The 72,089-nt window shown below is 42.7% G+C and overlaps 1 protein-coding gene across 1 annotated transcript; it reads right to left on the bottom strand.

The window, feature by feature from the left end:
• Positions 1–24,498: 24,498 nt before the first annotated feature.
• Positions 24,499–51,777, bottom strand: RAB12 (RAB12, member RAS oncogene family). The gene is made up of 6 exons (XM_072828753.1): positions 51,276–51,777; positions 34,926–34,986; positions 28,663–28,801; positions 27,503–27,592; positions 26,935–27,039; positions 24,499–25,716 (listed from the first exon to the last, which is right to left on the bottom strand). The coding sequence occupies exons 1-6, from the start codon at positions 51,775–51,777 to the stop codon at positions 25,603–25,605; spliced, it is 1,011 nt and encodes a 336-aa protein (XP_072684854.1). The 3' UTR covers positions 24,499–25,602.
• Between the last annotated feature and the right edge of the window lie 20,312 nt (positions 51,778–72,089).

The following is a 72,089-nucleotide window of genomic DNA, read 5'->3' on the forward strand; positions in this document are numbered from 1 at the left end:
CTATTGCATTCACTTTCATTGCTACATAGAATTCCATTTTAGGACTGCCACAATCTGTTTATTTTTTCCACTGTTTGTGGTCACTTTAGTCATTTACATTTGTAACTATTAAGAATAACAGTGTTGTGAACATTCTTTGCTGCACATGTTACATGCAGTTCTGGTGGCTGTAATTTTACAAAATAATGCAAAATAGGTTCTAGAATGGCTGTACTGAATCATACACCCATCAAAGTGTGTGTTTCTGTCCCTCCAACATATGGCATTTTTCTTCCATTTACATGTTAAAACCAGCCCGAGTGGGGCACCTGGGTGGCTCAGTGGTTGAGTGCCTCCTGTGGCTCAGGGCATGATCCGTGGTCCTGGATTAGAGTCCTGAGTCAAGCTCCCCACAGGCAGCCTGCTTCTCCCTCTCCATGTGTCTGCCTCTCTCTGTGTCTCTCATGAATAAATAAAATCTTGAAAATAAAATAAAATAAAATAAAATAAAATAAAATAAAATAAATTTGCTCTGAACTTACTGATCTCTCTCTCTCTCTCTCTCTCTAGTATGTGTTTTAAAGATATTTAAATTCCTAGGTTTGGAAGGACAGATGTCATTGAAATGTTCTATAGAGTCGTTGTTTTAAATTATGAGGTCGTGGACTCCTTTGAGAATAAAACTTAAAGTCCTTCTTCTCTCTAAAATGCATTTATGCACAAATGCCCAGAAAATTCTACCTGAACTTCTGAGGAGACTCCAACCCCCAGGAGCTCTTCAGTTCCTGACTTCCAGATCAAGGACTCCCTTATAAAGCACTGACATTAGCAGAGTAACTGCTCTCAAGAGATCTTCCAAGTCTTATTTCCTACTTTTTCATCCCCTCCTCCCTTATTTCCAGCAGAGAAAAGTTGCAACTTCCTACTTTGAAGGAGTCACAGCTCATTTCAAAGAGATCAGGGTCCACCTCTCTTGAGCACACTTGCTTTGGGAGCAGGAGGGCCGTGAGAGCTGGGCTCCTTCTGCCTTGCACATGGTCTCTTATCACCCTTTGCTCTTCACCAACCTGCTGCCTGCACTCTTTCAGGTGGGGTAGCCCATCATGCCCGCTCACACATCCAACGTGCCCCACCCTGACTCTGCCTACCCCCACCCCCCGACTCTGTCTCTCTTCCTCACCTCCACTTTCCAAGACAGAAACATTACTCCCCAATCTCCACATTTCCAGGAGAAAAATATGTCAACTATGTCAAATGGTGCCAAGCCCCAGGCATCCTTTCTCATTAGTATCCCCCAGAACTCTGATGCCTGGCCCCATCCTAGTCAAGTTAAATCCATGTCTCAGGGCAGAGGCCAGGCATTGGTGCATCTTCTAAGTTTCCTAGGGTAATTCTGACACTCAGAGAAAGTTGAGAACCACAAGGCCAAGGGCTGTGGAAAGGCCAGCTATATAAAAGATATTTTATCCATACGTATAGAAGAACCATTTTGGTGTGAAATGGAAGAGGGAATGAAAAATATTTCTGGAAAACTTAGAGAAGATTCATCTGCAGTGGTCCATTAAATTCAGAGTACTTGGAGCAGCTCCAGACTCCCCTTTAGCCAAGAACAGAGAAAAAACTGAGGTCTTCACCCTCCCATTGGCTGCTTGTTTTTTCTTCTTAAAAATTAAAACCTTAGGGTTAACATTTTTGTCAAGATAATGCATACTCAACAGAGAGCAACTTTTTGAGTGTGCATTACTCTGTATAATTTAAAATTACAAATTAAAAGTTCCTGAAAGAGATGTAGTCCTCTTCAATGTTTTCTCTGTCCATGTGACTCTTGCCTTTTTTGTCAAGTTTAGTCATTATTATACTATATTAATTTAATTTTCTGCTTTTCCCTTAAATTCTAACAATAACAATAGCTTTCCTGCCTATTATATAATGTAACTTGAAAATACTTAACCTTGCACTTACTTTTTAGCATTATTTTAAAATATTCTTTCCTAGGGGTGCCTGAGTGGCTCAATCAGTTGGGTGTCTGGCTTCAGCTTGAGTCATGGTCTCAGGGTCCTGAGATCGAGCCCCGTGTTGGGCTCCCTGCTCAGCGGGGACTCTGCTTCTCTCTCTGCCTCTGCTCTTAGGTCTGCTCCCTCTCTCTCAAATAAATAAATAAAATTTTTAGAATAAAATAAAGTCTTAAAAAAGACATTCTTTCCTAAAAGATAAAATAAAATAAAACATTCTTTCTTTACTAGGAAGCCACAGAGAAGACCCTCTCCTCAATGTATTAAATCTCTGTTCAGAACCACAGATAACAAGACCACAAGGTTGATTTGAACCTAAAAAGCTTTTTGCTCTTTCAAGTTCTCAGTATCTCACTTTCTTATTTTTCTTCTTTTCTCGCATTTTCTTCAGTTACAGGATTGGGCTGAATGAGGGTGCCTGCTTCTTACTAGCAGGACAACCTTCGGACAAGTTACTGAGACTTTCAGTGCCATCGTACCTGGGTTCTTCCACTTAAAATGAGGATAATAATGGTACTTACCTCTTTTCTATTTATGTGCCTATTGTTTTAACAAGTAAGTATTTCACATGTAGGATGGGCCAGATACTGTTGTAGACGCTTTACAAATACCAGCATGTCGAACCCTAGCAGGGTTGTAGAGATACATGAGTAAAGTCATAGCACAGGGCATGGAGCAGAGGGCCTCATTATCCTCCATCTGCTCACCCATTTCTTTCCTCTGGATCTTTGTAATCTCCGCTTACACCTATGAAGACGGCCTCCTCTCTGCCATCATGTGTGCACGTTCTGCATGAGGGCTTAGCACTTTCTGTGAACACCTTCTGCTCTAATGAGACCTAGTTTTTTCTATTTATTTGTGATCTATTTAAACTGAGCTATGTGTCCTCTTAGAATCATTGCTGCTAGGGGAAGGCAGAGGGAGACCAGCAGGCCTGCTGGTGGAGCAGAGGCTTTGAAGGATGTGTGGGAATTTTCTGTCTAAGGGAACAGGAAAAGAAGGCAGTCACAGGAAATGGCATGGCCCTGAGTTTGAGGAGTGGGGAGGATGCCAGTGCGACGGTGAGTCCAAGGACATGAGATCAGAGATGAACATCCTTCCAACAATGGGGAAGTTTATTTACAGAGATAAGAAGCCTGCCTGTGATGACCTGGCCTTGGAGAAACTTTGGTTCCAATCAAGCTTGCTTTCTCTAGGACAGTCCATTGAAAACAAAAAACCCAGCTTTACTGAACTATAATTCACATACAAAGAATTTACCCATCTAAAATATACAATTCAGCGTCTTTAAGTGTATTACAGAGTCGTGCAACCGTTGCCATAACCTTAAGTTTAGGACACTTTCATTGCCGCCAAAGAAAAGCTCATGTAGTCAGCACTCATTCCCCATTTTCCACCCTCACTCCCAGTCTCTGGTGACCATGGATCTCCTTTCTGTTTCTACAGATTTGCCTACTGTGGACATTTCATAGGAGTGGAATTACACAGTATGTAGGTCTTTTGTGGCTGGCTTCTTTCCCTTAGTGGAATGTTTTCAAGGCTCAGGCATGTTGCTGCATGAATTCCTTTTACGGCTGACTAATACTCCTTTGTAAGGGTAGATCATATTTTGTTTATTTGTTCACCAATTGAGGGACATTTGGGTTGTTTCTGGTTTGGAGCTATTATCAGTAATACTGATGTGAACATCCATGGACAAGTTTTTGTGTGGACGTGTTTTCATTTCTCTTGGGTATGTATCCAAGAGAATAGAATTGCTGGATCATAGCTTAACTTAACTTTTTGAGGAGCTGACAAACATTTTTTCCAAGGAGCAGCACCATTTGACATTGCTACCATCATTGCACGAGGGTTCCAATTTCTCCATATCCCAGCCAACAATTGGTGTTGTGTGTGTCTTTTTGATGATAGCCATCCATGTGGATGTAAAGTGGCTTTTCATTTCATTTTTACCCATTTTTCCCTAATGACCAATGATGTTGAGCATTTTTTCATATATGTATTGGTCAACTGTGTATTTTCTTTGGTTAAATGTCTATTCAAATCCTTCCCCCATTGTAAATTGGGTTATTTGTCTTTTCATTGTTGAATTGTAAGAATTCTTTATATATTCTGGATATAAATATTTTATCAGATATTATTTGCAAATATTTCGATACAGTCACACTTCATTTTATGGATATACATATGGATGTTTTTTCACTTCCTTGATGGCATTGTTTGCAGCTCAATTTTTTAAAATTTTGATGAAGTCTAAATAAAAATTATGCTTTTGGTGCCCTATCCAAAGCCATTACTGAAGGTCATGAGGATTTACTCCTAAGTCATATTCTAAGAGTTTTGTAGGGACACCTGGGTGGCTCCGCGGCTGAGCGTCTGCTTTTGGCTGCTTTTGGACCTCCCTGGGGTCCTGGGATTGAGTCCTGCAACAGGCTCCCTGTATGGAGCCTGCTTCTCCCTCTGCCTGTGTCTCTACCTCTCTCTGTGTGTCTCTCATGAATAAATAAATATTAAAAAAATAAGAGTTTTGTAGTTTTAGCTCTTAGATTTAAGTGTGTGGTCCATTTTGAGTTAATTCTTGTGCCTGGTGTGAGGTAGGGGGTCTAGGAGATTCTGGAAATCCCATCTGAATCAAGGACTCATATCTATTACCAAATGAAAAATGTTTTAGATTTTTGACTACTGTCTTAGATTTTAGTGTGGGAACTTGGGCTCATTATCTTTGAGACAAGTAACAAAAAGTAACAAATTAACTGTCCTTTGAGGCAAAAAGAGAATAAAATCCTGATGATCTCTTAATCTGCTGAATATGTTCTTCTTTTCCATCTTCAGTTCTCTTTCTCTCAAAACCCTTACCTTTTGTTTATTCTCCTTTTTTCTCCACTCATTTATTGTGTTGTAATATCATAAGCACATTCAAATATTAGGAAACATACACACATCCCTTGTTTAAAAGGGACTGCATAAGATCAATCATATATATCAGAATGATTTTATAAGTCCAATACGAATTCAAATATTGTACTCTCCAAATCACTCATATTTGATTTACCCCCCCTTAGCAATGCCTGGTCCACTAGGAACAGTTGATGAACACCCACCAAAACAGTAAGTGTGGGGTAGAGGAGATCACTGACTATTGGGTGGGTCTGGGGAAGGTCCTGTCTCTGAGCCAAGCACACGAGTGAGCATAGCGGGATGACACAGATAAGGTCTTGACTCACAGGAAGCGCTGCTTTTTTCATCTACTCCTTGTGCCAGCAATGTTTATGCAAAATCTCCTTACCTGCTGGACAAACTGCACAGCAGATCCTTCACCAGTCCAAGTGCCTTCCTTACTCTTAGGGGAACAACTGCAGCTAGAATGAAGGCAGATCCCTCTTCTAGGCTTGAGGGGTCTTGCGTGGCCATTTGCCTAGCCCCTTGCCTGTGTCCTCCACTTGCCCAGCACATCCTGCTCCAAAGCGCATCCCAGTACCTGTCCCTAGAGCAGTTCTCTGAGCACTCTACCTAAGACATCCCTTCACTCTGCCCTCACTCTATCCTGTGGCCACCTTGGCTTTCCCTCATGCTCTTGGTATCTCCTTGGTCTGCTCACTGCTCTCGGAAGGTCAGCACATGAGGCACGGACCCCCCACTGCCTCCAAAGAGCATCACAGCACCTCCCCACATACACCCCCACCACAGTACAGCTGGGCACTGGTAGGTGCTCATAAAATGCCTTTTAAAAAAATATTTTATTTATTTATTCATGAGAAACACATGAGAGAGAGAGAGAGAGAGGCAGAGACACAGGCAGAGGGAGAAGCAGGCTCCATGCAGGGAGCCCGACGTGGGACTCGATCCTGAGTCTCCAGAATCAGGCCCTGGGCCAAAGGCAGCGCTAAACTGCTGAGCCACCAGGCTGCCCATAAAATGGCCTTTAAAATCATTAACTAGGTAGTTGTTTTCCTGGGCATAAGACGTACATGTAGCCTCCCTTTGGACAAGTCTGAAGCACCTTCTCCCTTCCCTACTGTCCTGCAGGGTGCTGCCCCCGCGGCGGGGTGAAGCCAGGCTGTGCTCCGGAGGGGGACAATTCAGGATTAGGAGCCACGGATGGGGAGGGGGCGGCAGTTTTTCTTCCAGGAGACAGAGTGGGAACCAGAGCTGGGGAACAGCTAGCCTGGCTGACCTCAGTCTGGGCCCCTGAACCTGCAGACCTGAGCTTTGCGCCTCGCACTCCCGTCCAAGTCCTGGGCGGAACCTCTCACACCAGCTGCAAGTGCGTGGGGTTGGGGGGCACAGCGCTGAGGGTCTCGGAGCCAGCGCCTGCCCCACAAACCCCAAGACCTGTGTGTCTGTGGGCCCCATGTCTGAAATCCGAATACAAAGGTGCCCAGCTCGCAGGCTGTTGTAAGAATGAAATCATTTCATACATCTGATGTGCTTAGGATGGGACCCGTGGCTAAAGGTGTTGGTCAGCTGTTGTTATTACACAAAAGGGAGCAGGAGGAGGGCTGGGGAGAAACCAGTGGCAGAGAAAGAACACGCGCAGCTGCCTCTCTCCGCAGCGCCGCCCGCCCGCACTTTGCATACAGCTGGCGCACAGACTCTCTTGACAGAAGTCCCTGAGCCAACTGGCACACGCGGGGCAGAGAAAGGAGCCACGGTTGCCAAAGCTTCAGAATAAAGACTTAGCCCGCTGACAAGTGCCACGGGATTCCTTTTGTCCGGGCACACCGCCCCCCCGCCCCCCTTTTAAATTAAGCCAAAACTGGGAATCTAAGGCCTTTGTCCTCTCAAGGCCTCAAGTGCAATGCTAACCTGCAGGCTCTGGGAACTTGGTGAAAAACGACGATGGTCAAGGTTCGAAACCACCCGGCCTTGCCGAGTTACAATTCAGAGAGCATTATTATTATTTTGAAACCATTTTCCAAACAAAACACTTTGCAGCCTCCTTCTTAAAGAAATGGGCACGTTTAACAGCTTCAGCAGGCTCCGGAGGGGCAGCAGAGGCAGATCTGCTGGGGCCCAGGGGCTCAGTCCTCAGGATGTCAGGCGGGGGGTGCAGGACCCCAGCACCTTCATTCACCCTCATCGGATTAGCTTTCAGGCCCTGGGCAAGGTCACCGGGAGCCCAGCTGCAAGTGCAAATTTGTAATGAGAAAGGGTGCCCTCTTCAATATCAGCCAGTGTGAACCGGTTTCCTAGGTGACAGGTGGTGCTGTTTTCCTGGGTAAATTCACAGGGAGGGGAAGGAAGTCAAAATTAGTAAAAATTAACCTGAGCAATGAACTAATCCTTTTAACCAATAAAAGCTGACCTCCAGCAATCACTGGGAACTGTGGAATGTATTTTAACATGTTCTACTTCCCTAATCCTTCTTCCAATCGATACCAAAAATTAGTAAAAATTAACCTGAGCAATGAACTAATCCTTTTAACCAATAAAAGCTGACCTCCAGCAATCACTGGGAACTGTGGAATGTATTTTAACATGTTCTACTTCCCTAATCCTTCTTCCAATCGATACCATCAATGGCAGGTTTGATTGTTCACCAGTTTATTATTCAATTTGTATGAATAGGTAAAAACAAAAGAAGCACAACCACAATTGGTGTTTTCCCAAATGAGTTCCATTTGCGTTCTGTGTAGCAATTAATGCTAAACTGTCAAGTTACAATAGGACAAGGAGGCTTGTGTGAGAATAAAGATTTCTCTTTCTTGGTCTCAGAATTAGAGAGAAATAGCAATTCTTCAATGACTCTGTGAGGTTGTGGCTTCAATGTATCCCCATATCCATCCATGTACCTACACAGAAATACCACGCTGTACACAGTTACGTGGCCTGCCTGCCTGCCTGCCTTCCATCGTTCTTTCCATCTTGGCTTCCCTTTCTTACTCCTTTCTCTCTCTTTTTCTTGCCAGATATATGTACTGTCAGCATACATTCACTGAATGTTTGCTTTGGGTCAGACACTCATTTTACAAAGACTGAAATGTCCCCTGCCTTCCTTTCACAATCTAGTTGGGGACACAGGCATAAAAAGGCATTATAACCCGAATGTCAAGCTGCTTCCACCAGCCTGTGGAGTCAAGAAAGTCACCTTGACGTTCACAATCCCCAATTCCTGTCCTGGCCTCCACCTCCAGGGGAGCCTGGCTCCCCACCGCGTTTTGCTCCCCTCCCCAGCAGCGGACAGCTAAGGCAGGACAAGGGGACAAATGAATGGATGAATGACAACATAAATAGGGTCAGAATCAGGTATGTCTTGATAGAGGCATGAATATGTTCCTGAAAAGTGGTTCGGTTTATTTGAGATCACACGTTTTAAAATTCAGAGAGGGAGCTTACTATTTAAAGCGATCTGACTGGGTCGGGGGGATGGGGTAACTGGGTGATGGGCATTAACAGGGGGCACGTGATGGGATGAGCGCTGGGTGTTACGCACAACTAATGAATTATTGAAAGCTGCATCTGAAACTAATGATGTACTCTAAGTTGGCTGGTTGAATTTAAATCTTAAAAAAAAAAAAAAAAGCAATCTGACAGCGAATCATTTTGCAAAGCAAGGAAATTGCCGTCATTTTGTAATGACCCCGATTCACCAACTTCGTTTCACTGGGATTTTCCCGTACGGACTTGTCTTCGAGTACACAGTTTTCATAGCCCCCAGAAGCCTCCAGGAAGCCACGTAGCATCTGAGACAGGGGGGAGCCGAGGCCGAGGCCGCAGGATGCCGTCCAGAGGGGGTGGGGAGGACCCCTCGGGAGCACTCGGGGGCGCGCGCTGGAGGCTCTCGTGGCCGCCGGCAGAGTCGCGGGTGCACCCCTCTTGATGCCTTAGAGTCAGCTTTGAGGCGCTTCCAAATAGCCAATAAGAAATCCTTGGAAGCCAAGGGCCTACTCCAGTCTCCCGTGAGGGGGGTGGGGCCCGGAAGGCCGGGGCGACGGGGGTGGGGGGGGCCCAGGGGGTCCGCGGGGGCAGCCAGCTGGCCGGGCCGCACCAGCGTCTCCGCAGACCTCCTGGCTCCCAGGGCGCCCCCCACCCCACCCCGTGGCACCAGACGGGGGACATTTGAGCCCCCCCGGCCAGGGTCCGTGTCAGGGCCTGGACGCAGGTGCTCCATCCCCATCACAATCTGGTTCTGTCGATGCGGTGAGACGGAGGCCGCAGCCCAGCGGTTCCCAGAGCCGCAGTGAGCCCGCGGCCGGCCCAGGGCGAGAGCCCAGATGCGTCCGAGCCGGGCGGGGCCCGGCGCTGGGTGTGAGCGGCCGCCCCGGCTCCAGCCCTCCAGCCGCTGCTGCTTTTACTTGCCTCTCAGCTTGAACGCGGTTACTAACACCAGCGGCCCTAGCAGCCGAGTCACAGGAGGCACAGAGCAAGCCCCTTTGTACCTTCGTGGTCTCCAAGTGCGCAGACGGCAGGGCCGGCGGATCAAGAGGCCCTTCTATGCTCGGGTCAGACTGCCGGCGGCCGAGTGGCCCCTCGCCCCCTCCCCTCCTCCCCTCCCCCTCCTCCCCTCCCCTCTTCCCCCCCCCCCCCCCGGGCTGCCCCTCTCTGCGGGTTGTCTGTCCCGGAGCCATTGACCTCTTTTGTTCCAAAGCGGCTTATAGATGACTGTGGGTACGTCCGGGTCCCGGGGCGCGCCCCTGGTTTCCCTAGAAGCCTCTGAGGCAGAAGCCCCGCGGGGCCCCCGGGAGCCCTTCTCCAGCAAGACCAGCCCCTCCTGCCGCTTAGCAGCAGCGGGACGTTGGAAATGCAGTAAAAACTGCAAAGGAGACCACATCTGCCCGGATTGCCACTGCCCCCGTTTCTTGGAGTCCGTCTCCTCTCCCTGCCCCCAGCCAGAGTCCAGGATAAGGCACCAAGACCAGGGGGGCACCATCCTTTCAAGCTGAAGGCCTTCGGGCCGGACTTTTGAAGGAACCATCTCTGAGGACAGAGCGACGGCTGATGTCCCTGCCCGGAGAAGTGCTGGAGCTTTGGGGGGGCCTCCCAGGGCGGGAGCCTCACCCTCACAAGGACCTGCCAAGACAAGCGAGCTCAGGGAGCCGGCAGGATCCTGCCAGGACTCGTAGGGCACGGGGGGGGGGGGGGCGGCGTTTCCCTCCAGCGCAGAGGGGGGCCTGGGGGCCGCCCCCCACCCCACCCCGCCAGCCGCAGCCTCAGCGCCGCTAGGCCCGAACTAGCTGACTCGGCAGGTGGCTGGTTGCCACGGCAACCTGACAGCCTCTCCCGGAGGCTGGGGGGGCTGGGGGGGGGGCTGTGCGGGAGGTAGGCCTCGGCTGGTGATATGCTATATGTTGGCAAATTGAACTCCAATAAAAAAATAATTAATAATATATATATATATACAAATCAGAGATTAAAAAAAGAAAATTATAAAACGTTGATGAAGAAAGTTACACAAATGGCAGAGAAAAGCACCAGAACGCCTGAAAGGGACCAGCGGCTGGGCCTTAAACGTGAGGGCATGGAATCCTGAGAAAACAGTATCGTGGTGGAGATTAAAATCCCACCCAAGGACAAAAGGCAGAGAAAAAAGGGAACAACCTGGATCTTTTGAACTAAGGGAGAGAGTATATGAAAGCGTCGGAGGCAACTCCCTCAGCCTGCAGCCTGGGGCAGTGAGTGACAGGCAGGGGCTGGGAGCGACCTTGGCAATGACAAAGCCAGGCTTGTGTTAGCGATGGAATAGCTGCAGCCACCCTCAGCCAGGAGCACACCGAGAGTTTTCTATCAGGGCTGGCAGATGGCTAGAGATTTTGCACTGCCTTGGATTTAAAGTATTTCTTCCTATGAAATCAGACCTTTCTTGTAATGTGAAATGAATTTAAGTGGCAGTTTCGAGTAGTCGTCACCAATGATACCAGGCACAAAATGAAAAAAAAAAAAAAAAAAAGCCAGGATAGTTATTGTGAGGTAAGGCCAAACCAGCAAGTGTTCATGTGTTTTGTCAACTCCGTTCTCCTCCGTGTGACCACTCTTATCCACCTGCAGAGACCCAAGCTATGCGGGGGGTCCAGCTGGGGTGAGTAGTTGGCTCTGGATGTTGAAGTAGGAGGACTCTAGGGGCAGCCTGCTGGTTTGTGGGATTAAAACTTGAGTCAGGGTCATCACTGAGAAAATCTTCAGCCTTCCTGACTATCCCAACAGGCTAACCTGAAAAGCCCTAACTCCTGAGCGACAATGGATGATATTTGCTTTATCAATTCATCTGAATGAACCTGAATGTTATTGTTTCCAGAACACTGAAACGATGCTAAGGCTCTGTTAAGTGCCAGGATGGGCTCATACTAAAGGGTTTCATTAGCCACATATGAAACTTCCTCCCTTTGCCAACAAATCATGTGGACCACAATGTGAGGGAATGGCTCACCCCCAGCTGCAAACATTTTGTGACTTTCTTTGGAAGATATGCCAAAGAAGTTGTCCATTAAAACACAAAGTCACATAGCCTTGTATTGAGTTTAACTTAAGCCCTTTTCCTGGAATTCATCCAAGCAAGATGGTGTTGGCCTCTGCTGCTCTCCAAACCACAGTCCCAGGAAGCCCCACTGCTACCAAGTGAGGGCTCACCCTTTTGTATTTTCTCCCTGGGGCTCTGGCTGGTGCATTCACATATCTATAAAAATGTTTCAGGTGCGTATCCAGTATATAAAAAGAGCTTTTACAAATCAATATGTAAAATGCAGACAATGGATAGGAAAAAAGGGCTAAAGATGGGGAAAAAAACATTAAAACCATAATGAAATACCATTATATAGCCATCAGAATGCATAAAATGAAAAAAAATAGGCAATTTCAAGTTGCTGAGAAGTTATATTAATGTAATTATAACTACTAGTTATATTTATGTGACTGAATAATTATAGTATTTTGTTATAAAATAATAAATTGTTATTATTTTTAGTAATATTAAATAGGGCAGCTTAATTATAGAGCTGCTGGTAAACATGCACGCTGAAAATTGGTACCAATACTATGGGGAACATCTTTCCCAGTTTCCATTAAAGCCGAATATACATACCCTATGACCCGGTAATTCTACTCCTAGGTACACACAGCAGAAATGCATACCTATGTTCACCAAAAGAACGAGCAGGAATGTTCATATCAGGCCCATTTTTAATAACCCCAAGTTATCCAAATGTCCACTTACATAGGATGGATAAATCACAGTTCAGTCATACAATGGATAACACAATGAGGATGGACACACCATGACTCGCTGTGACAACACAGATAAATCTCACAGTAGCATGAGAGAGCATCTTATGAATGAGCCATTTGAAGAAAGTTCAAAACCCAGCAAACCAGTCTATGGAGTTAGAAGTTAGGATAGTGTATAAGAGGGTACTTCTGAGACTTTGGTACCATCCTTTCTTTACTTCAAGAAAAGTCTATCAGCTGTACAACTAATGATTTATATATGTTATTCTACGATAAAAATGATGAAGTCGGGGGTCCCCGGGGGCTCAGTCAGTTAAGTGTCCAGCTCTAGGTTTTGCCTCAGGTCGTGATCTCAGGGTCACGAGCTTAAGAGCATTACACTCTGCACTCAGCAAGGAGTCTGCTTAAGACTCTCTCCCTCTCTCGCTGCCCTTTCCCCACTCACTCTTTCTTTAAAATAAATAAATAAATCTTTAAAAAAAAATGATGGAGCGCCTGGGTGGCTCAGTCAGTTGAGTGTCTGCCTTTGGCTCAGGTCCTGATCCCGGGGTCCTGGGATGGAGCCCCACATTGGGCTCCCTTCTCAGTGGGGGAGGCTGTTTCTCCATCTGCCTTCTGCTTTCCCTGCCTCTCTCTGTGTCAAATAAATAAATAAAATCTGACGATAGATGATAGATAGATAGATAGATAGATAGATAGATAGATAGATAAAGTAAATAAAAGATGAAGACAAAAAAGAACCAAAGTAAAAACCTCTAGGAGAGCCTGCCCCTGAGAAGTGCTGGTCTGTCCAGTCCACGGGACTGTCGTCCCTCTGGTACCTACTGCTGGCCACCTCTTGACGTTCCCCTAATTTCTCAGAGGCCCAGAGAGAACTATCTTTCTCTCCTCATCTCCTGTGTCTCTTTCTTTTGTTTACCTCGCAATGGCCTCGCCAGTCACTCTCTCTGCCTGACCCCAGTTGCCAAGGAGAGAGGAGCTAAGTACCCTTTTCTTACATCCTAAACCTACTCATTACCTAACACCATCATAGAGCAAGAGAAATCATCCTTTATTTCCAAGTGGTATAAGCTAGATCATGACTCTTCGAGGTACCCTTGCCAAGGGTACCTACTTCGATGAGTCGTTAGAGTGTCCACTCAAATTCTCCCTCTCTTTTTCTCCTTCTCAGAGGAGTTTATACTTCCAGCTTCTCTGTTCCTCATGCTGTACCTGACGTTGTTGTGTCCTCTCTAAAGTTCTTTCCCAGTCTGCAGGGGCTGTCCTGCCTTGTGGAAATCAATCCCTTGGCTATCCCTGTCCTGCTGCTTGAATTCCTTACCCACCCACCCCTTGGCTATGTCCCCTGCCCTGTTCTCAACTGCTCCTGCCATAAATGCCACAGCCAGGAGTCACGATCTGAGTGCTGTCCACGGCCAGAATTTACAAAGCAAATATCAAGTCGATTTAAAGAATAAAATACAGGTTTTTGTTTTCCTTAAACAAAACCTAGATAAAAAACAAACAATAAGGTTTATGAAAAGAATTATCTTGAAAACTATCATACTCTACCTAACACTTCTTTTTTGTTTTTGTTTTTAAAGATTTTACTTGTTTATTCATGAGAGGCAGAGACACAGGCAGAGGGAGAAGCAGGCTCCACGCGGGGAGCCCGATGTGGGACTCCAACCCAGGACCCTGGGATCACGACCTGAGCCGAAGGCAGATGCTCAACCGCTGAGCCACCGAGGTGCCTCTACCTCTAACACTTCTTTATGAATAAAGATCTTCAGCTTTAGATTTAGAAAAATTCCTGAGTGCAAATTGAATTCACTAGTCGGTTCAAATCACTGCTAAAATGTAGGGCATGGTTTTAAAGATTTACTTTCCTTTTCTAAGTTTGCAATATAGCAAAATGATGCCTTTTATATATGGTAGAAAACATTAAAATAACAAAGACTCCAATTTAGAAATAATGGTACTATTCATAAATGTTTTTTAACCTGCAGGGTCTTTAAAAAAAATCATTAGTGCTCTGGCTCCTCCTAATGGACAGTTTGCATGATTGCAGAAGCACTTCAAAGATTATTCCAGGACCCCTAGATATTTCATTATTTTATGGTCCAAGTAGTTTCCCTAGGGGTTTGAGGTGGCCTAATTAATATACACACTACAATATAGTGGGGGGAAAAAAGAAATTCAGGCTTACAATGTCCTCAACAACATCCTTTCACTCAAGGTAATAATGGATTCCAAAGAAGTTTCCCACAGTTGTTCCAATTTAGTTGAAGGCATGACTTCAAAGCATAGAGACAATCCCCAGAGTCAAGACGATGGGTTTCTACACCCAGCTCTCCTATGAGCTGCCTTGATCTGGAGAGTAATACGAAAGAAAGGAATAGAGAGTGTGACTTTTGAACTCTGCATCACAAAATTTTTTATAAAGTTGAGCAGCAGATATTTGAAGCTTGTGTTCAATTTCAGCAGCCTGGAGTGTGTGTAATTTGCAGAACTGATTAAGAGCAATCCATATGTTTTTAAATCACCAAGCAGATGGGAGGGCTGTCTTGATTTTTGGTGGAAAATAAAAAGCCTAATGAAAATGCTAGATGGAACGGATGGCCATATAGCATCTTTCTTGGTATTCAGTTTATGCACAATTACTGAATCCTTCTACTGGCTTTTCTAAAAATAGGCTATGGTAAGGTATTTTCGGATCAGCCATGGGGGAGATGGAGAAGGAAGTGACTTTTCTGTTTTCTTCCAGAATATTTGTAGTTTCAAGTGTCATAGTTAGATCTGCGATCCTTTTTGAGTTAGTTTTTGCATAGGGTGAGGGGGATAGATTGAGGTTCATTTGTTGCATCTGGATGTCTAATTGTTGCAGCACCATTAATTGAAAAAAAAAACCTATCTTTTTTCTATTGAGTTGCCTCTTCCCACATTTGTTAAAAATGGATTGAAAAATAAAAAAAAATAAAAAAATAAAAATGAATTCACCTTATATCTGTGGGTCTATTTCTTGACTTAATTCTGTTCCACTCATCTATGTGTCTATCCTTTCTTCTCTGCCATGTCTTATTACTGTAGATTTATAGTTAAGATTTAGAAATATTAAGTCTTAAATAATGTGAGTCTTCTAGATTTGTTCTTCTTCAAAATTGCTTTGACTACTCCAGTTCATTTGCTTTTACATATGAAATTTAGAATTAGCTTGTTGATTTCTACAAAAACTCTTGTAGGGATTTTGATCAGATTGACAATGAAACCATAGACAAGTCTGGGGAGTGGATGTCTTGACATATTGAGACTTCTAATCCATAAAAGCAGCAATCTCTCCATTTATTTAGATCTTTTTTCTTTAATCAAGATTTTATAGTTTTCAGGATATAGATTTTGCATATATGTTGTTAGATTTGTCCCTAAGGGAAAAAAAAAAAGATTTGTCCCTAAGAATTTCTTGGTTCTTTTTGGGGAGGGGTGCTATTTAAATGGTATAAAATTCAATCTCAAAATGTTTATTGCTAGTAAATACAAATACTGCTGATTTTTGTATATTGACCTTGTTTCTTGTGACCTAGCTAAAGTCTATTATTGGTTCTAATAAATTTATTATAAATTCTCGGTGAATTTCTATGTAGACAATCGTGCCATATGTGAATAGAGACAATTTTGTTTGTATGTATTTCCTTTTATTCCTTTTTCTTGCTTTATTGCAGGCTAGGACATCTAGTATGCTACTAATTAAAGAACAAACATCTTTGGCTTGTCCCTAATTTTAGGGGGAAAGCAATCGATATTTCACCATCAAGTATGAAGTCCTCTGTTGTTTTTTTGTAGGTAACCTTTAGCAAGTTGAGAAAGTTCCCTATTTCTTTTGAATGATTTTTGGCAGTTTGTGTTTTCAAGAAATCCATTCACTTTAATTTAAGTTGTCACATTTATGGGCATAGAATAGTTTAGGAGGTTTCATTATTATTTAATGTCTTTAATGTCTGTATTGATGTCTTCTCTTTGAGTATAGATATGGATAACTTGTCCCTTTTCTCTGTATTTCTTGATGAATTTGGCTAGAGGTTTATCAATTTGCTGATCTTTTCAAAGATATTTACCCCTCATTTCTTTAAAACTTTTATTGTGATAATATATATAATATAAATTTACATTTCAGCTATTTTTAAAAGATTCACTTATTAAAAAATTTAAACAAGATTTTATTTATTTATTCATGAGAGATACACAGAGAGAGAGGCAGAGACACAGGCAGAGGGAGAAGCAGGCTCCCTGTGGGGAGCCCGACTGTGGGACTTGATCCCAGGACCTTGGGATCCTACGACCTGAGCCAAAGGCAGCTGCTCAACCACTGAGCCACTGTTTATTTTAAACACAAGTTGGGGGGAAGGGCAGAGGGAGAGGGAGGGAGAGAGAGAGAGAGAGAGAGAGAGAGAGAATCCCAAACAGACTCTGCACTGAACAGGCAGTCCCATGTGGGACTCAATCCCACAACCGTGAGATTATGACCGGAGCCAAAATCAAGAGTTGGAAGCTTAACTGATGCGGGTGCCTCCCATTTTAACTATTTTTAAGGATACAGTTTAGTGGCATCAAGTACATTCACATTGTTGTGCGGCCATCACCACTATCCAATTCCAGAACTTTTTCATCCTCCCTCCCCAACTGAAATTCTGTACTCACTAAGCATTAACTCCCTGTCCCCTTCCCCCAGCCCTTGGTAACTCTCATTGTACTTTCCGTCTCTAAGAATTTGACTACTCTAGGTACTTCATATAAATGGAATAATTTGTCAGTATTTGTCCTTTGTGACTGGCTTATTTCACTTAGCATAATGTCTTCAGGGTTCATCTATGTTGTAACGTGTGTCAGAATTCCCTTCCTTTTTAAGGCTGAATCACATTCCATTTTATGTACCTATCACATATTACATCTTGTTTATTCATTTATCCATCAGTGGGCACTGTGTGGGTTACTCCCACCTTTTGACTATTTTCAATAATACTGCTATAAACACGGATGTACAAATGTTCGTTTCAGTCCCTTTCCCTTCTTTGGGCATGAACCCAGAAGTAGAACTGTTGGATCATGTGGCAGTTCTATATTTAATATTTTGAGGAATCACCATACCACTTTCCAGAGAGGCTGAATCATTTTATATTCTCACTAGGAGTGCATAAAAGTTGCAATTTTCCTCCACATTCTAGCCAGCTTTTGTTATTTTGGTTTTTTGATAATAGCAATTTTAATGAATGTGAAGTGGTATCTCATTGTAAGTTTGTGTTGGACTTCCCTAATGATTATTTTTTGTTCATTCAAAAAATTGGGTTGTAAAAAACAAATTGGGTTGTTTGATTTTTGTTGTTGTTGAGTTGTATGGATTCAGTTTTTAGTTTATTGATTTTTTTCTATTATTTTTATGTTCTTGATTTCATTGATTTATGTTTCATCTTTATTATTTGCTTCTTCTTGCATTGAGTTTAATTTGCTTTTCCTCCACTAGTTTCTTAAAGTGAAACTTAGATCAGTTATCCAAGATCTTCTTTCTTTTCTAATATAAGCCTTTAATGCTTTAAATTTTCTTCTGTATACTACTTTTGCTACCTCCCACAAATTTTGATGCATTGTATTTGCATTTTCATTCAATTTAAAATGTTTTTACATTTCCCTTTTGATTTCTTTTTGACAAATGGGTTGTTTAAAAGTGTATTGTTTATTTTCCAACTATTTAGAGACTTTACAGACATTTTCTATTATTCTAGTTTAATTCAGTTGTGGTCAGAGAACATATTGTGTGTGTAAAAAAAGTTTAAATTTTGGGATGCCTGGCTGGCTCAGTTGGTGGAATACACGAGTCTTGATCTCAGGATTATGAGTTCAAGTCCCAAGTTGGGTATAGCGATTATTTAAAAATAACGTTTTGTTGAAAAAAAAAAAAACTGTTTATTTAAGTAATCTCTATGCCCAACTTGGGGCTTAAACTCATGATCTCAAGATCAAGAGATACATGCTCTTCTAACTGAGCCAGCAAAGTACCCCTTGATTTCCTTTCTTTTCAATTTGTTAAAGTTTGTTTTATGGCCCAGAATAGGATCTATGTTGATAAATCTTTCATGTGATTTGAAAAGAACATATATTCTGTTCTTGGAGGGAGTTGAGTTAGGTTAACCTGTTGTTCAGGTTTTTGATAGCCTCACCGATTTTCTGTCTGCTTGTCCTATTGATTATAGAGAAAGGAACATTGAAATCTAACTACAATTGTGGATCTGTGTTTTTTCTCCTTTCAGTTTTACCAATTTTTGCCTCATGTATTTTGAAGCTGTGTTGTTAGGTGCATTCAAGTTGAGGATTGTTGTCTTCTTGGTGAATTGAAACCTTTATCATGATATAATGTTCCTCTTTTTTTTCCTGGTAATATTTATTGTTCTGAAATCTATTTTTTTCTGATATTAATATAAACAATCCAGCTTTCTTTTGATTAGTGTTTTCATGACATCTCACCATCTTTTGACTTATAACTTATCTTTGTCATATTTATAAATGTATTTGTTGTACACAGCATATACTTAGGTCTTGCTTTTTTATATGACAATCTCTATCTTTATTTTATTTTTTTAAAAGATTTTATTTATTTATTCATGAGAGACCCAGAGAGAAAGAGAGGCAGAGACACAGGCAGAGGGAGAAGCAGGCTCCATGCAGGGAGCCCGATGTGGGACTCGATCCTGGGTTCCCAGGATCACGTCCTGGGCTGAAGGCAGACGCTCAACCATTGAGCCACCTGGGCTGCCCCAATCTCTATCTTTTATTGTATAGATTTAGACTGTCCACAGTTAATATAATTATTAATATGGGTGGAATAAATTTCACCATCTTGATAGTTGTTTTCTATTTATGTTTGCTTTAGAAAGATATTTAAAGGCAGTGCTTGTGCTTTAATCACACTGGTGACTTTTAGGAAACTATAATGGCTATAAGAACACAAACTTTTTGGGCCATCTTTCCCTTTGCAGGAAATCAATTGCCCGATGAGTGGTTAATACAAATAGATAAGGCATGCTTACGTATATATTTAACCCAAAGTGTTACTAAGTCTTTTCAAAGAGTGTGAGAGAAGGCAGCAAGAAGTCTAAAGACTTGGGGCTTGCAAGGTCTTAGCTCTACCTCTTGCTAGTTCTGCAGATCTGGACAAGCACCTAATCTCATTGAAGCTCTAATGGAGGAAATAATGCTAAAATGATTGGAGGTACTATCTCTGAATCTTGGGTAGATCTGTGGGAAAAAAATCTCTCCACTTAGAACACTCTAGAGAAAATGGGAATTCTGAATGTGTTTGGGCAATAAAAGGGAATCTAATAAATAGTCATAGTTGACTTGAGAGGTTTTTGTTTTTGTTTTTCTAGACAGGGAGAATAATTGCAATATATATACAAATCAGTGACTGTTGTAAGGATGCAAACAAGGAACCATGAAGCTTCAGATAATTCAGGCTAGAGAGAAGAAGACTCCATTCAATGGAGCTTGGAGGCCATTTGGATACAGAGGATAGAAAAGGGAGAGGTCTAGGGCCACTTTCAAGTTTCGTATTTGGGAAATTTGGTAAATAGTAGTTCTTTCATTGAGCTACAGAATACAGGACAGGTTAGAGGGGGTGGCTCATCAATAGAAGGTGATATCAGTTTTTAATTCATGTCAGTTGAGTTTGAGGGGTCTGGCGAACTAGGGTGGAGGTGTCTGTAGGTAGCCCGATTTATGAGGGATCTGGGCTAGAGACGTAGAAGCCGTTGGCATACAGGTGGGGGCTGGAATCATAGGCATGGGTCAATGTATACACTGAAAAGTGGGCTGAGGGTAGATGCCTGGGCTATTAGTGGGGAGGCTTTCAGCTGTTAGTAAGGAACATTCAAACTAAAAGTGGTATAAGCTGCTTTTATCTTACATAGCAAGATGATACAATTAACTCAGTGGCGCTTAAACTGAAGGGCCTGTGTCATTTCTTTTCCTCATCTATTTTCTCTGGTATTTTGACTGTTCTTTGGGAGACTTTCTTTATAGTCCAAGATGGCTGCTGCAGTTCCAAGCAATCCTGAGGATGACTAATTCCAGAGGCACCAATCTGTGTGAGAGTCCTTTTTTAAGGTAAAAGAGAAACCACCAGTGGGCTTGAACTCAATGTAGTCACTTGCCCATCCCTAAACAATCCTCAGGGAAGTGAGGGAGTTATGGTGAGTGTACACTGGTTAAGATTCACCCCCCCACCCCGCCATGGCTGCTCCCAGAAGCACAGGACCATTCAATACCTGAGCAAAATGAAAGAGGTGAAGAAATGACCATTGGATAGAAGCCCAAAGGCCTGCCACTTGCTGGGGAGCATAATGCCTACAACACAAACCAAGGGAGATGCTAAGACATATTCTGAGGACACTGACATTAGGGTCCACAGAATCCAAGAAAGAAGAAGAGATTCTGGAAAGATAATATGATGATTAAAAACAAAAATTAACTGGTAAATTTGGAATAAGGTCTGTAGTTTGGTTAATAGTGCTGTGCTAATGTCAATGTCCCAGTTTTGATAATTGTGCTATAGTTCTAGAAGATGTCATCAGGGAAAACTAGGGAAAGGGTATGTGGTGACTCTGTACTATTTTTTGCAATTTCCTGTCAGTCTAAAAATATGAAAAAATAAAGGGTTTTAAAAAGCTACAGCAGTGGGCACCTGGGTGGCTCGGTGGTGGTGGAGTGTCTGCCTCCCGCTCAGGGCGTGATCCCAGGATGGGTGGAGTCTCACGTTGGGCTCCCTGCAGGGAGTCTGCTTCTCCCTCTGCCTGTGTCTCTGCCTCTCTTTGTGTGTCAATCGTGAATAAATAAATAAAATCTTTTTTTTTTAATAAATAAAATCTTAAAAAAAAAAAAGCTACGCAGTAATAGCTAATTAAGTATTTGCTGCATGCGGGGATTATTATAGGAAATCCACGGACTTTGTTCTTCTCCGTCTACACGGACAATTACAAATTCATTTTACACCAGTCTCTCTACTCATCTCAGTTTCTGAGAATCCAATGAGCACTCACCTAGGACAATGAGCTATAAAAACAGCTGTTTTTGTTTTGTTATTGAAGCTTTTTATTATGTGATATACATATACTGTTAGTGTTGGGACCCTTTTACATCATGATACTCTCTATTGTGGAATCCATATAGTTCCATACTGTAATGAAGACATTTATACAAAGTGACACTTTGGGATTTGCATGGCCGCATATAAGTATCAGTGAACACCGGCACACACATCACTAATAAGCATGTTGACACTTCAGTGTTAGAGGCTTCATTTATTCCGGTTGTGCTTCCTTTGGCAGATGGCCGTTATGTTTGACTTTATTACCATATTGAGGATGCCAGAGAACTTGCATTTGCCAAGGAATAATCTCTTGAGATGCAATGTCAGGAAGTAGAATGGTGTAGTCTAACTCAATGAAGTCAGCATTTCTTTGCACCTGCTTGACAGTTTGAATTTTTACCATTTTATACCATGTGTTTTCCGTAGAATTCTGCTGTATTATATAACCACAGGCTAAGTGTCAAACTGGCTTCGTTTCTGGACATACATTTCCAAAACTGTCTGGAATATTTTGTGCTTCAAGTAGTTCCTTCATGGACTGAGAGTCCCTTCTAAAAATCAAGAGGGATGACATTGAGTTTCAGTTTCTCACTTGATGGACTGTCAGAGTTGACAATGAATAACCGGCCCTAAAGAATTATGGAGGGTTATAGTAGAGGACCCTGAAAAGTCCTAGTCACACTGTCTACAATCCTACTGATTGGAGAAGAACCCTAAACACATAGTAGAAACCTAGAGAATAAAAATTTAATGAAAGGCAAGAGCTGTAAACCACACTAGGACACTTTGCAAAGTCCTACTTTTATTTTTTTTATTTTTATTTTTAAAGATTTTTATTTATTCATGAGAGATAGAGAGAGAGAGAGAGGCAGGGACACAGGCAGAGGGAAAAGCGGGCTCCATGCAGGGAGCCCGATGTGGGACTCAATCCCAGGTCTCCAGGATCACATTCTGGGCCAAAGGCAGGAGCTAAACCGCTGAGCCACCCAGGCATCCCAAAGTCCTACCTTTAACCCCAAAACTACCCCACTGAAAACAAGGGTGCTTCTGCTGATACTACAGCAGACAGACATAGAAGCAGGAGCAAAGATTTAGTTGTAAATATGAAAGGCCACAGATCACTGAAGTAGCCGCAAATGCCCACGGCAAGAGAACTTTTCTTTCCTTAAACTCTTTCGAGCAGGTTTCCTGAGACCCCTCCCAATACCCCAGTGGCCAGGAAAACAGGTGGAAATCAGGCATTTTTAAAGAGGGATTAGCTATAGGAAACTAGCCAGATTATTGTGGGGTTTTGCCTTTTTTCAAACTTCATTTTTAAGACAAATTTTTTTAAATTTAATTCTCAACTTTTTTTAAGTTAAATTCAATTATTATATAGTGTATTATTAGTTCCAGAGGTAGAGGTCATTGATTCATCAGTTGCATATAACACCCAGTACTCATTCCATCAGGCGCCCTTCTTAAATGCCTGTCCCCCAGTTACCCGACCCCTGCACCCACCTCCCCTCCATGAATGGATAAAGAGGTGGTACAGATACACGATGGAATACTACTCAGCCATCAAAAAATCTTACCATTTGCAACAACGTGGATGAAACTAGAAGGTACTATGCTAAGGGAAATAAGTTAATTGGAGAAAGACAGTTTTAGGATCTCGCTTATATGTGGAATTTAAGAAACAAAACAGGATCATAGGGGAAGAGAGAAAAAAATAAGACAAAATCAGAGAGGGAGACAAATCATAAGAGCCTCTTTATCTATAGTAGGCACATCATTGTGTTTTTTTCTTTTAAAGATTTTATTTATTCATGAGAGACACAGAGAGAGAGGCAGAGACACAGGCAGAGGGAGAAGCAGGCTCCCCATGGGGAAACTGATGCAGGACTCAATCCCAGGACCCCAGGATCACACCCTGAGCCACAGGCACTCAACCCCTGAGCCACCCAGGCGTCCTAGGCACATCACTGTTAACATGCTGACCCACAGAGGAAATGCTAGGGCAATCCGCTGATAAGACAACTGAAGGAAGCTACAATGGCTGCCAGTACTGGGGGCAGCAGATGGGAAGATGGGGCATTACCCAAACTTTGGAGCTCAGACAGGCCCAGCCTGAGCTCTGGGGGGTGCTGCCAGCCTGGCAGGTGCTGATGCCGAGCAGGGGCAGGACCCGCTGGGCAGACAAACATCTGAAGAGGGAGTCAGCAGGTGCTGGATGGTTGGGGCTGGGGCCAGGCAGGCAGGACATGGACTTGCCCCAGTCTGCCCAGTGTGCGGTGCAGGGAGAGGACGCTGGTGGCTGGATGCCCAGCCTGGGCTATTCCTCTAGGGAGCTGACTGGAATGAAAAAATGATAAGCAAATCCCTCCTGTTCTCCTTCCCAGTCCGTCAAGTCTCTCCCACCCAGACCCAAAGAGGAGGGTCTGGTGAATGTTCTAGAGTCCCAGCGCCGCACCACAGAGCACAGCCACGAGGGTGGCAGTAATAGGTAACTAATCCCCACGATCCACATCTGACAGTTGAATGGTAAAAGGTACAAACGTTAACAAGAACATTTTCTCGAGGACAGTATATACATAAGTGTTTTAGAGTTCAAAGGCACTAAGCACATTCACACTGTGTGTAATCACCACCACCACTCATTGCCAGAACATTTTCATCTTCCCAAACTAAAGTTGCTCCCAATTAAACACTAACTCCTCATCCCCCCTACCCCCGGCCCCTGCCAACAACCATTCCACTTGGTCCATGAATTTGACTACTCTAGGTCCCTCATATATATGGAATCCTGTCCTTCCATGCCTGGCTTTCTTGCATTTAGCAGAATGTCCCCAAGGTTGGTCCATGCTGTGGCGCGGGGTCAGAATGTCCTTCCTCTTTAAGGGTGAACAATACTCCACTGCATGTGTAGCCCACTTAGGCTTACCCACTGACCTGCTGATGGGCATCTGGTATGTTTCCCCCTTCTAGCTATTGTGAATAATGCTATGAACACTGGTGTGTTAAGAGTCTTTTTGGGCCCCTGCTTTCTGTTTTTATTTTGGTATGTACCTAGAGGTGGAATTTCCGGATCATATTATAGTTTTAGGTTTAACTTTTGAGAAGCAGCCTGTATCCTCCATAGTGGAGGATACTATATTTTTCTTCTCTAAAATGCTCCAAAGATTAAGATGCGAAGCTTTTGAAAAATACTGTATGGTGTACAATCTGCAACTCCACAAAGAAATGTGGCAACTCAACTGTCATTCATAAATACAAAATTTTATTTGCACTTCATTAGTGTAGAAAGACCACAATGCTTTTCATATCACAACACTCAAGACACGCCAAGTTATTCAAATACATAATTACTTATTTACCTTGACTAAACAAAACAGTGCAGTTTAATAAAAGATATACCAAAGATAGAGTTCACAAATTCATTATCAGACCAAAAAAAAAAAAAAAATTCTTTTGAACACAGTCTAGGCTTAATAGGAATAAGCTTCGCCGTAAAGGGGAGAAGTTTTATCATTACAAAGGTATAGAATGTTTAGGTAAATACGTATGTTCTTTGATATAGTAAAATGTATCTCTTTAAAATTCCTTTAAACAGGATTTGTTTAGGACAGCAGCGTTGTTTTAAAATCTTCTTCTATAGTCTCAAAAACACTTCTTTCTTTATTGAATCTTTGCAGTTCTTAAAAGCACAGGGTTATGTCCATCAGGAAACCATGAGAGAGATTCTGCGGCCTTAGGACCAAGTCAAACCCCCAACCCTCTAACTAGCAGTATTCTACGGTGACACTGACATTAATAAATAACCTTCAAAGACGGCTGTGAACGGAGCTTTGCTTTGTGGCAGAAATACTCCCATACTTCAGAGATGCTACGTCTGGGGAAATGTCTTGTAAATAAAGAAAAAGCACTTATGACAGCTTTATTTTTTTTTCCCAAAAAGTCTTTAGTTTTACAAATTTTCTTTAAAACGGTAAGCAAAGCACCACTTTCTTTCTTATCAGAATGTCTCCGGTCCTCATACTATAATTAACGAGGACAATTATTTATTTCAAGAAACATTATACCTTTCATTTCTCCCATTCTTCATATTAGAAGTACTATGTTTCCCAGTGTATGTACAACAGATGCTGGGATAATGAATGAAATATAATTTGGAGGGAAATATGGAATTTATAACCAAAACTTACCCAGGATTGCATATTTGCATATTTACAAGTTAGTGTAGAGCTCTGACTTGGATTACAAAGTGCGAAAGGAAATCGTCAAAATGATTGTATTGTAGTGCAGAAGAGAACATTTTCCCCTTTCCAGGAATCATTTCCACTTTGTCTCCAAAGTAGCAAATTAACAGCATCGAACGTGTGGTCTTGGTGGAGGCAGTTCTGGTGGAATCTCGGGTTCTGGTTGTAACGAGAGGATACTATTGGACAACTCATTCCTTAAAATATCCAGAGGCATCTTAAGGACAAAGGAAAAAAGACAAACACATTTATTTAACCACGCGTTGTAGGTGTAAGTGCTCTGCAGACCACACATGGGAGCAAAGGAGTTTCACATAAAGATCTCCAATCATCGACGTTGAATTAGATGCTCAAATATGAAGCAACAAAAATTAAAACCAGATTCAGGGTATTTTGTGTCACGCACAAACACTGGCCAGTCCTCAACATACTGCATGGTAAAAGAAACCGGATGGATCTACCTCATAAACATGTATTTTCATAGAACCTTATGATAATGGAAATCTAATGTATTAATACAGGGAAAAAATGGTTCTGCACCCTCAGGGGTAGCATCACTAAGGGAAGAAATAACTTCTCTTAACAATTATATAAACAATCCTTTTATTTATTTATTTATTTTTAAAAGATTTTATTTATTTATTCATGAGAGACACACAGAGAGAGAGAGAGGCAGAGACACAGGCAGAGGGAGAAGCAGGCTCCATGCAGGGAGCCCGATGTGGGACTCGATCCTGGAACTCTGGGATCACACCCTGGGCGGAAGGCAGGTGCTCAACCGCTGAGCCGCCCAGGAATCCCCTAAACAATCCTTTTATTAGGAGCTTCTGAATTATGTTTGGATTAGCAGATTATATGTAGTAACAACATAAACCCAAGGAAAGTTCTTTTTAAAAAATCTTTGAATTTAAGCCTATAAATGTTTGAAGAAACTGCTGTTCGACGATGCTGTCTAGCAATTTTCCTGCAACTTCGTGTCCCGGAAAGGCCTAGGGAATGGAATCAGGCCCCACAGGAAGCACTGCACTGAGGGTGAGGCAGGGGCTCCCACCTCACTGAGACACCTGCATGTTCCCCCCAGGTCCCCACGGTCTGTATCTATCTTAATTATTGTGGGAAAATGGGGAAAAAAACCAAAAGCAAATGTCAAACAAACAAGGCCTGTTGTTATACCTGCTCTAGTCACTTCCCGCAACCATCTTTAGGGCTCAGCAAATCTACTGGACACCAACTGTGGACACGGAGACGCCCTGGGCGGGACACGGTGGTCACCACAGCTGGAGGCCTCCGGCCACCGTAACCATCTCACCTGCTTCTTCACCGCCGCTGAGTGAGTACCTTGCTTCTCTTTCTAAGGAAAACATTCTCAACCAAAGCATCATGAAGGGAACAACAGGTTTCAAATGAGACAGCTGACTGCTGTTAATTGTTTTACCTTTTTCAGAATGTCATCGACAAGCTTCAGAAAGATCTCGTCCACATTGAAGTTATCCTTGGCACTGGCTTCACAGAACCGCATCCCGGTTATCTGCTGCGCGAACTGAGAACACAGATTCACATTTTCCATGTGGCCTGCCATGCAGTGGTGCGTGCGGCCAGGTGGCCTGTGACTGGGGGAATCACAGCGTTCTGCGCTCTGGCTTTATGGGAGGGCGCCAGGTTTTCAAAGCCCCGTTTACGCTCAAGGAGTTCGATTCTCCACGGAAGGGTGCAATACCAGAGCACAAGTCATGAAAGCAATTTTACGGATTAAAGAACGTTTCTCTGTAGAAAATGTTGGGTTAGAGAACAATGTAGTATATACTGATGCAGACACTGCGCTCCCCGCCCCCCATCTCGAAATGATCTTTAAAACTCCCTGCTCCTTTAAATCCAAACAATTGAGAAGGATGTGACTGTATAATTATTTCACAATTAAAAAAACCATTTACTTAAAAAAATCTACGACCTGCTAACCGCACAGCGTGTGGGCAGTGATGTCCCCTTCTCCCCATTTCTCTCACCTTTTCACCTTGCTGCCTGGTGATCTCTCGGTCAGTTTCACAGTCCAACTTATTTCCAACTAAGAGAAGTTCTGCATCTTCTGAAGCGTACTGTGGAATTTTAAAAGAAGCTGCATTTCAAAGGTGGGCAGTGTCATATACTGACAGAAAACGTAAACAAGTCTGCTGCTTTGCGATCATTGTGCGTTCATCCACTCCCCCAGTCTCTGGGCAGTGGCCCTGTCCCCGGCCCTGTCCCAGGTGGGATCGACTCAGGTGGGGTCGGAGACTGTCCTCATGGGGCTTAGGGCTTTAGAAAGTGATGTGCTTGCTAGCAGGCATTATGAACCACAACACTCTGAGCCTCTGATGATAATTTCTAAGAATCTTCCAGAGCAAATGATTCACAAGACAGGCAAAGCCCTGTACTTAAAATGGCCATCAACTGAAGAAAGTCCAACAGAATAGATGGAGAACGAAATAAGTTACCGTACATAAAAAGAATGCAGCCATTCAGAAAAACCCAAACCACCTATGCTTTGGAAGAACATTAATAGGCTGGCATGATAGGATATTCAGTGAAACAAGCAGGCTGCAGAACTACATGGAATATGGATTCAATTCAGTTTTTCAGAATGGCAGAGCGATACATTTTTTTTTTGCGATACATTTTTAAATTTATTTTTGTGCCTGATTTTCCAAATTTTTCTATCATGACAAGATTATCATTAATCTTATGATCAGAAAAAAGCTAGGTTTCTAAGTTCTAAAAAATATATATAGGTACAGTAGGATCTCTCTTTAAAAACACTAAACTCTCTTGAATAACTCATTGAATTTTTGGGGGTATTCTAAACAACTACTTGAGACAGGCTGCAGAAAAAGACACCTGGATGGTATGACCTTGGCCAAGTACTCAGGGGTCTCGGTCTCTTTCTCAGCATGGCATGTGGGGAGCAGAACAGTGCCCGCCTGATGAGGCCTGGTGTGGACTGGGCAGGGGAAGTACTAGAGAAACTCACAAAAAGGTAAAAAGCAAGAGTCAAGTATGAAAAGGGGGAGAGCATTTGATCTCAAGACCTCAGCAGATTCACAAACTGAGTACCTAACGGGGCCCTGATGCTTGAGGCCTTTCTGTCTATGTGATTAATATAGGTCTCACAGGAAAAGGCAACACCTACCTTATCAATCATCTTCATCCATTTTGGCAAATCATCAAAAGTCTCCTTCTTAGTGATATCATATACTAGTATGATCCCCTTGGCACTTCTGTAATAAGCTGAGGTAATGCTGTTGAATCTCTCCTGACCTGCTGTGTCCCTACGAAATAGCAGCAAAAATCAGCTCCCAAATAAGAACCAGAGGGGGCAACTCCACCTTCCAATGTGAACAGGAGTGGAGGCCCCGCCCTGCCCCCCTGCAGGCTGATTCTAGTCACATCCATGCATATGCATCAGTATTAGTGGGGGTAGGGGGGTGAGAGGTAGTTTTTCTGAGTTACATTCAGACAAAAACAGTCCCAATTTCTCTCAAGATTTTGAAAATAAGAGAATAATGTGTAGAATGATGAAATTTAACACCATCTACAAATTTTTTTTTTTTTAAAGTAACCTCTATGCCCCATGTGGGGCTCAAACTCACAATCCTGAGATAGAGAGTCACATGTCTTATCAACTGAGACAGCCAGGCACCCCTACAAACTCTCTTTTAACCGACATCAATGGTTATATCTGATTTTTTAAGATGATGACCAAGACTCGCTTGCTAATGAAAAATACTATAAAATCAGTCTCATTATTTTCTTAAGTCTTTCTAAAACAGAAGAGGGGTCAAAGGGGAAGGTAGGACAGACCAGATAGTTTTGCAAATACGATGAAGTTCAATATTATCTGACTACTTTAAAAGCCAGAAGCTGTATTTATTCTCCAGGCTGAAGTCGATCATTTCAACGTGAAGAATGATGTAAGCTTATACTAATAGTGTACAGCAGCTGGCTAAGACATATTTTCTCCATCTAATAAGCCAAGAAACTGCTGAAACCCATCATGTATTTATGAATGAGCTCAATGGAGCAGGGCTTCTTATCTGTAGACAAATTTCTTTAAAGATGATCCGTAATTTAGCTCTTCCCACAGAACCCGAACTCAACAGCATGCTCCCCCTAGGGCCACCTGAGACAGGTGGGTCAAGCAGGCAGGAACATTGCCAGGGGGCAATGCGGTGAACAGATAGGGTTCTTCCTGAAAGGCCAGTCAGGGCCTCCAATGATGGGGGCATGTGGGTTTCCGCGGAGTGGAGAGAATGTGTACCTTTTCCCAAATGCATTTGACCAAAGACTACTTCTCTTGAGGTGCACTTTGTGGGACTGTATCCCTAAAATACCCTTCCCTTCAGCAATGATGATATCACTGAGCTTGCCACCAAATTAGTTCACATTAGTGATGCCTGTTGTTATGCCAAATAAACACAAAAGCTTGTTGGCAAATTCATTTTCACATAAAACAAAGCCATTTGGATATAAGGATCCCCTGCTGCTTTTGACTATAACGCCCAGGAGGGCTGAGACCAGTCTGTTTCTGTCCAGCAGGGTCCAGCAGGGTGCCCAGCCCACAGCGTGCTGCCATTAAGCATGTCCCGAACAAAAGTTTACATGTTTAAAATGTGGCAGTTGATGCCACTTTAAGGCAAAATAAACTTTATTTTTTGATCTAGAAATGCCATCTAGATAGATGGGAACTGAATTCTTCAAGATTCCTAAAAAACCTCAAAGACCACACTAATGGGCACTGTACCTTCAAGGTTAGTGAGAAGGAACTGATGCAGATACCATTTCATTTACACAAGGAATCAATGGATAAAATTGTTTCTGGAATCCTAGGCATACAGGAGTGTAACTAATAATTTTTTTGGGGAGATGGAGAGAGGCAGAGGGCGAGGGAAGACAGATTTTAAAGCAGGCTCCATGTCCAGCATGGAACTTGATGCTGGGCTTGATCCCACAACCCTGAGATCATGACCTGAGTTGAAATCAAGAGTCGGACATTTAACTGACTTAGCCAACCAGGTGCCCCTATAATTACTTTTGCATCAATAAAGAGTTAAATCTTTCAGAGCATGGTTTCCCACTCTATCACAAGTTATGGCTTGATCAAATTAGGATCTGATCAAATATTTTTAATGTCTTAAAAATATGCTGTGCTGTTTTGATACTGTTAAGAAACAATATCTCATTTCTTTAAAAAGTAAAAAAAAACCCTACATTTTACTACTCTGAAATCTTTGGTGAGCATAATACTTTAATAGTTTAATAGAATAAGCCTTTATTCTAAGCAACTTTAATCTGGCTATTTAGCATAACTCAACTGACATTAATTTCTGCACATATTCAAAGAATTAGAATCTAGACACTGGGGGTTCCAACATAGTGAGATTAGAGATAATGGTTTTTTTTTTTTTTTGAGATAACGGTTTTTTATTTTTATTTTTAAATGCTTTTATTTATTTAAATGTGGTAAGAAGACCTGCCATGAAATCTTTCTTTTAACAGAGTTTTGGATGTAACAGAGTATTGTTATGTAAGGCACAATGTCTTACAGCACATTTCAAAAGTGTTAAAAAGCCAACAGTTGAAGAACAGGGAGAGTAAAAGGCATTTCTGATAGAGCTAAAAACACCTGTTGCCTGGGTGGCACAGCCAGGAATCTTAGAAACATTAAGAAATCAGCTGTCTCTGCTGGCTTTCACTCAGACAACAGAAGACGACAAGACCTCAAAAGGCAAAATCTGAGGGATTCTAACACAAATAAGCCAGCAAGTTCAGTTTACAAAAACATTAACCAGCCAGTTAAGGGAAACATTAACCAGTTTGCCACTCCCATGTCAAGTCATTCCTTAAATTCCACCTTTTTGTGTCTGGCTCTGAAGGCTTGAGATAGGAAAGCATCTTCCTTTAAGAAACTGACTATTCCTTATTTCCAAAATATGTGGGTTGTGCAAATATGCTGTCTAGTCCTCTGAAGCTCCTTTCCTTGATTTATTTCCCTAATAAATAATCTGCTACCACATACAAAGAACAGGGAAATGAAATGCAGACACAGTTCAACAAGTATTTATTACAGATCTCCTATGTGTCAGCAGCATAAAAGTGCCACCCAAGTTCCTACTTCTCAAAAAATGAGATGCTAAGAAGACACCAATGCACTGATGATGCTTCTTTCTGGGAAGGTGCAGAATCCTAATATTTCCCTTCTTTATCTCCATAAATATGAGTTTTCACTGTCATGATAAAGAGACCATTCCTAGAGATTTGTAGGGTAGTAATGGCAGCTAAACTGTCATTTGCTGCAGCTGGAATAAGAGGTGATTATTTCTCTCTTTGCTTTTTGTGCAAATTGAAAAATTCCTGCAATTCTGTTTCCCCAGTTTTGTAATATGACCATGCTTTGAAAATTCAAAGATTCTTACTTGCATTTAATATATCCACTTAAAGATGTCATTATTAATTTTCTGTGTATGAAATCCAAGCAGAGAATGAAAAATAAGCCTGATGTTGGCATAAGAACCAAATCTCCTACAGGGAAGACTGGCATGGTGGACGGGACAATATATGACACATGTTAATTCCCTGTGTTTAATCTGTAGGACCGCATCTGAATGTCATTTCATGAAGCTATATTCTAGTTGACGCACTTTGTTTTAGCTACACTTACATAAAGGTCTTACACACATACGTGAAGAAAGAGATGAGAAAGTGGTCCTTTTTTTCTGACCACAGATAATCCAGGGACTGAAAAAAATGTGGCCATGATATAAAATGTAGCATAAACGTGTGACAATGCCATCTACAGCTTATGGTACCTTAAACTTTCAGGAACCTCTGGTTAATATTTTCTCATATTGGCTATATCCAGAAATCATCAAGAAAAAAAATGCATTTCTTCTAATCAGATCTCTGTGAAAGCCAACTGGGAATGTTCATGGATTGACATTCTAGAAAATCAGAGCACAGCTATTATTAGCAGAGCAAGGCCGCTGAGGCTCTTTGAAGAACCCTCTCCAACTACACAGGCTCCTCCTGGGCCCTCAACTGTGATGGCAAAGTGGTGACAACACTCCCCCAACAAAGCAGACCATGACAGCAACAGCACAGGCGAGGCTTCTGACTCTGAAAGGAGTCATGTATTAAATAGTGAACTGTGATTCCCATACTTGCTATCTACTGTGTAACAGTAAATGAAGGAAATTTAATCCTTTACATAAAACACCTCGGATGGCACCAATCTTACTTTGAGTATTGTGTGATTAACAAGTGGTGGGCATTTTGGGGACATGTCATTCACTGTTGAAAACACCTTTGGGAAAACTTCAGTCCCTCCTTTCTCACTGAATCACTGGGATGCTCCCTGTGGAAAACGTGTCATCAACCTTTCAATACATTCACTGAATCTTGTTTTTCTCCCTCAGTTGTGTTCTTTGGAAGAGTCAAGGATGGGAGTTAGGAGGAGGAGTTAGGTGGGGAATGTGTTTACAACCAAGAGAAATATGGTTTCGGAGTGTCCTGTGTATTTCCTGGAACTGTACCAGCACACTTTTCCCCACAGGGTGGGATTCACAGGTGAGCCCTTTCAGATAAGATTCAAAGGCTCTGTCCTGAGATTCCAGAAGTATCCAATGTCACTGGCCCAGACAGCCTTAATGGGCTGAGTTCCAGGGAGCCACAGGACATCTGGACAGACTTTTTATAGGTTGGATTACTGCTGCCTGAGATGAAACCTGAAGTATGAAGACAGTAATTAAGGTATGTCTGCTTAGACAGGACAGGCCATGATGTCATCACTTAGACACTGCTGTCACTCACTAAGCAAGCTCCACAGGCGTTCTAATACTAGCTCTATCCCCCTGTGTTCAATAATCTCCTTCAGAGAGTATCTCACCCACAGGTGCTAGACAGAGGTGAAGTACCTCAGATGATCCTTTTATTTATTTTTAAAAGATTTATTTATTTATTCATGAGACACACACAGAGAGAGGCAGAGACATAGGCAGAGACACAGGCAGCGGGAGAAGCAGGCTCCCTGCAGGGAGCCCGATGCGGGACTTGATCCCGGAACTCCAGGACCACAACCCAAGCCAAAGGTAGACACTCAACTGCTGAGCCACCCAGGCATCTCCCAGATGATCCTTTTAAAGACTCTTTACCTTAGAGAGCTTATAATCAGAAACAACAGCTCATGTGAGAGATACTTTGTCATCACTTCCAGAGTTCAAAAAAAATGGGCAGCAACACCAAAGTTTGTGGGGTTTCCAATTAAGGGCTAATAAAATGAACACCCATTTTTTTGGGCCATCATGTATTTGGGCTAGACTGTTAATGTTTCATAATCAAACCAAAAGCCCAAACTCCCAACCCCAAAAGTCCTCACAGTGGGTTATACAGTCGCAGGTGACCAAATGAAGACATTACCTCAGACACCTCCGGGAGGCAGCAATGCCGGCTGGGCTGCAGCTGTGCCCCACACGGGGGCACGGGTGAAGAATGAAGGCATGGCACTAACACTCAAGCATTAGGTGACCGATGATGCCACAGATGAGGCAGCAAGTAACGCAGATGAAAGCAAACACACACATGGTGGACAGACACTCAGAGCTGAGGTGGACCTGCAGAGGAGTTAGTAGGCTGAGTACACAGTAGCAGGGAGGTGAAGAACAGAGGGCATTCTCTGAGCCCCTCGGTGGTGCCACGGTTAAACCAGCACCACATCTGCTCTGCACCCCGCAGGTCGTTTCCCAGTGCCCCTGGTGGGCCCCTGGGAGCCCACAGAAAGCTCCTGGTGCCACGCAGCTACCACATGGCTGGTTTAGCTGCTCTTGGTCATGATGTGAGAAGGGCGCTTCTCTTCAGAAAGCGGCCCTGGATTGATTCATTCCCAGTTGGTACAAGTGGGGCTTACATCATGTGGCATGAGCCACGCGTCCAGCGGGAGCATGTGCATCCCACAGTGATGCTCCCACTGAGCCCCCCCAGGCAGCCCCCACTGTCTCTGGGTGATCTGCCTCGAAACTGCACAGATCTGGTTTGGAACGTGATGGAATTTTTTTTTTTTTTTTGCATACTAGCCGACAAAAATCACTTTAAAAATGTGAAGACAAGCATTTGAGCAATCATCTTAGTGATGACAATTTTGCTAGTATGTCAAATGATTTGAAAAGAGGCATCAAGGCTCCAAATTATTAAAGTGACATTCTCCTTTCACCACTCCCCACGTGCAAATGAAGTATGAAACAGGTAGACTTCCTAAATTTTCTCACTGTTCATTTTACTTAAAGATGAGCAAAGGAGAGGAAAGGTAGGAGAGGCAAGCCAGCTTGAACAGTTAATTTTATCAGACAGGCGTACAGACTGTGAACATACATGGTGGTTACTGTGTGTAGATCCCCCACTTACCAGATCTGTAATCTGATTTTCTTTCCTCTTAGCTCTACAGTCTTGATTTTAAAGTCAACACCTGCAAATAAAGCAAATGAAAGTGAAGCAAAAAAGATGCAATTTGCTATAAAAAAATCCTATCTGTACGTTTTGTATCATCAACAGAAAAACAAAAAATGTGGTATTACTAAGTCCCAAAAGGAAAAGCAAAAGTCCATTAATACCTGTAACGTGGTCTATACTTCCACACAGACTGTATGAAGTCAATCTAGGTTATATTTTACCCCAAACTATCTACGTAGCATTTGCTAATCGTAATATAATTTATTACTACCACAAGTTTAACATAAAAGCCATTTAAAAATTGCGTTTGATAATTACATTAAAAATGGAATGGCTTTAAAAGAATGATATATTGGGGAAAATTCTTACAAAAAATGCTGGAAACTTAATCTTGATTTCAGACAGCCTTAGTCTGAATTTAGAAATTACTGTATTAAATTCTATAGCATCCACAAAAAATTTAGTTAATATATAAACATGACTTCTTTATTACATTGTCAATAGCGTGGAACAAGAATTATTTCTAAAAAACTTACACAAGTTAACCTAACCAATTTTACTTTTTATTCATTTTAATACTGAGCAAACCATCATGTATCACTCACTGTCCCTTCCTTTTTTTTTTTTTTTTTCACTGTCCCTTCCTAATCAAGCCCTTAAGCCTTCAGAGAATTTTTCTTTTCTTTTTTTTTTTTTTAAGATCTATTTATTTATGATAGACACAGAGAGAGAGAGAGAGGCAGAGACACAGGCAGAGTGAGAAGCAGGCTCCATGCCGGGAGCCCGATGCGGGACTCGATCCCGGGACTCCAGGATCACGCCCTGGGGCAAAGGCAGGCGCCAAACCGCTGAGCCCAGGGATCCCCCTTCAGAGAATTTCTTTTTTTTTTTATTTTTTTATTTTTTTTAAAGATTTTATTTATTTATTCATGAGAATGCACAGAGAGGAGAGAGAGAGAGAGAGGCAGAGATGCAGGCAGAGGGAGAAGCAGGCTCCATGCACCGGGAGCCCGACGTGGGACTCGATCCCGGGTCTCCAGGATCGCGCCCTGGGCCAAAGGCAGGCGCCAAATCGCTGCGCCACCCAGGGATCCCCCTTCAGAGAATTTCTTAAACCAAATTTCCATTTGTGTATGTTACCTTATATGGGTCTCGATTATAGAAAGCTTGTAGATTTCAAAACAATGTTTTTCACACAATTTTCGCAACAAACCAAAGGGATGCTGACTGAATTTGAGAGTTAGAGACATTCCTTACGGGAACCACTTGGGCCTGCTCCTTGGGACCCAGGGTCACAATACTGCCGGGCCTCTGCCAGGCACCTCTGCCAGGCAGGGCCCGAGTCCGTCGGTGAGCGCTGTGCGCCACCCAGCGGGTAAGGACCCCGCTCTCTGGTTCTCCATCTCGGCATCTGAGGCAGCACTGCAAAGCCAGAGGATGTTCTTGAGGTGAAGCGCAAGACATGTGACTTTTATAATTAGCAACACACCGCAGACACCACTGCAACACCGAAAGACGTGTTTACAACTCGGGGCAGCAGGGCAGGGGGGCGGCCGCCAGCTCTTGGCCTGTACAACACAGAGAAGTTGCAGGAATGGAAACGGTCACAGGAGAACAAAGCTAGAGAGTACCCTATGTTTTAATTCTTAATCTCTTACACCAGGCATAATTTCAAATGTCACTGAGCAAAAGCTGGTTAATTCAATTTCACTTTCAGTTCTGGAAAGGATCTGCTCTTCAAAGTCAAATGATACTCTAAACCAGCCTTGAAAAAGGAAGCGTCTGTGGGCTACCAATATCCTCAGAGTTCCCGAATGACTCAATCATAGGGAAGCACATAACTTAAAGTGATATTCTATAAGGCACAAAAAACAGCCTGGAGAGATTTGTTACATCTTTATTTTATTTTATTTATTTTTATTATTTATATTTATTATTTTTATTATTATATGAGAGACACAGAGAGGCAGAGACACAGGCAGAGGGAGAAGCAGGCTCCATGCAGGGAGCCTGACATGGGACTCGATCCTAGATCTCCAGGATCACACCCTGGGCTGAAGGCAGCGTTAAACCTCTGAGCCACTCCAGCTGCCCATGTCTTGATTTTAAACAGGCACAGCTTAAAGACCAAACGCGGTCCTTCCGATATTAGCTGAAGTTAGGGCCTCCCCCTGTTGCTCTGCAAGGGCAAACTACAAATCAAATTCCTATTTTTGTCATGACTACTATTTTGTTTCTCAGTTACTCTGAGGTTTTTTTGTTTTTAGGTTTCAGTAAAGGGGGCTGTGACTTTTGTAAAATTTGTCACAGTGGCTGCTACTGTTAAAAAGAACTGGCAGGTGATCCCTCTTTTGTGAGCTCTGCTCAGGGTCAACTAGAGGAATCCCTTGAAGCAGGCAGTGCCAAAATTTTGTTTACATTGTTTTCTCTCAAGAATTGTTCTGAGCCCTGGGTAACATTGACATTTTCACAATATTGTGATGTTACCCAGGGCAATTTACACATTTAATGCAATCCCTACCAAAATACCATGGACTTTCTTCACAGAGTTGGAACAAATCATCTTAAGATTTGTGTGGAATCAGAAAAGACCCCGAATAGCCAGGGGAATATTAAAACCATAGCTGGGGGCATTACAATGCCAGATTTCAGGTTGTACTACAAAGCTGTGGTCATCAAGACAATGTGGTACTGGCACAAAAACAGACACATAGGTCTGGAACAGAATAGAAAATACAGAAATGGGCCCTCAACTTTATGGTCAACTAATATTCGACAAAGCAGGAAAGATTATCTACTGGAAAAAAGACAGTCTCTTCAATAAATGGTGCTGGGAAAATTGGACATCCACATGCAGAAGAATGAAACTAGACCATTCTCTTGCACCAGACCAAAGATAGACTAAAAATGGATGAAAGATTTAAATGTGAGACAAGATTCCATCAAAATCCTAGAGAAGAACACAGGCAACACCCTTTTTGAACTCGGCCACAGCAACTTCTTGCAAGATACATCCATGAAGGCAAGAGAAACAAAAGCAAAAATGAATTATTGGGACTTCATCAAGATAAGAAGCTTCTGCACAGCAGAAGAAACAGTCAACAAAACTACAAGACAACCTACAGAATGGGAGAAGATATTTGCAAATGATGTATCAAATAAAGGGCTAGTTTCCAAGATCTATAAAGAATTTATTAAACTCAACAGCAAAGAAACAAACAACCCAATCATGAAATGGGCAAAAGAGATGAACAGAAATTTCACAGAGGAAGACACAGACACAGCCAAGAAGCACATGAGAAAATGCCCCGCATCTCTGGTCATCAGGGAAATACAAATCAAAACCACAATGAGATCCCACCTCACACCAGTGAGAATGGTGCAAATTAACAAGACAGGAAACAACGAATGTTGGAGAGGATGTGGAGAAAGGGGAACCCTCTTACACTGCTGATGGGAATGTGAACTGGTTCAGCCACTCTGGGAAACTGTGGGGAGGTTCCTCAGAGAGTTAAAAATAGAACTACCCTACGACCCAGCAATTGCACTGCTGGGGATTTACCCCAAAGATACAGATGCAGTGAAACGGCAGGACACCTGCACCCCGATGTTTATAGCAGCAATGTCCACAATAGCCAAACTGTGGAAGGAGCCTTGGTGTCCATCAAAAGATGAATGGATAAAGATGTGATCTATGTATACAATGGAATATTACTCAGCCATTATTATTATTATTATTATTATTATTAAATATTTTATTTATTTATTCATGAGAGAGACAGAGAGAGAGAGAGAGAGAGAGAGGCAGAGACACAGACAGAGGGAGAAGCAGGCTCCATGCAGGGAGCCTGATGTGGGACTCGATCCCAGGTCTCCATCTCCAGTATCAGGCCCTGGGCTGAAGGCGGCGCTAGACTGCTGAGCCACCCGGGCTGCCCTTACTCAGCCATTAGAAACGACAAATACTCACCATTTGCTTTGACGTGGATGGAACTGGAGGGTATTATGCTGAGTGAAGTCAGTCAGTCAGAGAAGGACAAACATTATATGGTTTCATTAATTCAGGGAATATAAAAAATAGTGAAAGGGAATAAAGGGAAAGGAGTGAAAATATCAGTGAGGGTGACAAAACATGAAAGACTCCTAACTCTGGGAAATGAACAAGGGGTAGTGGAAAGGGAGGTGGGTGGGGGTGACTGGGTGATGGGCACTGAGGGGGGCACTTGGAGGGATGAGCACTGGGTGTTATGCTAAATGTTGGCAAATTGAACTCCAATAAAAAAAAAATAAAAAAAAAAAAGACTTGTTCTGAGCCTGAATACGTCCGTCAGACGCTCTTTTTCAACCTACCTGAACAACTTCTGCAGCTTTTAAGGATCCTATACCAGGACTCTTTTGTAACCACAAAATCTAATGAATAAAAAGTAACAGCTAAGAGTGTTAGTGTTCAAAATCAGGAAACAAGAGGTAATGTTATCACCTTTTGATTGTAAATACGTTACTAATTTTAACAGGAAAACAAAACAAAGATTAAGAATCTGGGGAGCCAAGATGAAGACTGTCTGGTTTCAGTGATATTCATTACATCTTTACTAACAACAGAAAAATACCCAGTGGTGAAATCTAAAATTTCACAAAAGAACCCATTAAGATAGCTCTCTCTCTTGAATGCAGTATCTCTTCCCACATTGAACCACCACTCAGTGGCTTATAAGGACTAGAAACTGACTCCAATTAATGGCTTGCAAACACTGGCTTGTAACAGTCTACAACTAAATGTTTCTAAAAACCTTCTTACATGAAATAATAATAAAAAAATCTCTCGATGTTGTCTATTTTAAGAATTAGCAGGTCATAAAAGTTACAACGATCCTTAATAGAAGGTAGTAAGTCCTCAATAACCTCAGATATTCAGTGGATCCCTTTTAGGAAAAGTCAGCACAGAGCTGGCCCAGAGAAGGAGCTGCTAGGACCAATGTCTACGAACAGGTAAGGGGCAGAAAGAGTGGCATCTCTACTTCCCGCCCTTGTTGAAAAACTGAAAACCCAGTTTTCTCCAGGTAATGTGACCAGTGGAGGCAGTCAGCCCTACCATGAGTTGATGGGGACAATCCCTGCTCTTAAAGGGCTTAGTCATACTGACCTAAATCAACACCCCATGCAGTTGGCAAAGAAGTGTCTTTCTTTGCTGGTCTCTCTTCTTAGAGAACCTCCTTGTCTGCCCAGAAACCTTTTACATCCCACTTGATTCCCCATCTGAACCTTTCTGCCTGCCCCACAGTCCTATCTGTGCACTCCGTTCTCAGACCTGCACTCTCTCGGATCTCCTATCACATCATTCCTTCTTTGTTGCTTGGTGTCTCCCCTGAGGACGGTCATCTCTGACTCCCTATAGCCTAGGACACTGCCTGGTACACACTAGCAACTTGGTAAATCTGATCAATGAAAGACACCCCCTCTTCAAATCCTGGACATGTAAGGAAAATGCTATTTTTGGAAAAATTAAGGAATTCAGGACTGATTCATAAAAACAAAACAGGACAACAAAACTCATGCAAAACACTTTAGTAGAAAGGAAAGGCAGATGTTCTGAGTGACGGGTGCCGGGCACATAGATGTCGCCCTAGAAATGGAATATTTCATTTCCCCTACAATTCCAATTGTTGATGGTAAATCCTTAAAGGATAGGGCAGTCCTAATAATATATACTCATATCCTCTCCCCGCATTCGCTCATCCCGGGGGAGTATTATGGTAATAGTTCATTCAGTCATGTAGATGGGAAGTGGTCCACTAAGTGAATCATTCTGGCAACAGGAGCTTACCTTTCTTTAAGCTTACTAAGGCTATGAAAGTCTTTCAAAAAATATTTTAATCAGAAAGGACACAATTCACAGGGCTAAAATTCCTGTATCAATGGGCACAGATGGTTCTGTTTGAGTTACCATGTGTTCCTGATCTTACTTTTCTTTAATAACAATGATGGTGGACATCTGTCAAGCCCTCCGTGCTGACTTGGGATCCTATAGCAGCCCAATGAGGTGGGCATTAGTATCCTCATTTTACAGAGGGAGACACCAGTGTAGGCAGAGGACAAGGTATCTGCTTTAAGGTCATATCACATGCTGGCTGAGTGCCAGACCCAGATCCAAATTTATAACACTGGCCGCAATGAAAACTGGTTATAATAAGAGTCATATGCATGGAAAAAAGGGAAAGGTGTGAAATGTTCTGTAAATGACCCAGAACCACCCTAATCGAGCTGTTAAAGAACAAAGCTGAACTTTGCACTTGGCCTTCTTTGTATTTATCTTTCATAAATCTTTGCAATGGCATAAAGAATTGGCATACTTAGTGCTGATAAGATTTCTAAGTTCCCCTTAAGGCAAAACATTTCTAAAACATTACCATATTTCTTTCTGCCAGGCCATAAGAAGTTACAAAAATGGAAGTGGCAAAAATAAACAGAAGCTTCTTTCTTCACATTCCTTTCCAGCAAAAAGCTAAACAAATAAAAGCAAGATTAACAGCATGATCCACACCTATGATTACAGCCCAATGGTCTTCTCCCTTTTTTCTTCTTTGCCTATCTCCCCTATACCCGCAAGATCTTATTTTCTTTTACTTCATACTTTTTGGAGGTTGAAAGATTTCATAGTCTTTGAAATAAATTGTTTCAATTCAAAAATGGTTGTGATGTTACTGCCACTTTAATAATAACTATCTTAAGTTAATACAGTAGCTTTTCTTCCAAGGATATAGATTTTATATGGAGTCATCCAATTTTAGACATGGTATTTCTACTAAGGGAGAAGATTTCCGGCATTTTCACTGAGTTGAGAGTGAGAAAATAAATTAAGAAAAGAGTCAAAGTCACATAGAGGTAAATTTAACATTGGAAAACGAGTCACTCAAATGTGGGGCCAGTCTTCTGCCCAAATGCCACCTACCAGAAGAGAGAGTACAACAGAAGTCCCACAGGAAAGCACCATATAAAGAAGTCAACGCAACAGAAACCAAGTGCTCTGATTGCAAAATATTCAGTGGTAGATACTATTATTAAAATATGACGGTACCTGGCCTGAAAGAGATGCTATGACATTATAAATGCTCATCAGGGGATGCCAGGGTGGCTCAGGGTGATCCCGGGGTCCTGGGAACAAGTCCTGCATCAGGCTCCCTGTGGAGAGCCTGCTTCTCCCTCTGCCTCTCTCTCTGCCTCTCATGAATACATAAAATCTTAAAAAAAGAAAAAGAAAAAAAACCACTCATCAGGCCTGAGGACATGAAATCTCTATCCTATCAGTAAGATCTGCCTCTTTCATCCCAAGCTGGACAGGCCACCATGCGAGCAAGTAGAGACCACCCGGTGTCTCCCCATCCCTGACACATGCAGCACATGGAAATAGCCTCACACTCGACTGGACAAAGACAGGGGTACCATAAACACCACGAAGCAGGGAGGAGTCTGAGGTGACCGACTTCGAAAGACGGGCAGGGAGGGGAAGCAAGTGGGCCCCACAGAGCCCATCAGGATGGGCAGGCAGCTGCGTTTTCATGAAGTATATACACTTAAGAAAGAATTTCACGGGGGGGGGGGGGTGTTCCCTTCATAATAAAAAGATTAACAACTCTTTTATGCTGTTTACTATGCTTCAGGCACTATTCTAAGGGCTTTACGTCCATTAATTCACTGCAGTGTGTCCTCTTAACAATTTTATGAGGTAGGTATTGTTGTCCCATTCTACAGATGAAAACACTGAGGTCAGGGGCTACTACCTGCCCAGAGTCACGAAGCTGTGTTAGGGCATGAATTTGAACCCGGTGAATGGTGCCAGGCTGTGCTCCTCCAGCCCCACTGGGCAGCCTCCTCTGTTGATGAGAAAAGGAGGGGACAGCTGGAAGGTTATAAACATCACTTTAATATTAGTTTTGCATAGTTAGAGAAATATTTTTAAAAAGTAAGAGGGGGGCACCTGCGTGGCTCAGACAGTTAATGATCCTGGGGTCCTGGGATTGAACCCCACGTTGGGCTCTGCTCGGCGAGGAGCCTGCTTCTCCCTCTCCTTGCTCTCTCAAATAAATAAATAAAATCTTAAAAAAACAAGTAAGAGTGAAGTTCACGGCTTCTTGGACAGACAGTTCCTGCAGCAGCAAGACTTCCTCTGCTTCCTGGTTACAGGCAGACAGACCCCTCTCTGAAAAGGCAGAGTTAACTTCCCTTTGGTCACAAGAGGAAAAGCATATTGAGTGAGGGGAGGAGAATCTGGGGGAAGAAACTCCAAAACCTAGATGATCGAGAGAAAATATTACAGAAAATATCAGTAATATTTTCTTCTTATGAAAAAAAATTAACTTGACTACTAATATTGGGTTCATAAAAGTGCAGGGACTGGGATCCCTGGGTGGCGCAGCGGTTTGGCGCTTGCCTTTGGCCCAGGGCGCAATCCTGGAGATCTGGGATCGAATGCCACGTCTGGGATCGAATCCCGGTGCATGGAGCCTGCTTCTCCCTCTGCCCCTCTCTCTCTCTCTCTCTATCATAAATAAATTTAAAAAAATTAAAAAAAAAAGTGCAGGGACTGTCAAAAGTATTTTGCACTTTACCCAGGTCATGTGTTTACATTTCCCTTTTTAAAGATCTGCTTATTTGTTTTAGAGTGAGCACGTGTGCGTGTGCAGGGAGGGCAGAAGGAGAGGACAAGAATCTTAAGCAGGCTCCCTGCAAAACATGGGGCCCTATGTGGGGCTCGAGCCCATGACCCTGAGATCATGACCTGAGCTGAAACCAAGAGTCGAATGCTTAACTGACTGAGCCACCCAGGTGCCCCTACGTTTCCATTTTCACATTCACCTATATATTTCACTATGTATCTCTAAAGGATAAAGATTCATTTTGGAGCGTTCCAGAGTTTTTGCATCTATGGTATGAATGAGGAGAGAACACAATTGATGTTTATAATTTTCTCTTTCAGGCCAGGTACCTAAGATATTTCATCTCCATTTATTCCTGTAGCCTGAGATACGAAAAGTCTGGAAGCCCCCTACTTCTTTCTTTCCATGAAAGAGGAAAATGAAATTAAGCTGCTCACTTAAAGACACACCCACACGTCGTGGTAGGGCAGATCCAGGGACCCTGCATCTACCTCTGAAATCCATTCCTTCCACCTGTCACACCGCTGGGGTGAGGGCAGAAGGGCATGTAGGAGGAGGAGTGGCCAGGGAGAAGGCAAAGTGCTTTGCTTTAGAAGTGAAAATTTGGTTGTAGGTGTGGTTCCTTAACAGTCAGGCCTGGGGAGGGAGAGGAAGCAGGTGAACACGAAGGCTCTTCACAGAAGCCGGTCCCTTCACTGGGGTCCTGAATGCTAAATTATGGTTGGGAAAGCTAGGAGAATTTTATTCGTCAGCTACTTCCACCATAGGCCTGCCTGGTGTGGAGTTGCAGGCCATTATTTGGTTTTGTTAACTCAGAAGGCATTACGTAAGCACCAGAAACCAAACAACGGAGGCTGTCGGATTTTGGGGGGAAGAGGTTTTCAATGGAATATAGTGTTCTGTTAGGGCTGCACTGTGTTTTTGGGTTTTGAAGGATAAGGAGTTTTTGAAAAACCTAATCACATTCAACTAAGGGCACTATTTTAGGTCTGTAGCTTTGGTTTTTCCAAATGTAAAAGGTGTGCGACAAAAGGAGAAAAATCAATTTCTTCCTCTGTTCACTATAGCAATATAGCATTTTACCTCTTTTCTAACATTTTATTGTGGCCATCTCCATGACTCCCTCCCTTGCCCTTCTGAAAAGGACAAGCCAGGTAAGGAGGTGTTAGCTTTGTGCCCTACGAGATGGCTAGTGGAATGGTATCTTACATAAATACAACAGCCTGATAATACCTGCAGGAAGGACTCACTATATAAAGCTACATTTTCTTTACAAATGCCAACAAATGCTTAATGAGAACAATGTATCTGGCACTCGAGGCTGCAGAATAATTTGGACTTAGCAGTTCTCAGAGGAGCCTACTCTGCCTTCTGAAGCCAGTTCTAAGATCTGCTAGCAGATTGCTCCTGGCGGATTCCACGGAGCTGGAGGGAGAGAGGCAATCTCTAAGAATCTGGATCTTTATCATGCATAATGAAACCTTTCTTCTTCCGTGCAGCACAGTGACAGAAAGGCTGAATGCACTTAAGCCAGGTCTTTAAATAGATTTTTATTCAACTTAAACAACAGACGGCAACTACATTTCCATACTTTCTTTGAAAGCTGACTATTCCGCAAGAAGGGACGTGCTCTGCACAAGCCTATCCGTTTGCACCAAGTTCATTAAATAAATCAAGCTAATGACAATACATAGCATCTGCTGTTTTAAAAACGAAATGTTAACCATTCGCATCTGTTCCTTTCACACTCACATCTCCCTGAGTCATCGTGTTACATCATTCTGGCAGGGCAGTGAGACAGCACTGGAGAGGTTCGGCACTGGGCTCTTGGGGTGGGAATTCTGGACTACTCTCCCTAATTCTCTTTTAAGTGAAACACTTAGGCAGATCAGCCATGGCATGGAAGACTGCATAGGAGCAAACAAGACCAAAATAAAATACACAATTTAGAATTTTCATCCAGAATTAGATGCTCCTTCTGGGTTTTCCAGTAAAAATGTCTGACCTGTTTCCAGAACGAAGCACAAGCAGTTGGCTTCCCCTGACAGCGGTTCCACTGCTTCCAGGTAAAGCTGACCAGACTTGTGGGCTGCATTTCATCCAGCATGGCCCCTAATACTCAAGGCCAACCCACAGAAAACCGTTTCTGCGGGGGACTGACATTCAGCTGTGACTGAAATACAGTCACCTACCTGCACCACTAAGTTCCCTGCCCATGGCACAGGGGTCCTCAGTGTGCCTTCAGCTTAACTCTGGACTCAAAAGGGATGAGTCCAGCAAAGAGAACACAAGGACTATGGCCAGCACCTCAGTGAAGACAGGGCTTCAGTAAAGAACCATCACCCATGACCAGACACTCAGGGGCCAGCTTGTAGAGTCTAATGCATTGATGCACAATGAGAAAAATGAAGAGTGGTAAGGTTCTCAGGACTACATTCAAAGAACTTTTTAATTCTGATAGTCCTTCCTACTTTTTTTTTTTTTTTGTCTACTTCTTTTTTTGAAAAGTTGGTGACAGACTTTCAAAAATGTCTTTAGTTGCAAAATAAAATAAACTGGCAATCCTAGGTTGGGATCCTAGTGCTGGGGGAAATTTTTACTGCCCAGGAAAATCAGAATTCTAGTCTAGACTGCCTTCCTCCTACTTTTCCTTATTCATATATGTAGAATTTTGGATAATTTTAATGAATATGCAAAAGGCCAAAGATGCTTTAAAATGGCTATTTAGGTAAGAAATCCAGTTCTTAGAGCATATTTTGAAATCCCAGAAGGCAAGCGATGAGTGATGACAGTGGCATAAAGAAGTCAATTTCACGGACACTGTAGATCAATGACATCACAGGCCTGCAGGGGGACTAGATTCCATTAAGTTGTGAAGGACTCTGGTGTTTGATTCTGAGTCAGAATTTTCACAAATCAAAGTAACTTTAAATCTCAGAGTAAGCTAAGGAACAAACAGAAAGAACTCACTTGTAGCCCTGGCCCTGACCACTAGCTGACCAGCTGTGTCACAGTGGGTAAGCTGCTTACCTCTCTGAACCTTCGCTCACTCATCTGTAAAATGGGAATAATTTTCAGGATTGCTATGAGGATCAGTGTCCCTTTTGCTGGCACATTTTAAATATTCAATAAATAGTAGCTACTGCTAAAAGAATGTTACATTTGTATGCACAGACCACTAAAATACTTCTCTAAAGACACAAGCCAGTTGGTGACAGAGCCTAAATCACAAGCCCCAGTTCCTCCTCTCACTCTAGTGCTTTTTCTAGAATGTAATGCTGCCGGTGTGGGGGTGAAAGTTGGTGCTACCTGGTAAAACCATTTTAATTCAAACAAAGTTAACAGCTAGAAATAAAAGAGGCTGAGAAATGTAAATTTTGTAAGTTTTCTTGTATGTTAGATAGTTGTAAAGTTCTATAGCATAACTAATTTGTTTCCATTTCTTAAACTTCTAAAAACTGCTCCAATACTTTTTTTTAAGTAATATATATATCCAGTGTGAGACTCAAACTCAGGACCCTGAGATCAAGAGTCATACGCTCTTAAACTGAGCCAGCCAGGTGAGCTTGCCCTTGTACTTTTCAAAGGACCTGTCAAATTACGCTAATTATATCAGCGTAATTATTCCATGGATACAAAATCCCACTTGAAAATACCACCCCATCTAGACAATTTCCATTGCATAGGTCAATTAGTGAATAGTCTTTTAAAAAAATTTTATTTAAACAAAATTTTTTTTAAGTAAATACAGTCTTTTTAGATTTTCATATCCTGGTGAATTTTGTGTTTTAAATCAAATCAATTTCTAATTTGATAAAAAACACACAAAAAAAGTCAACATTTTGCTCATTTATAATTTCACAAAGTTCTTTATCTCAAATCTCTTTAAGTTTCCACTATAATCTTTTAGAGAAAGTTCAAGTGAGACTGATCCTCTACAAAAAAGCACTCACTGGAGCCACTCTTCTAACCTCTGAATTACATGAGGCCGTCACTTCAGTGACCCACCTGGGTTGACACATGCTCAGATTCCTCCCTGCCACGCTGTGGGGCCTGGGGTACTTTCCAGACTCTGCTGGCCTGAGCAGCACACATCTGCAAGCCCAGACAGGGAAAGGCAAAGTCCGCTGTGGAAGAGAATCTTTCTCTATGTGGATCCAACTGTACTACCTGAAAAACTGGCCTCAGGAGGACAATCGGCCTGAGCTAACTGCTCAGCCGGTAGGCATTCAGGTGAGGCAACCCCAATCCTATACCACACCCAACACTGTTTTTAAATACCATTTTTATAAAGGAACTTGGGGAATGAGTTTATCTTTACAGCATTCCAATTAGGAGGGAGCCTTCCAGACAACAAGCCCTCTTCCTACTCCCCCCATTGGAGGGGCTTCCACTGCATTCCTCAAAAATTCCGTACACATCTCCAACACTGCTCTTACCAACACAGGTCATCCTGCTCCCCAGAGGTTCTGAGCCACTTCTGGACAGAGACCACATGTTCTTTACCACTGAATCTTTGGTGGATAGCATAGTACCTCACACCCCGTAGGTGCTCAATAAATGATCTGACAGCTAGAAGGAAAAAGCAACTGTGAGGCAGAGATGGAAGGGGGACTACTTAGGTTTCCTGAAGGGTCTTAATACTGTGGATCAGACCAGAGGTGATCAACTTTCTCTGAACGTCCCACAATTAATAAACACTTACCAGCCAAGTACTATCTAGGCTATGCCTGGAAGAAATAAAAATGAGCAAGGCAAAAACCCAATCACAAGGAACCCCACAGTGGTGGCAGTGTGGGAGATATGTGAAGTGTATATATTTATGTTTGCCAAAAGGACAGAGAACCAAACTGCCTGGTCTCCTTGCCTCCTGTTTCTTCATCATTCCCAAATAAATATCCTATGTAATCCTGCCAAATTAGCTTCACTGTCTCCATGCCAATGCTATATTCAGAGGCCTTTCCAGATCCAGTTGCTATGGATAAGGTCCATGCTCCTTAGCACGGCAGTCAAGGTCTTAAAAGCCTTATTCCCAACGTCTACTAATGAGTCTTTCCCAGAATGTGGCTATGAGATTGAGATTTATACTAAGAAATATATATATTTGGACTTTGTCCCCATTCCAGTCCCAGAGCTCCTAGAACCTTTGGAATTTTCTAGGGAGAAAATTATAAAGGTGACCTTTGGAATGCCCCCCAGATCACCAAAAGATGGGGCCTTGTCAACAGAAGAACCAACTAAGTGATTGGAGGGTCTGAATTTTTGTCCCCCGCCCCAAGGAGGGTAAAGGGGCCGGACATTGACTCTTATCACAAATGGCCAATGGTTTAACCATGCCTATGTAATGAAGCCTCTATAAAATCCCAAAGGGCAAGTTTAGAGCTCGGGGGCTGGTGAACACGCAGCATTTGGGGAGAGCATCATGCTCGGAGATCACGGAAACACTGGGCCCCTTCCTGAATTACATCCGTTTATAATTACCTGGTAATCTAGTAAGTAGATTTCTCTGAGTTCTGCCAACTGTTCTGACAAATTAATCAAACCTAAGGAGGTGGTTTGTGGGAACCTCTGATCTACAGCAGGCCAATCAGAAGCACAAGTGAAAACCTGCAGTTGCAATTGGCTCTGAAGGGGGGGGGGGGCGGGTAGGAGTAGTTCCGTACAACTGACCTCTTAGAGTCTGCTTAGAAAGCCCTTCTTCACTGTTCTTTCCCACTCTAAAGTACATCTTTGCCCATCTCCTAACCCCCTCCGCCCACCTAACCTCTCATTTCTTTACCTATCAGTGCTTGTGCTAATTTTTATCATGCAGTACAACAATATTATCCCTCATTTTTATAATATATTAAGTGTGCAGCTATAAAACTGATACTTCTGAATTGCTTTAACTCTACTTACATCAGGTACTAAAAAGTACAATGTAAACCTCATGTTTTTGTTTTTTTTTTTGTTTGTAAACCTCATTTGATCGTTAGTAACTCCCTATCCTCTATATGATCCAAGACTGGATACTAAAACCGGTATAGGTATGCTACTCAATTATGATAGCATGGTCCCAAGGGCATCACTTTAAAAACAAAGGATACAGAGAACGCAAGTTATGTCCCAAATAGTCTATTCCAAAAAAGGACCAAGGGAAACACTTCTCAATGGCAAAACAAAAAAAGACAGTATGAAATCAGGGTTTAATTTTCCAACGAGACACTGGAAATGTATACTGATCTGTCACATGACGTTCAAAAACCAATTCTTGGGCAGCCCAGGTGGTCCAGGGCGTGATCCTGGAGACCCAGGATCGAGTCCCACGTCGGGCTCCCTGCATGGAGCCTGCTTCTCCCTCTGCGTATGTCTCTGCCCTCTCTGTGTCTCTCATGAATAAATAAATAAAATCTTAAAAAAAAATAAAAATAAAAATCAATTCTTTCCCAAACTGTACTGCCTTGACTACCACTGGTTACAGTGCTAAATATGTGTACAAGTACATGGCAAGATAATTCTGTATTTCAAATTTAAATACTACTCAAGGTTTCTTGGACCTCTTTGGGGAAATCCTTTACTGACCATCACTGAAGGTGACTGCCCTTTACTTTGAAGACCTACCTCATCTATGTGGTTCCCCTAGCTCTGACAGCTTTAAGGGGTTTTCCATCGAAAAAACTATGACCCACACCAACGTGACAAACCTCAATTCCAAGTCCTGAAATCTGACTTCATTAAAAAAACTTCCCCTGCAGTTTCAATTTTAGATCCTGAGGACAAAATGCTTTCTGACCTGGAGAGCTACTGTATTTATTTACTCCATTGCCGTACTTCACCCATCCAGGTGATTCTGGAAGACTCCTCCCCCCATTTCAGCAAGTCCAGGGTTATTTGAGGTCATGGACAAATACAGCTGAAGTCCCTCTGACCCTCACTGACAGTTAAAACGAGGAATTTAGTGTAGTTTTAGTCTTAATAGTCTCCATAGAGCCTCCACAGGGAATTTCAAACTTCATTATTTCAGCGCATCAGAAAAGTGAGCTCAAAATCAGCAGAATAAGCCCTGGTTCTCAAGCACCGGAATTCTCCACACATGACCCACTTTGGCCATCTGGGCGGGCGCACAGCTGCAACTTCACTACGCCGCCCGCCTGCTTCCCCCCTCGCAGCACCCCTTTTCTTGGGTGAGTAACCTAAAGGCCAGGAGCTTCCCGTGGCCTCTCACACCGTCCCCGAAGGCTGAACGGGACCAATGCATCACCCTCATCTCATGACCGCCCTTGCACGGTGCGAAAGGGGACGCTGGCTCGACACCCAGCGGGGATCAGGGACTGGGAGGGGCGCGAGGGGCTTGAGCCGCGGACGACAGAGGCCGGGAGGCCCCAGGGACAAGTCTGCGTGGGGACCACACGAACATCTCGGTCTGGCTTTAGGAAAGGATCAGGGACGTCCCCTGGGGCCGCCCCTCCCCCTAAAATTCACGGAGAGGCCCGTCCGCCCCGAATGCAAGGCCGCCCGGCAGGGGGTGCGGGGGGGGGGGCTCGCAGGCGAGGAGAGGACCGAGGGCACGGCCCCGGGCACCGCCGGCCCAGGACACCGCGGGAGGGCAGTGCCGGCGGCGGCGGGGCGGGGGGGGGGGGGGTTGGGTCCGGCCCGGCCGCGGCGCCCTTACCCACGGTGGACTTGCAGGCCTCGCAGAAGGTGTCGTCGGTGAAGCGCTCCATCAGGCTGGTCTTGCCCACGCCTCGGGAGCCGATGATGATGACCTGCAGCTTGAAGTCGGCCGGCCTGGGGGGCTGCTTCCTCCGGCGAGCCTGGCCGCCCGACAGCGCCGGGGAGCCCGCGCCCAGGCCGCCGCCGCCCCCCGCCCGCCTCTGCAGCGCGGCGCCCGGATCCATGCACGCATACGGCTCCCGCTCGGCCCGCCGCCCGCCGCCGCGCGCCCCGGGCCCCGGCGCCCCCTCGGCCTCCGCCGCGCGCCGGGGGTCGGCCCCGGGCTCGGCGTCCGCCCGCTCGAGCGGCCCCGGCGGCCCGGCGGCTCCGCGCTGAGGCTGCGCCTCCGGCCGGCTCCCCGCGCCCGCGCCCGCGTCCCCGCCGCCGCCGCCGCTGCCGCCGCCGCCGCCGCCGGGAGAGGAGGAAGGGAAGCAGCTACTTCGCAGCAGCGGCAGCAGCATCCCGGACGAGGAGGGGCAGGAAGCGCAGGCGCGGGGCGGGCGGGGCCGCGGGAGGCGCGCGGGGCGGGCGGCCGGGTGCTCGCGCGCCCCCTGCCGGCGGGAGGACCGCGCGCGCGGCGCTCCCCGCCCGCACCGCCGGCGCCTGTGCGCGCACCTCGTCCTTGCTCTCTTGCCGCCGCTCCGCTGGCCCCTCTCCCCTGTCTCTTTTCTTTTCTTGTAACTTCTCTTCCCTCTGCACCCTCCCGCCTTTTCCTTCTTCGCTCCTCTTTTACCCTCTTTCACTAAGCGCAGTCCCCAAGCACCACCACAGTTTATGACCCGTCGCTCCCCCAAACCTGTTGCATCATCGCTCAAGATCACAATCTCGCAAATCACTGTTGCAAACCCAAAATGTGGCTGGGACGGTCGCAGGCCCCCGAGCCAGGCCTTCTCCGTCACACCCTGCCCCCGGGGACGCCTGTTCGGACCCAATCAGGCGGAGCCCCCACCTGCTCCCCCGGGGGGGGGGGGGGAGGGTAGACTCCTTTCTGTCTCCCGGGCCTGTCTTCCTAGGAACACAGGAAATCACTTGTTTCTAGCCCTGGTTTCTGCCTCATTCAGAGTACAGAAGTTTCTATGCCGTTTCGCTTTTAATATAAATCAATGGCATGCTGCTCTGGGTGAGCGAGTGAGTTAAACCTCCAACAGTAGTGAGAAACTCCAAGATTGACACTCCAAGAATTTAGGAGTTATGGACTCGGGCACGTGTTTTGCCTCTTCTAGTTGGAAGGATTGGAGGATACAGAAAATCACTGCTGTGATTCCTCGCCAGGGATTTGTTTAGCAAATTCCTCAGTGTGAATTTGAGCACCTCAGAACACAGGGTTCTAAATGTGATAGGAGCTGGCACATTTGCCGAGAATGATCACGTAATCCACCGAATTTCAGCTTTATTTAGAACTGGGTTTGGTAATGCATAGTACATGTGGATGTTCCTCTACAAACCTGTTCTGTAAAGATCTTGTACTGCCCACAAATTAATTGGAAGTTTACATTTGTACAGGAGTCCTTAACTTTCCAAAAGCCATCACAATAGTTTTTCCTTTTTTTTTTTTTTTTTGCTAGTTCTTAAAATATTTAAAATATGATTGGATCTCTGTAATTTTAAACACGACTCCATCCATCATTTGCAAGCAAGGAACCACTCTCAACTGTTGATTTCTTTCCTCCTCTATAGGAATGAGAGTAGGAATCTCTCTTGCCATTTAGCAATGACACTAAGCAAGCACATCCCTGTTCACATGCACATGGCGTCATCAGTCTTGACATACATACCAGACTTTGGTGGGAGTCCATCCTGTTCTTCAATGTGTCCGTGAGGGACATGTTGGTCACTGATTACAATGCATACCTGGTATTTTTGTAGTGATCTGTGGGCGGAAGAGCTAGCTGTGAAGTTTGTGCTCCCTGCAATTACTCATAGTTAATATACTGGGGTAAGGGAAATTTTAACCGGTTGGGGAAATGGTGTTATTTAACTAAATTGTGGTAACTGAAATTTCTGTTTATCGGAGTCTGCAAAGAAAGTACTGTCTGTACCAAAAAAGCATTCATTATAATGAGGGTGGGAGTCAGATTGCATCATTCTTTGCTAACAGAACTCTTGAGTCTTGTCCAGACGCTCACGCTGCTCTGTGAAGTCATGTGGTTCAGGTAAAGCTCGCCCAAGCGTCAGGACCAGGAGGAGAATGTTGTTTTGTCTCAGTCAATCACTCAGATTTTATTCTCCTTGCCAATAAGTGGCTCAGAAGATGGCATATGACCAAAGTCTGGTCAATGAGACATGCAGGGAAATCCTTGGGAGGACAGAGATTCTGGTAAAAGGTTTGAAGCTCTTTGAAAAAGACCCTAGAGAGGAAAAACAACAAACAAAAACAAAAACAGGCCCAAGGAAGAGAGAGACCTTCTTCTTTGACCTTTTGTGTGAAAGATGTAATGTTTATAGGAGTTCCTGCTCTCTTGCTATCTTGAGGACAGCTAGTTGACAAGTTGTAGATGGTAAAGTGGACAGAAAAAAAAAAAAAATCCTAGATGTGATTGTGAAGACACGGAATTAACCAACAATAGAGACAACCCCACCCCCGCCCCATCTAGGGACATCTTACCATGCAAGAGAATAGATTCCCTTGTTGTTTAAATCTTTTGAGTTAGGTTTTTTCATATTTGTAGCTGAAAGAATCCTAACAAGTGTAGGAAATGTGTGCTTACGCATGACATTATACAGGTAAGCTTGAATCAGTCCTAATCTTTTTTTAAAGAATGTACTTTATCAGTCACAAATTACCTGTGATGTGCCTGACAACTGATCACAACACACAAGTGTTTCACGGTCCTCATGTTTGGAACTGGGCGGTGTCCTAGCTATGAAGGAAAGGCAACAGGTGGGAGTAACTCGAGAAGAATATCAAATTCAATATATTTCCCCAAACTGGAAGCCAAGGTAACATTCTGTTGGACACAGAGACTGATATAAAAAAGCATCATCTAAAACTCAGAGTGGATCCAGGTTTTGTGGGGCTTGACAATTTTGGGGTCATTTTATTTATTTATTTTTTTTTGGGGGGGGTCACTTTTTAAGGAAAGAAAAAATTTCAAAATTACAAATGCAAAACCATCAAGAACTGCTTAGGGTCTGAGATGTTAGCTAACAAGTAGCTCACCACAGTTTCACAGATGCTGGCAGAGGACAGGAGGCTCCTGGGTTAAAGGCATGGACCCTGGAGAGGCAAGCAAGTCTAATCTTGCTCCTGCTAAGGCACCCCGGGTTTTACTGAGATGTAACTGACATATAACATTGTTTTAATCCAAAGTGTAAAACAGAATGATTGGGTACTTGCATATATTGTGAAATGATCAATACAACAAGTTTAGTTAACATCCATCAATTCACAGACTTAAAATTTGTGTGTGTGTGTGTGTGTGTGTGTGGTGTTTTTTTTTCTTTCTTTTCTTTTTTTTTTTTTTTAATTTTCCAGCAGCTTTCAAATATATAACACAATGTTTTTAACTACAGTCTCCATGCTGCTGGCCACTGAGCTAGCCGGGCGTCTCAAGAATTTCCTTCTTTTTAAAAGCTGAATTATATTCCATTGTGTGTATGCGCATTTATCACATTTCCTTATCCATTCATCCGTTGATGGACACTTCGCTTGTTTCTATGTCTTGGCTATTATAAACCATGCTGCAATGAACACAGGGTGCAGATGTCTTTTTGAGATAGTGATTTTTTTCTGGGACGCCTGGGTGGTTCAGTGGCTGAACGTCTACCTTCCGCTCGGGGCGTGATCCCGGGATCGGGGATCGAGTCCCACATTGGGCTTCCTGCACAGAGCCTGCTTCTCCCTCTGCCTGTGTCTCTGCCTCTCTCTGGTCTCTCATGAATAAATAAATAAATCTTTAAAAAAAAAAGAGAGAGACAGTGACTTTCTTTTTTTGGAGAAATACCTAGAAGTGGAATTGGACCACCCAAAAATGGAACTGGACCAGATGGTAGTTCCATTTTCAATTTTTTGAAGAACCTCCATACTGTTTTCCAAAGTGGCCACATCCATTTACATTCCCACCACAAGCAGGTCATATTTTATTAGTTGACCTTATCACTTTATTGCTTCCAGCGCAGCGAGCAATATGGGCATCATATTCACCTCAGTTCCCTTTGTCCCCAAGTCCCACAGCTGCTGTGGGACTGTGTCCAGGTGGATGCTACACACAGTAGGGTTTGCATGATAGCTGGGAGCCCCAGTCTTTAACAGGGCTGCAAGCAAACCTGCCCAACCTTTGCCAGGAGGGAGTCATTGTTTTTACTACACTGGTCAGCAGATAAATCCTCCCTCTGTTTTGAAGAGAGTTGGGATCTCATTCTTCCAAGGTCATTTGCTCTACAAGCATCCCAGGAAAGATCATCAGAAACATAAGTCGTCAGTGCCCCTGTTTGCAAGATGTGCAGAAGCACAAGAGACTCATGGAAAATTATCTCCCAACAAAAATTAGGTTAAAAGTAAATATTTTTTACGAATGATAAAATAAATGACAATTCACAAATTTAAAAGAGCTGATACCTGCTCTGAACAAAATTTTAAAGCTTGGTGTTTTCATCAATGAATTGCCTGAATCATGTCTATAATCTTTCTTACTACATTTGTTGGCTGCATACATTTGATTATATGAAATAATTTTGTAATATCTTTTATAGAGAGAATGGAAATGTAGTCTTTACTCTAGCATGGTTGACTGGAATTTTTAACTTCTTGTTATTGGTAGTTGGGACACGTTAAAATACATGTGACTTCATATCCAGACATATTCTCTGTTCACAGTTCTGCTATAGGCTTTTGTCCTACAAACACAGGGATTCTGATCAACACTGTTTTTATTCAAAAAGAAAGCAAAATGTATCACGTGTTTACAATTGTCTATACTTCACTATTAAAAAAAAAGATTGATTGATTGATTGATTTTAGAGGGGGAGGTGGGAAAGGGGCGGAGGAAGAAGGAGAGAGAGAATCCCAAGCTGACTCCCTGCTGAGTGCAGAGCCCCATCTTGACTCAGGGCTTGATCCCACACCCTGAGATCATGACCTGAACCAAAATCAGGAGTTGGTCACTTAACCGACTGAACCACCCGGGAGCCCCATCTACACTTCACTATTAAGTGCATCCCATACTGGAAAGAATTCCACTCTGCTTGGGCACTGATGAGGACTGAATTTTCTACTTAGAATTTTGAGCTTCTGATTATTGAAATAATATGCCTCAGGTGAACTTCTGGCTGCACCTGTCATTTCCCCACCAGTGTCCATGTATTTTTGGTGCCAGCTAGTAGGACAATGTTCTAATTGTAATATGACTTCCGAACATGAACCTTTGTGTCACAACCCACGTTAGTTGGCACAGTGGTCAAAAAGCTAATTCCTACCTGGAATTATGAGTAATTTGATTGTACATACAAGTGACTATGAACCACACAATATATCCCATTAAGCCTAAACTAAAAATTATGCCCAGTTCAATGTCCCCATAGGTATGGCCACTCAAACACCACCTGACAAAGGTGGAAATGTGATGGAAGGAGAGACGGTGTGGGAAGAGGCAGCAGCCTTGACAAATTGCACTAAAGTTATTTTCCTCTAAACTTCACAGACACTTGGTTATGAGAACACAGTGCTTGGATCCCTCCCAAGCTTCTGCAAACAAAAGGTCCTTAAGCTTAAGCTTCATCATTTGTGATAAATCCACAGCTGCCTAAATCTCAACTCCATGCTTATATATTAACCAAAATCAATAACCTTTTCCTCCTTGTTACTCAAGATGAATAAATGTCTCAAATATGAATGTATAAACTATATTTACACTTGAAAAAGGACATCTGTTTCATATTTGGGGATTCTGTATAAGAACTTGTTGACAAGAAAGAGTTTGAAATCTAATGTGGGAATAATCGATAGAACCAAACCCTGGAAGAAATGGGAGACTGAGTGCTGCCCTTTGCCTCAGAGAAGGGGGTTGGTGGATGGTGATCAATGCTTTTGCAAGCAAGAGGGAAGAAAAGCATGCCTAGGATGCTCAGAGCCTCATAACCATCATTATGCTATTGTCTCTATGAAGTCCAAGGCCATATCAAGACCTTTGGAAGCCCTAAGCTCTGGAGAGTATGGCGTCTACCAGTGCCTTCTCTGTGTGTAATGCAAAAGACAAAGTAGGTGAAATGAAATATAAACTTAAGGGTGTTAGGGGTTTAAATATGTGTTCTGAAATGTTACATTGAAATCCTAACCCCCGGTGCCTTAGAATGTGACCTCATTTGAAAATAGGGTCGTTATAAATGTGATTAAATTAAGATAAGGACACAATCCAAAATGGCTGGTGTCTTCATATGAAGAAGAGATGAGGTGCGCACACGTGAGGGGGTTGCCATGTGATGATAGAGGCAGAGAGTGAAGTGCTAAAGCTGTGAGCCGGGGAAAAGCCAAGATTGCTGGCAAGACACCAGAAGCTGAAAGAAGCAGGGAAGGAATCACCCCTGCAGACTTCAGAGCCAGCATGGCCCCACCTAATATCTCACTTCTGACCTCCAGAACTGGGAGAGAATAAGTTTATATTGATCTAAACCACCCCATTTATGGTCCTTGGCTTCAGGAGCCCTAGCAAGCTATAGTTGAGCCTTGAACACTGTGAGGGTTAGTGGTGCTGATGCCCGTCCCATGCAGTTGAAAATCCATGTGTAACTTTTGACTCCCCAAAATCTTGACTACTTCCACGCCCTGCTACTGATCTAGAAGCCTTACTGATAACATAAGCAGTAGATTAACACATATTTTGCATGCTCTATGTATTACCTACTGTTTTCTTACAATAAAATAAGATAGAGAAAAGACAATGTTATCCAGAAAATCATAAGGAAGAGAAGATAGATTTACTGAACTGTCTTTACTGAAAGAACCCCATGTTATGCAAGTAACACATATGTGTGTATGCTCAGTTCAAATTATGTTGTTCAAGGGTCAACTGTAATACGAAGGGCCAAGGAATTCTGATTTTTTGGGTCATGGTTAATTATTTCAGTGCCTTTTTTTTTCTTTTAGAAATATGAAATTCTTTTCTAAAGCTCTGCCTCCTTGTCCATCTCTCTGGCTGCCTCTGGTTTCCTGATGCCCTGGGTACAAGCTTGGTCTGCCCTTTGTGATACTCAGAACTGAAATTCTTTTTCTCTCTGCCCCTAGTATTGTTTCAGTGATGGACTGTTGTTACCACGACACTAGTCCATGTTCTACTTTTAGGACTCAGTTCTGGGGTAAAGCCTGTTACTGCCGTGGAATCACAGGAAGCAATCTGGCTGGACCCCTATCTGCCCCTAGATGACAGCGGTACCCTCCACCCCCAGGAAGCCTGCGCTGGTGGACACAGTAGGTCCAGGGAAGGAGACTGACTGTAGGACAGTAGAGGTAAGGGCATGGCCAATGCAACTTGTGAGGATCAGTGTCTGCTCCCACCCTCTACTCTATGGGCTACTGCCTCTTTAGTTTTGACAAATGCTCATTTGACATTTTTCTCGATGTTCTATCGAGTGCTATGCAAATGCAGCTGGCAGACAAGCCCCCTAATGGCCTCTTCCAACTCATGGCTTTTCCATGTCGAGGTCCTGTGGTTCCTCTACAAAGAACTTTGAGAATTTGGGAAGATTATCCACATCTCTCATTGGCCAGAATGAGGTCATATACTTTGAAGCCAGGTGCTGGCAAAGGAAATGAGTCCATCATCAAGGGTTACCTCTGGTCAGTCTCCATGAATTACTGGGAGAGGGCTGGACACGAGTGAAATCAGAGCTTGGCTAGCAAGGAAGAAGGTGGAAAGGGATGTTGGGTCGGCATCCAACAGTTCCTGCTGTAAGCATCAGCCTCAAACCCAGCAGCATCCTGGCTGCTCTTCTTCCGTGCTTAGAAGCCCACCTGTCTGTGATTTCACCCCAGCCAGCTGGTCTAGTGAGAAGCTCTGCCTGCATGACTGCCTTGTTTTCCCTTTGCTCCAGCCTCCACTCTCTCAGTCCTATGTTTCTGGCTGCACAGCCCTACTTGTAAGGTAGGGAAAGGCAAAGAATACCCCGGGCTGGAAAATAAGGCCTAGACAAAGAAAGAGAGATGCAAATGCTTCCTACATGTTCTGGGACCAGTGAGGGGTCAGGAATTTTGGAAGAAGAGACACACAATTGGAGCAGATTAATTAACTCATTTATTCAACATGCTTAAATCGATCACCTGCTGTGTGCTAGGCCCTGGGGGCATAATCCTGGACAAGAGGACACAGTCTCCATGATGGACATTCCCAGGGCCACTCTCTGACCTTCTCCACTCTGTTCCAAGCTCAGGAGGTGACCCGTTTTAGCTGCCAGGACAGGCCCCTCACCCTCAGGCTTCCAGTCGGGTTTGGCCCAATTGAGGCAATAGTAGGAGATGAGAAGTGGGGAGAGAGTGAGGGTGAGTTTTTTTCTTCAAGTTCCATCCCTGTTGGACCACTGCGGGTCAACTACATCTCTCTTAATGACATGCCATCTGCTCATTTTATTATGCCTTATCAGTGTGTTAATTTTCCCCACATGAAAATATTTCCAGTTGAATATTTTAGATACTGTCCTTCATTTGACCTGAGCACTTTTACCTGTGTGAAATGGCTCAACTGGAGTAATATGCTTATCTCCATTGTATTATTTAATGACAAAATGTATTAGTGCAACTTATGCTGCTTAATAAAGTCCTTGGAATATGTGTGGGTGTGGGTGGTGTCAAAAAGATGGAGAATTTAAACATCCCAGTAGTAGCTTATATAACACACTCTGCTTCTCTCTCTCTCACATACACACAAATGCACACACACGTACCTACATACAGACATGCATACACTCCTCAGCTGTTGTTTTGGGATTTTCCTTCCCTCTTTAATATTGTTCTTTTATTTTAAACACAGACAAAAGCACACACATGGGAGCAGAGTGGAAATGAAACAGCCAGTGTGTGCGTGTTTTTTTGTGTGTGTGTGTCTTGTAAGAGTAGATAGAGATGTTACATCTCAATCAAGATAGTCCTGTGTCCCTGGAAAATTTTAGCTAAGCAAGTATACATGTCCTTTCTCAAAAAAGGAAAATTAGAAAATTTAAAGATAACAATGATTTGCTTGGTTTCAGATTATAGAAATTGAACAGTGACAAGTTTTAGCAAAAATGGAAAATAAATTTTTATGCTATGGGCACCGCACATAGAAACCACAGAGAGAAATGCAAATGGGCCCAGGGACTGAAGGGGAGGCAGAAACCCCAGGGCCATCAGGACTTTCTCTCACCTTCCATCCATGTCTCTTGGGATGTCAGTTCGATCGGTTTATCTCTTGTGATCTTCCTCTGCTTCCCAGGTGCCAAAAGAGGAAAAGACTATTACCTGCAGCTCCTAGAAAGAAAAAGTATATACTCCCCACTCTTTTTCTATTTCCAAACTCATTGGGAAGGCCTCTGGTTGTCCTGGCTTGGGTTGGTGCTCCACTTTTAGACCAACAAAGAGTGGCAAAGAAAGCAGACATCACCTAAGAACAGGACAGCTTGATGTAATCAGGTTCATGGGCAAGGGAAGCCAATTCCAGAGAAGTACCAGCGGGTGGAGGAGATGACGTGGGCTGTGAGCTGGGGAGACAAAATTATAGCTGTCTGCTTCCACAAGCAGGTAAAAAAGGGGAGAAGACTTATAATAACATCATTCAGAGGTAATAGTTGGGATATTGGAACACTGTTGTTTTCCCTGAGAAAACACATTGTCTATCCACACTTTAAGATAGAAGCAGTGGTAAGATCATGTGGGTGTTTTTAAATTTTCCTAATATTTTTATGTATTTTGTAAGTTCTTATATGAATCCACTTTTATAATTTGAAAAAACCTTATATTTTAGAAGCAATAAGAGAAGTATTTCTGGACACATCAAGTTTTTGAAGTTTTCTGAACACTTGTAATCTGTACATTGAGCATTTTTGATTCATGGGGTGCCATCCTGACATAATTTTATCTTATCTATCACTGCTCTTTTATATTTGTTCAGTGGGACAAGCTTTTCTCCATATCTGGATAAAAACTCAGGCAGCTCGATGGCTTTCAGGTCCCTCTCAAGTAATACAAATTGTCTCAACACAGAAATGAGGATTTCCAGTCCCCAACAATTTTCTAAACTCAAACTTGATTTGATTGAGGTGTCTCTCCTCTACCAGGTGGGAGGCCTGTAGCTGAAGAATATCCAATGTTCTATTCCATTTTTCCCCAAACCCCATCTGTGTGCTAACCATGATTTCTGACACCTGCAGGATTGGGCATTACCTGGGGACGATGGGAAGGCAAGAGAAAGAATGGTCTGTATTACGCTAATGCTGTCATGAGCTGGCCTCTTGCTTTCTGGTGCTGGCAGGTTCTGTCTCATGAGTCTTTGTGTGGGTGCCTCCGAGGCCTTCCTCCAGCCACCCACCCGAGCGGGCACCTCCCATTTGCAGTTAGGGAGTTGGGGGTGATTTTTTTTTTCCCTGGTTCACAGTTTGCATTTCACCCAGAGCTATACTTGCCACTCCTTGCACCTCCAGGTGGCTGTCTTGGATAAGAACTGACCTGCAATGGCTTTCTTATGTCGGAAGCATTCATGCCCATTTGCTATAGCATCTTGGGGTGCAAGCTTCCCACACAGCTGCCATCCTGCCCCTGGGGCCATTGGCAGAGCATAACATCTCTCATTCTTTAGATTTCTCAAGTGGGAATCAGAGACCCATTTCCGGGGCTGCCATGGCATGGAACTCCAGCCAGGCTCTTCACGTGTCCCCCTTATACCTCTCTCAGCAGTCTGAGTTGAGATCAAGTGTCCCCCATCTCCCTCCCCCAGGGGCTGGGACTTAGAGCCCATCAATAGTCTCTCTAAAAATCCTCTGGATAAATCCCCCTGGTCTCCTCACATCCTGATCTTTGATGTAGGTCAGGATTGCAGTTCCTCACCACTTACCTTAAGAGTTAACATCCTTATTTGGAAGCTCAGTTTGGCCTATGATCTTCCTATGATGTCAGAGTCTCAGCAAAAAGTTGCATTTTTGTGTTCTTTTATGTTAAAAAATGCCCCCTCACATTAATTTTAAGTGAATGAATAAAAGACTTCATAAATAAATAAATAAATAAATAAATCATCCTTGAAAGCTGTTTTTTGTTTGGAAAAGTTAAAATTGCAACTGTGCTCTGTTCTCTCTGCATCCATTCTTAAACATCTCACATCTGAGAGGTTATGTGGTGCTGGGCTTTAGAGTCCACACTAGAAATGGTAATACCTTTCTAGTGAGTTGGTTGAAAAAGAGGGCTTCCAAATTGCTTGTTTCTGCACTCAATTATTCAGAATTAGGAGACACAGAAGAACCTAGAAAAAAGAGCTATGAATAACGTATTGCTTTGTGTCTACCTCAACCCTGAAGTAAGCAAGAAATTACATAAAGGATTTTATTTTTTTTCCTTTCACATCTTTATTTTATTTTAATTTTTTTACATTTTTAAAATTGAAATTCGATTTGCCAACATACAGTATAACACCCAGTGCTCATCCCATCAAGTGCCTTCCTCAGTGCCTGTCACCCAGTTACTCCATCCCTCCACCTTCCTCCCCTTCCACAACCCTTTGTTTCCCAGAGTTAGGAGTCTCTCATGGTTTATCTCCCTCTCTAATTTTTCCCAAGTAAAGGATTTTAAAACTGGAAGATTTGCACCTCAGTCAAGATTACAGGGTTTTTAACTTTTTAATTTATTTTTATTTAAAAATTTTTTTTAAGATTTTATTTACTTATTTTAGAGAGAGAGGACAAGCAAGGGGAGGGGCAGAGGAAGAGGGAGAGGGACAAACCAACTCCCCACTGAGTAGGGAGCCCAATGGGGCTCGATCCCAGAACTCCAGATTCATGACCTGAGCTGGAGGCAGATGCTCAACTGACTGAGCCACCCAGGTGCCCAATTACAGGGATTTTTTTGAAGATTTTTTACTTTTAAAAATCTCTACACCTAACATGGGGCTCGAACTCATAACCCTGAGATTAAGAGTTGCACACTCTACCGGCTGAGCCAGCCAGCCACCTGGAGATTACAGTTTTACTGTATGTTTCAAATATTCTTCTGAATTTCCTCAGTGATGGTCATACTGTTAAAAAAATCAGATTTTTTTTTAAAATTTTTCCTCAAAAGGAGGCATTCAAATTTGAAGATTAAACTCAACGATGTTGTACTTTAATAACCATGTTCGATGGTATTAACGGCATGATGGGGCCCTCCCCAGGCGATGCTGTCTCTCAAGGATGGCTTCACACATCCGTGATCCTGATCCTGAGGCCAAGGGAGGCTGTCCCACGCAAGGTGTTTGCGAGGAGGTGGGGGGCCAGGCCTCTCTGTTATGCGGACAATACACATTTCTTTTACTGCTGCTTTAATTGCATTTCCAAAGTCTGAAGTTACTACTGCCCCTCACTGGGACTAATCATTTTATTTGGAAGAATGTCTTTCTAATGGTGGAGCTGTGGCTTTCTGCCACACAAAAAAGTGCCAATTTTTTTTAAAAAACCCTCACCTTCCTCTCTTTTTCCCCTTCTTCCTCCTCTTTCCTCTCCTTCTCCCCCCCCCTTTCTATTTTGTTCTCTACATGAACCACCCATTCCAACTTTAGTCCAGCTGAAGATGTGCATCCTAGAATTTGCCTGGTGACTGAGCCTCTGTTTTCTCCCCGTAGGCAGAGAGGAGGCTAAAAACCCTGGTGGCCAGAAACTAAGGTCTTGCTCCTCTTCCAATGGTCCTTCCTCCCGGTGCAGTCCCACCCATATGTCCAGCTGTGGTCCCTCACCGCAGAAAGCCACCAGCCTCTTTGAGGAAGTAGGCTAACCTTGGTCTTTTTCTCCTGATGACTTCAATTTCTTAGGTCTGACTACATATTTAAGCACCAGGGTGAGAGAAAATGGGTTTCTCTAGAAGTAATAAGGGCCTATAAAGACTCTTAGTCCTGGGAGTCAGGGCTCAGGGGACTGTACTGTCTTCCTTAGCCCGCATCACAACAGGTGCCATGCTGCTGTGACTCCCTCGAATCTGCACCCAGGCACGCTCAAGGCAGCTTGACTTTTCAGCAGCACTTTCCCTTTCAGGGCTGCCACACCTGTGAATGTGACCTGGATCTTCCCAGCCCATGTTGCTTTATCATCTAATTTAACGTAGTAGTTTAGGCAACGAACAAACATTAACAAGTGGGTCAACCTGGCACTCCTGTGTTAGCTGATTCCTGCCTTGAGAAAACTCACTATGCGGTAGAAAAACATGTGTCTCCTCTGTATCTGCTTACTACTCTCCATATTCAGTGTAGCAAACACCTCTGGAGCCTCTTCAAATCCTCCCGACCTCACATGGTGTCCCAACTACCCTGAAGCCACCTGCATGGTACAGGCTCTGAACAGCTTTGGGAAGGGGCCACCTGACAGTGTCTTGCATCTCAATGGGTTCGTGTCAACAGTCTCTCACTTCCTACCACAAGGCTTCTTTGGATGCCAGCTTGGGTCCCTCCACAAACACCTGGGACATTCAGGAGTTAACCCCAATGGAGTTCCCTTGGCCAATGGGTGACAAGAGTTTTTTCCTTTCACTGCTTGGCCAATATAGTAATCCGGAAGCAGTACTACATCTTGGAAGATAGTGCACCGATTAGCACTACCACCAAGGACAGAAGATGTAGGGATTTGAGCTTCATTATATCCATTCAATCCTGTTTGGTTCCTGTACAATCCAGTGGTATCACGGCAGATGCCAGTGGGTTACTGCAAATTAAACAAATGGCAGCCAAAAGCAGTGGCTCTAATACATGAACAATACCTTTATTGGAGCAGTTTAGCTCCTCTTCTGGCACTTTGCATGCAGCTCTTGATCTGGCAAATGAATTTTTCTCAAAGAAGCATCAAAAGCAGTTTACTTTCATCAGAAAGTATACCAGTAGTTTCCTGAGCTCTTCTATTCTTCGTCATAATATAATCTATAGGAACATTGATTATCTTGACACTTCACAAACCACCATGCTGGGTCGCTTTATTGGTAATATCATGCTAACTGGATCTGGTGAGCATACACCTGAAGAACTCTACAAGTCTTTGTAAAATTTAAATGTGACTGAGGGTTAGAGATACATGCCATAAAGATGAGCATCTGCCACTTTGGGAAAGATTTTAGGGATCTAATGGTTTGGGGGAAGGAGGGAAGTTCCCTTTAAGGAAAAAGAGAAGTGGTTGCCCCTTGCATCTCCTATGAGAAAAAACAAAAACCACAAAAAGACAAGGCCTTTGGTGAGACTTTTTGGATTTTGGAGACATAGCACATACCATATTTGGGAGTACTGCTCTGACTCATTTATTGTACAGCTCAGAAGGCTACCAGTTTTAAGTAGGATAGCTCTGTAGAAGGTCCAGGCTAGCTTTCCATCCGGCCATTTTACCCAGCAGAGCTGATGCTAGTAGAGGTATCTATGGCAGATAAGGACACTGGATGGTCAGTTCTTCTACTTCTGAAGTGATGCCATTCTGCAGCAGAGAACCACTTGCCATTTGAAAAACAAATGTGCTATTGGGTCCTAGTGGAGACTGACCTGCTTGCTAACCAGAGATACCAAGTGCCTTAGACCAGAGCTGACCATCATGAACTGGTATTATCAGCTCTACCATGTTATAAGCTTAGAAGGTAATGCTACAACTAGGGAGGTGTATGACCTATCCACTTAGAGATGAAATCCAGAGCTCGATCTGTAAACAGCCCTGTGTCAAAACCTCCTGTTAGCAGAAAACGTGGCTGCTTAAAACCTACTGTCAGGGTAACAGATTTCTGCTGCTGAAAAGTTGTTACGTCTGCCTTATGCAAACTTTTTCCCTGTAGGGTGGAAATTGTCTTGGGATTTCATAGGGCTTACAGAAGAGATTTCATAAGCCGCTTTGTGTCTTCTTACTAATAAATATTTGTTTATTCAATATTTATATTTGTTTATATGTCTGTTTTGAGACGTGTTCATTATATTCTAGCAGCAATGTTGTTAACTTTCACCCACCTCAACCATTTTGGGTGGCTCCCATCACTTGCTAACAAGCAACCGAAGGTCCTGAGTGACCACATTAGCTTAGGAAGTTTGCCACATAAGTAACTGGGCAAGGATTAGCATCCTGCGTTTGATATGACCAAATAGAGAGACAATGGGGCTGAGAAACTTGATGAATCCAAAGTGTCCAGGAAAACTGGGGTTCATTCAAATTTGTCAAGATCTATGCAAATAACATATTTATTATTATAAAATAAGAGTAATTAAAACAGGGTAGTACTGGTATGGGGATAGACAGACAAGGACAGAAAAAAAGATTCTGGAAACACGTATATGGACATTCAATTTATGACACAGGGGCACCATAGGACAGTGTGTTTTCAAGCACCAGACCTAGAACAGTTGGGCACCCACATGGCTACAAAATGAAATTAGGCCCTACTTCACACATCTCTCAAGACAAATTCCAGGTAGATCAGGGACTCAAATGGGAAGACGAAACTGTATGTGACTTAACAAGTTCACTTGGGAGAAAAATCTTCATGATCTGGGAGAGGAAAGACTTCTTGTGCAGAACACAAAGAGTTCTATGTAGACAGAAAAAGATCAATACTTTGACAACATTTAAAATGAATGATTTCTGCACTTTTAGGATATCTAAAGAACTATTGTAAATGAGTAAGAAAAAGACAGAGTATCCAACAGGAAAATGGACAAAAGACTTAAATATCTTTCGAAGAGGTATTGCAAATGTCAATGATCTTCCGAAAAGATGGTCTACTCCCTTAACCAGTGAAATGCAAATTAAGCCACACACCAATCGGGTGCACAAAAGTGAACTTGTACTGCAGTGCCCCCTCTGTCATAAGTTCAAACATCCATGTCTCTTTTTTCAAGACACTCTATTCTGTTCCAGAGACCCCCTGTTTTACCTGCCCAGAGAATAAGTCTGTTTTCTGTCAGATAGGAGAAAGAAGTTTCCATTGCATAGAATTACGAAGGCAGTTGGGAGTTTTGTTTTGTTTTGTTTTGTTTTGTTTTGTTTTGTTTTGTTTTGCTTTGTTTTGTTTTGTTTGTTTGTTTGTTTGTTTTGTTAAGCATACAACCAATTGTCCTCACCTATGCTTCAATTCCTGAGTCCTTAGGAAGATTCTTTGGTGTATATCATGTTGCTTCTCAGCTTTCTCTGCTGCTGGCATAAGATTCAATTTCCTTGGATTTACTGAGTAATTTATCACTCTTCCATCTGCTTCTAGAGACCAAATTTTATTGTCTCTTATTTATCCTTGAGGGATTGATTATTACTAAAAAAAACAAAACAAAAAACAAAAACCTAACCCTTTCTCATTATCTTAGTGGGATTTCAAGAGGAAGAGTCTCTCTCTCTCTCTATATATATATATATATGTATAAAATGTATAAAATGTATAGTCTATACTACATACCACATATGTAATATTATATATATATATATATATATATATATTCCCTAACTCTGAATAAATGTTTAGAAAAATGTTTTTAAAATAAGTTAGGAAAGAATCAAAATCTGGTACCTCTGACTCAGTTTCTTATAGTCAACAGAATGGAGAACTGCATGAGAATAAATTATTATATCCATTGTCAATAGAATTTTCTGTCATTACTGTTTTCTTAGTTTCTCATTTAGTCCCCACATAAAAGACAGCCTTAACGAGGGCCTCGAGCTGTGTGCCAGAAGAAATGCACCAGAATCACACAGATCTTTCAATTACAGTGTTTGGGGTGGATTCTGGTCAACCTCAGGAGGACCCTCCCACTCGGGTGTTCAGAGGAAGTAAAATTTCTCTCTCTCTCTCTCTCTTTTTCTTTTTTGGAAGTATAGAGAGATTGCACATTTGTTTAGACCAAAATTTGGATGTTTATAATAAAAATATTGTTTATTTTTACTGGTCTGGCCTTTCTGCACAGGAGAGGGAGCCTAAACTTTATTCAGTTTGGCCCTGTCTGCCCTGGAAATGTTTAGCTGTTCTTTGTAACATGCCCAGACTCAGTGCTTTCCCCCACCTGCCCCTATTTCCCTCCTTTCTCCAGTGTATGGTTAGTGGAAGGGCTTCTGGTGGCTTCTTCATGGATCAGGGCCTTGGGGTTCCTGAGGCCTCTGATGAAGAAATTCATGACAAAGAACTCTGGACCATTCATTCTTTTGGCCTGGGTGACTCTTCCAGGAAACATTAACCACCTCCTTTTAGCTGGCCAGGCCTTACTTTACCTCTCCCTGGCTAATGAAATCTGGGTACAAATCCCAAATCAAAAGCAAGGTGAATATACACAATGTTCAGGCAGCTTCCTGAGTCCAGGCCATGCTAACCCACCTGCCCATGGAAGAGATATCCCTCCCTCAAGTAAAACTTTAGTATTTTACATACTTCTCGTCAAAATCCAATAAGCAATGATTTCAATTTTATACAAATCAAGAAAGGAACATAAAAACAGAGAATTTAAATGCTCAATAACAATAATTAGAAACATTGAATCATTGGGCTGTAATGAGGATTTTCATTGGTATGAAAATCTCTGTATGAAATTCCAATGCATAATTGTTCCAGGATATCATTTTCCAGAAACCGTCATTAGATGTTCCAGTGACATTGTAGATCTTGAATAATTTTTTTAAAGTTTAGATCTTGAGTAATTTTTTTTAAGTTTAATTTTGAGAAGCTATAATCTCCACAGGCAACTGAAAACGGCAGAGTTTGATGTATGTTAGGAACTTCAGAAATACTCAAAATGTGTCTGGTAAATGGTTGCTGCAAACAGTATAATTCTTAAACAGTGTCATATTAGTTATTAGAAAATCATCCAAGTTCTTTCGTTCTTCATATTGACATCCCATTAATTTAACTTTCCTTGCCATGTGTATCAGCCAATTTCAAGTGTAAACTTAACATTGTTATAGGAATTTATGTGTTATATTCTTCAAATTATGTATGTCTTCCAAACAGTGAAAAGGTGTTATGATATATTTTCAATTATATAAAACTTTTTTCTAAAATTATTGTTGTATGTAATATGGGGAAAGGAAGAATTAATTTTGAAATTTCATTTTGGGTCCTAAATGATAAGATCTATAGTAAAAATGAGTATTGTTCCTTTTTTAGTATATTATATAGTTGAGAAGTTGATTTCAGTGTCAGAAGATTGCAATTTGTTTCACCTAAATAACATTAAAAGAAATAAATATTGCATTTTTCTTCAAAGAATTCCAAATCCTTTTGATGCTTTCATGGGCATTAGTACATTACATTTTTGTTACTGTATCACTTTGCTTATATTGCTAATTTTACTTTAACCACTATTTCAAATGAGTACAGGGTAAATACAGTTGAAAATAGCAATTTAAAATATCATAACCTTGGCTTGCATTATAGGATGTATCTTTTTTAATTTTCAAGAATTTCTAAGTGGGTTTATCTGAGGCCTGATGGCATCCACCTGCCTTCTCATTGCAGACTTAATGGTTTCAAATTTGTGCTTGGCAAATGTGTTCTTAATACAACCAATATTTACTGAAGCAGCAAAGTAGTTACACAGTTCTCAGATATTAACAGAAATCCAGTGTTATCAAAAGTTTTTGCTGCAACATTCACTGACATATTTGAAAATGTGCAGAACAAGGAATACTGGATGCCCTAGAGTTTTTTCCTGGGGCCCTGCTCTTGCCTTCCATTCTGTTTTCTAGGGATATCTATGGCCTGTCAAGTATTTCTCTCTAAATTTGAATTTGGTATTACTCTTTTAAGAATATGCATAAATCCTTATCAACCATGTCATCTATTGGGTAAAATTCCACAGAAGCTTTGCACACAGTATTTGCATCTTGAAAATCTAGAAATCAATAATTATCTGTTTTTCATCTGGGCTTTTACCTGAAACAGCTGGGTAATATTTTGCATTTCTTACCTTATTGAAAATGATTTTGTTCACCACATCTATTGTACTTCTATGGAGTTTTGCATTTTATTCCCCAAATAATGCATAATATTTTACATTGATCCTTGTATTTTGTGTAAATGTCCTGTTATAATGTTTTCAAATCTTGTCATGGATTTTGCAAAGTGGAGAAAATTACCCCCATCACATTCATAAATGTTTTTAGATCATCCTTTGAACACGAAACATTGTCCTACAGAAAAGCTGTATCACCATATTATTCGTTCACTGTGTCCATAATTTCTTTTTTTTTTTTTTTTTTATTATCTTTTTTTTTTTTATTAGTGTTCAATTTACTAACATACAGAATCACACCCAGTGCCCGTCACCCATTCACTCCCACCCCCCGCCCTCCTCCCCTTCCAACACCCCTAGTTCGTTTCCCAGAGTTAGCAGTCTTTACGTTCTGTCTCCCTTTCTGATATTTCCCACACATTTCTTCTCCCTTCCCTTATTTTCCTTTCACTATTATTTATATTCCCCAAATGAATGAGAACATATAATGTTTGTCCTTCTCCGACTGACTTACTTCACTCAGCATAATACCCTCCAGTTCCATCCACGTTGAAGCAAATGGTGGGTATTTGTCATTTCTAATAGCTGAGTAATATTCCATTGTATACATAAACCACATCTTCTTTGTCCATTCATCTTTCGTTGGACACCGAGGCTCCTTCCACAGTTTGGCTATCGTGGCCATTGCTGCTAGAAACATCGGGGTGCAGGTGTCCCGGCATTTCATTGCATTTGTATCTTTGGGGTAAATCCCCAACAGTGCAATTGCTGGGTCGTAGGGCAGGTATATTTTTAACTGTTTGAGGAACCTCCACACAGTTTTCCAGAGTGGCTGCACCAGTTCACATTCCCACCAACAGTGTAAGAGGGTTCCCTTTTCTCCGCATCCTCTCCAACATTTGTTGTTTCCTGCCTTGTTAATTTTCCCCATTCTCACTGGTGTGAGGTGGGCTCAGTCTTTTTTCATTTTCATATAGTTTCTTTTTTTTTTTTGTTAAAGATTTTATTTATTTATTTGTGAGAGAGACACACACACAGAGAGAAAGAGAGGCAGAGACACAGGCAGAGAGAGAAGCAGGCTCCGTGCAGGGAGCCCAATGTGGGACTCCATCCTGGGACTCCAGGATCACGCCCTGAGCCGAAGGCAGGCGCTAAACCACTGAGCCACCCAGGGATCCCCTCATTTTCATATAGTTTCTATCCTGTTGCTTGGACAGGTACATTTTTTTCAAATCAGTTTATATTTTTAAATACTACTGTATTTAAAGTACAGTAGTACAGTGAAGATGTACATTTCACTTATTTCATGTTTAGCGAGAACATGTGACAATTGCTGCCAACCTTTGCAACCATACTCATTTTTTGGTTGATTGTCCTCATCCCTAAAGAGTTATCAATTTTGACAATAAACTGAGTTTTCGAGATAAAATAAAGTATCAAGGATCTGGTGACTTCTTTTCTCCATTTGGGAGGAATCTGCGTGTAGTAAGATTCTAATCTTTCTGCTTGCACTAATTTTAGAAGGGTAAAAATCTCTGAGGTGGATAGTTTCCAAGAAGAGTGTTCAACGAGAGCCAGTATGTAATGTTCAAATCATATGGCCATCTACTTGGATGGGTAGAAATATATTTGGTTTAATGCATTCTCTTAAAAAAAAAAAACACTTGCAGTTTTTCTTGAAATGCATCAGTAAT

The sequence above is a fragment of the Canis lupus genome, chromosome 6 (assembly GCF_048164855.1).
Source record: "Canis lupus baileyi chromosome 6, mCanLup2.hap1, whole genome shotgun sequence".
Taxonomy (NCBI): Eukaryota; Metazoa; Chordata; class Mammalia; order Carnivora; family Canidae; genus Canis; species Canis lupus.

Coding starts and splice junctions, on each gene's coding strand:
- RAB12 (XM_072828753.1), bottom strand. CDS start 51,777: ATGCTGCTGCCGCTGCTGCGAAGTAGCTGCTTCCCTTCCTCCTCTCCC. Junction 27,593..28,662: donor GGATGAAGATGATTGATAAG/GTAGGTGTTGCC, acceptor AAAATTCCACAG/TACGCTTCAGAAGATGCAGA. Junction 25,717..26,934: donor TCGATGACATTCTGAAAAAG/GTAAAACAATTA, acceptor TTTGTCCTTAAG/ATGCCTCTGGATATTTTAAG.